The sequence below is a fragment of the Bubalus bubalis genome, chromosome 7 (assembly GCF_019923935.1).
Source record: "Bubalus bubalis isolate 160015118507 breed Murrah chromosome 7, NDDB_SH_1, whole genome shotgun sequence".
NCBI classification, from domain to species: domain Eukaryota; kingdom Metazoa; phylum Chordata; class Mammalia; order Artiodactyla; family Bovidae; genus Bubalus; species Bubalus bubalis.
Window position 1 is genome coordinate 44772350 of NC_059163.1, and position 72089 is coordinate 44844438.

Consider the following 72089-nt stretch of genomic DNA (forward strand, 5'->3'; position numbering starts at 1 on the left):
TAATAAGCAAAACTGATCTCTTCTATCCTTGATGTCCACATCTAGGGAACAAAGTCTTCACATTGCCCCTGTAAGCCCTGGGATTTTCCCACAATGCTTCACTAGGACTACCTACCCAGACAGTAGCCAAGCTTCCAGAGCAGTGTTCCTGTATAGTTGGTCCATCGGCTGTTTGTTAGCAGACAATGACAAAATGAGAGGCTTGTACTTGAACGAATGTGATTTATGTTGCTTCCTTCAATTAGAAAAGTCGCAATATCAAAAACCAAATCATTTTAATTAAAAAGAGTGCTTAGTGGCCCTGCAAGCTACTAATAACATTATAAACCAGAGGCAGTCCCCAGACTACTCTTTGAGTAGCAGTGTTCTAGAACATGCCCAGCTTCCTCTTCTCTCTCTTCCCTCAATAGAACGTAACTATATATGCTCATTTCCCATAAGTTCTACTCTTCTCAATGACTCACCTAAAAAAATAATTCATGTAAAGATTCTGGTGTTGCTTATGGTTAATGCTTGGTGTCTCTAGAGAAAATTTTTATTATTTAAAATGGATCTACTATAGACATTCCTTAACACAGACAATCATTCAACAGTGGGGATCTTCGGTACCAAGCAAGGGTGTGAGAAACAAACATTAGGGAGATACATGGTAATTCAGGTGCTACTTAAGCCACATCAAACTGGCCCACAAGTGTGTGTGCAAGCAGACACGTGTGTGACCTGTGGTAGTGTGGTAAGGCATGGAGTGACTACAGTGATGTGAGGGTCAGAGAAAGAAGCTGCTTGTTCTTAAGTCAAAATATCTCCTCTGAGTTTGCCAAGGACAGGCAGGATGAATTTAAACCTCACTTCTCTATCAGAGTCAGATGTGTTTTCTCCCTCCTCTTCCCTACTCTTGGTACTGAGGGAGGCTATGCATCCAGGGTGCCAAGAAGAGTGCCTGGCACATAGTAGGCACTCAATAAACATACTAGTCCCTCAGCAAACATCCACTTGGCACTTATTTTGTGCCAAGCACTATTCATACAACTGAGAATGAAACACATAAAGACCCTGGTCCTCATGATGCTCACATTGCAGTGGGAGAGACATCAAATACAGGAGGAAAGAAACTAAGGAAGAGCCTTTGAGACGCCTGAGTCAGGGCAAAAGGACAGAGTATACTAAATGTGCCTAGCCTAAAATGTGTTTTTTCTTTTGCTGCTGCTGCTGCTAAGTCACTTCAGTCGTGTCCAACTCTGTGTGACCCCATAGATGGCAGCACACCAGGCTCCCCCATCCCTGGGATTCTCCAGGCAAGAATGCATGAAAGTGAAAAGTGAAAGTGAAGTCGCTCAGTTGTGTCCAACTCTTCGCAACCCCATGAACTGCAGCCTACCAGGCTCCTCCGTCTATGGGATTTTCCAGGTGAGAGTACTGGAGTGGGGTGCCATTGCCTTCTCCGGTTTTTTCTCTTGACCATATTCAAATGTTATGGTACCATGATACTTTCACAGCAGGCCTGAGTTTGGATATTTAAATTACTCCAAGAGACAGTTGGACTGTGTTTAAGGAAAAATTTTCTTTCTGGGATAGATTATCAAGGAAAGGTACAAATTCCATTTCCTGAGTTCTCAAGACAAAAATAACCCTCAAAATGAGTGTTCTGAATCCAACCCTTACTAGGAACCATTTGTAGAAGAAAGAATACTGGACAATAAAACTGAGTCCCTGCTGTGCCATTTAGAAGCTGGGTGAGTTTGACCAAATCACCCCACCTCTATAATCCTCACTATCCTCATCTGTGGAAAGAGAAGGGAACATTCGATGACCTCTGGGTTGTCTTTCAACCTTGCGATATCAGTGACACTAAATTCTTTCAGTCTCTTCAAGTTCGCTTCTTCTATATTTTCATTATCATAGGTTTTCACTGGAAAAAAATAGGCTACCTCACTTCTGAAAATGCAGTGTTATACTCAAGATCTTTTAAAAAGTATGCCCCATTGCTAGGACTACAATTGTACAGAATGTAAGAGAGACAGAGAAAGAAAGAAAGAGAGAACCCTCAATAACCTCATCATGTCTGTATTTGCCAGGAAGCTTTCAATGTGGCTCTTACTATCATACATGGCATTTCCCACACTGTCATCATACAAGTAAACCAATCTTTATACAGTCTATACTGCTGAAAAGCCATGTATAACCCAATTTGGGTCACTGAAAGCACATCACAGGGATTCCTAGATGGTGCTCGTGGTAAAGAACCCACCTTCCAAGGCAGGAGACACAAGAGACACAGGTTCGATCCCTGAGTTGGAAAGATCTCCTAGAGAAGGAAATGGCAACCCACTCCAGTATTCTTGCCCGGAGAGTCCCATAGACAGAGGAGCCTGGCAGTGCGTGTTTGTGGTGGCGGGGGGGAGGAGTGTATGTTTCAGTCCATGGGGTCGCACAGAGTCAGACACGGCTGAAGCGACGGAGAGCAGACACACAAAGCACATCGCAAGTATGCTAGAAAAACTGCTATCAAAAGAAAACTATTTTATCATCTTTTGCAGTGTAAATAATCACACATGGTTCATTTTTTGTGACAATCTGGGTTTGTATGAATTTAAGCTTAAAATTATAGCCAATATTTACCAAAGACCCACTCTGTGCCAGGCTTTATGCCAAAAGGTAATAGAGTATTGCATCTAATACTAAAAATATAATTTTGAAATTAGTGTTATGATTATCACCATTTTATAATGGGGGGAAATGCAGCTCAGAATAGCTAAGCAATTGATACAAACTCACGTAACCAGCAGGAAGGAGAACTAGAAGGCAAAACTACATATATCAGATCTAAGAGCCTAAGTTCTTAACCATTACTCTACTGTGCCCATGAAAACTGAGGCAAGGGTCTACCCTGGGCACATGTGGAATCTTGGGTCTCACCTTGTGGCTTCTATTTTCTTAGTGCTGAAGTCCTTACACCATTTCTCAGCTACAAAACTTCATTTCCACATCTGGCAAATGGGAAGGACTCTCCAGGCATAGATGCTGCTCTCAGAAACCCAGATCAGTGAGCAGAGAAAAGTCATAGCAGGCTCAGAGAAGAGTGGCTAGACCACAAGAAGGCTCAAAGCCATATTATTTCGGGATAGTTGGAAGAGGTGGGCAGGATTGGAATGGAGAGGAAAACTCTCAGGGAACCATGCTACTAAGTTAACATTGTCTTTTCACAGTTCAATGGTCTCATTTGACGAAGTCGGTTCAGCCAGAAGCAGCAGAATCTTGGAACATTCAGCCACACAGATACATCTTTAAAACATAGGAAGAAATAAAATGTGATCTGTACCACAATTCCACTTATTTAAATTAAAAAATCTATTACAAAAGAACAATGCCTGATTTATAAGAAGTCACACAAACAGAAGGATACACATCCCACATATTAGAAAGCTTGCCTATGGGGAGCAAAGTGAAAGTGTGAAAGTGAAGGTCGCTCAGTCATGTCCGACTCTTTGCAACCCCAAGGAATAGTCCATGGAATTCCCCAGGCCAGAATACTGGAGTGAGTGGCCTTTCCCTTCTCCAGGGGATCTTCCCAACCCAGGGATCGAACCCAGGTCTCCCACATTGCAGGCAGATTCTTTACCAGCTGAGCCACAAGGGAAGCATGGGGAGCAAAGTGGCATGTCAAAGGATAGATTTGTCCTATTTTATTTTAGTCTGAATATATGATGAAGGATGACGTGTGTTAAAAAAAAAAAAAAAAACACTCCAGGGATAGAGTTAATCAGCAGGTCAAACTTCAAGAGCACTATTCAAAATATGTCCAGGACCCAAACACTTCCATATCTCCCCTCATCCAAAACACTATCATCTCCAGTCTGAACTATGGCCAACAACCTCCAAATTGCTCTAAGTCCACCCCTTTCACTGTACAGTCTCATTGCAGAGCAAATCTTCTAAAACATAAGTCAGAACATATTAGTCCCTAGCTCAACCCCATCCAATGACTCCACATCTTATCTGGAGTAAAATCCAGTATCCTTACAATGACCCACAAGGCCCCACATGACCTGGCTCCCATTCCCTTTCTAACCTCACATTCCACTGTTCCCTTTGTATTCCCCACTCCAACCACACTGGTCTTGTTGCTACTCCATGAGCACATCAAGCACACCTCTACCTCAGGACCTTGGCACTTACTCTTTCTATTGCCTGAAATGTTCTTTCCCCAGAGATACTCACATGGCTTATTCAGTACTTTACTTGAAAGTCACTTGTCAGTGATGCCCTTCTTGACCATCCTAGTTAAAACTGCAAGTGCCTACCCTTGCACTGTCTTCCTTTCTTACTTATCTCCTGTCATGCTCTTCATTTTATGTGCTGTTATTCACTCTCACCCTTCCACAGAAAGCAAGCTTCAAGAGTACAGGATCTCTGTCTCTTCTGTTCATTGCTATATCTTCAGAATATAAACAATATCTAGCACCTGGAACATGGTATGCACTCCGTAAATATGTTTGAATGGATTTTTGTTCAACATAAAAAACTTCCTACATGGGAATTCTCTAATAGTTCAGTGGTTACAACTCTGTGCTTTTACTGCCAAGGGCCCAGGTTCAATCCCTGGTCAGGGAACTTACTCTCCAAGCATGCACCTGGAACAGGAAAAAAAAAAAAAACCTTCCTATATATCCATTCATAGATAAAGTGAAATACCTTAGGAGATAATGAGCTCCTCATCCCTGGAGTTATTCCAGTGAGGCTTAGTGACCTTGTGGTAGAGATACCAAAGAAAGGCCTGGAAAAGGGAATAGCAACCCACTCCAGTATTCTTGCTTAGAGAATTCCACAGACAAAGGAGCCTGGTGGGCTACAGTCCACGGGCCTGCAAAGAGTCGGACACGGCTGAGCAACTAACACACACACACACACACACACACACAGAAAGGACTCAAGCTCTAGGTATTTGGGCTAGATACTAATCCAAGCTCCTGCCAACCCTGAATGAAATACCATTGTTCTGTGAATCCTCACAAAGATGCTTAAGAAACCAGGGTCATCTTTGCAGTTCCCTATCCTTAGTAAATTAAACACCACTAGTTTGGGTTTTTGTTTTCTTTCCTTTTGTTTCATTTTTAATGTAAATCTTTTAAACCCCATGAGTCCATTTGGTAACATTTTCTCCTGAATACAAAAAAAGCTGCATACATCTAATTGCAAATGAGAAATTTCAGGACAAGCCAGTGTTATCAAATAACTGTATTATCCAAAAAAAACTCATCATCTCACGTAATTTAAATTCTTGCCCTTTGCTCCTTTGTGTATATTTTTGCATTTAAGAAATCTGCTTAAAATTAGTTCAATTCTTCCCTTTGGGGTAGATTTTTAAACAAAAAACATGGGAGGATTAAAAACAGGAAGAAAATGACTGATAGCTGAGAGCTTTTTCTATAGTCTCTTGATTCCTGTACGATAAGAAGGTAGGAAGCATGTGTGAAAAGACTAAAAAAAGAGAGAGAGAGAATGCATGTTCTAGGGTCCACACAAATTAGTGATGTCTTCCCTCCAGGGAAGAAAACACTTTGATTGTATTTTTTATAGAGATGAGAAAACTGTAGTATCCAAGTCTCTTCTAAATGTGGGCTAAAGTAAGATCAAGATATTTCCTGTACTACCTCTGTCCTAGGCTAGAAGATGTGATTCTTTAGTTGCGTGAATAGTCCAGGGGTCCTACAGGTAACTGGGTGAAGACAACGAGCATGGTCCTCTGCTCTACAAAGAGAAAACTCTGAAGCTGACCTGGAGACTCTTAGAGCAAAGAAGGTGTTTTGCCCCTGTTTGCACTTGCCTCAGCACAGAGATTGGGGACCCATGGGAATATCCAACTACAACATGCTATTCCATCTGAGATGGAGGGGCAGACCTATCCCACTCCTCTATAAACAAAGTTTTGAGTTTGTGATTTTTCAGGTAACATACACTCTCCTCCGTGTTGCCAATATGCAGTCTGTTTTGGAAAGGAGTCCCCAGATGGACCACAACAAAGAACAGGCACCAATAATTACCACTATTCACTCCCTGCCAGTGCAGGGATAGCTCAAGTGATCTTTTAAGGAAATTCCCCAACATTGGGCTGAATAGTATCTATAAGGTCACCATTCCTTTTCCTGACATATTATCTTTCATGCTACCCACACCGACTTGAACCCTGATAATGAAGCAGTTCTTCATTCTACAGAACAGATGCTTTATTATAGAAATTGACACTCTAAGAAAAAATGTTTAGTAGTCATTCAGTAGTAGAGTCTGAGCACTTTCTACATGCCTAGCACTATGATCAGTACAGAGATGGAAGACTGACAACCAGGGGAATGAGGGAAGACAGGTATAATAAAGGCAGATTTCTTCACATTTACATGAAGCTCATGATCCATCAGGCAGACAAGACTGCCATCATAAAACAATTAAAGAGTAACATAATATGGTGCTTCATGCCATTAAAAACAACAAGCAGAGTTAGCACTGGATTCTGAGACGAGATTCTGTGTGGTTTAACTGGACTGGGCTCTGAATGATAGAAGAAACAGAGAAGCTAGTGGGGTCAGGTTCTAGGTAAGCCTGGCCAAAATCAGCTAGACAACAGTCTGTCCCTCTACTGGTCCCCCTTCCACAGTGCAGCCACAGGATATAATAAGGGCCCCAAATAACCTCAGGGGGGACCAGGCCACAGGTTTCTGTCCCACTTTAATGTTCCCTCTTTGGATTGTTCAGCATGTAGAATCCAATTCTCAGAAAACACACAATTAAAATAACGTAGTTAAGTCAACAAATTTTTCCTTTTCTATTGAACCAGATGATTCTATGCACATATTTGTGATTGGCTTTCCTCCAAAGGGAGAATTTTAAATGGGAACCAATTGGCAAGAAATTTTGAAAGCAGGTACAAGATCAGGGCCAAAAGGCTGGGTCCCAGAGAAGCAGGAAGGAGTTACTGCTTACATTCAGACAGAAGGAATCAGTTCTCCAAGCATGGTGCAGCCCCGTCCTGGGAGTGACAATCTCCTATTAAAGGTCTTAGGATTCTCCCTCAGTGTGACCGTCAGGCCCCAGGAGACAGGCCCCAGCTGTTTGACGGCAGGCACGTGAATTACTCTCTACGGAGAGTGGGGTAATCCTACCTACCTCCAGGAATGTGGGTGTTAGAGACAATACAGACAAAGGCACAGTACAGGGCCAAGGACAGAACTTACTCGAGTGGCGCTTATTATTACCATTGCTAATAACTATTTTATTATCACCCTTCCTCTCCATCAAAGCTTTTTCTTTTTTTTCTGACTTTTTTTTTTTTTTTTACTATACTCAAATAACTAAAAAGTAAATGCTCAGATCCCCACAGGGTTTTCTTCTCCTGTTAGTGCTGTGGGTCATCCTGGTTTAATCAGTCCTTTTAAAGAATCACCAGCCATTCTTCCGGCTGACATTTTAATCAGGTTTTCCCAAGAATCCCAAAGGAGGGGGGAAATGGAATTGCAGTGAAAAAAATCCACTTTTCTCTATATGCCAGTAAATTATAACTTCACAGCCGCTTCAGAAAAAAGAACAAAAGACACATGGCAGAACATTTTTCTGGTTGAAAAAAAAAACTGACAGCTGAAGAATCAAATTCCTTGCAGTATTAACAGCGAAGGGGGAGAGGGGCCAGGCAGGGACAGGGAACAAATACGGCTCAGCAGAACCACTTTTTCAGTTACTCTAATGCCATGCCCAAAGTGTTCACAGGACACCTCTATAGGGTCAAAATGCCTCCTTCTCTCTACAGATCCTCACAAAGAGTAAAAAGGAGAACACCTTTAAGTACCCAAAACAGAAGGTAATATTCAAACAATCCATTTAGGACTTTGTGCTCTGGTGCTGACTCATCTTCTGTTGTTTAGTGTTTTTCTTTGAGAGACTCTTCCCATCCCTGTAATCAGGACTCCCCTGCAACAACTCTGGTCCCTAAGTTGGTCCTAAGATAGATGTCTGTTCTTTGGACATGAGCCAGTCTGGCTGCAAGGGCAGAGGTGGCAGAACAGAAGTCAGACAACCTGAGTTTGCATACTGGCTCAACACTGACATACTCTGTGTCCGCAGGCGAGTTACTTAACCTCTCTGAATCCACTGTCACCTTGTCTGTAAAACAGAGATATCAATATTACCTCCCATTCAGGCTACACGGAGATTAAATGGAGTGATGCATGTAAAGAGCTCAGCACACTTAATAAATGTTTGGTGGTAAGAAGGAGGAGAGGCGGGAAGAGATAAGAAAGGGCTCTAACATTCTGATGGTACCTGCTGGCTCCCATTCTCCTCCTCCCTCTCCTACATCGTGTCCTTTGCACTCACTGACTGGGGCTGGAAATCACAGTCTGTAAGTAACAACTGCCACTTATATTAGTTTGCCAGGGCTGCCCCATCAAAGTACCACAAACTGGGTGGTTTAAACAACAGAAATTTATTGTCTCATAGTTCCGGAAGTGGAAGGTCTGAGCAAGGGGTGGGCAAGGTTGGATCGTGCTGAGGGCTGTGGGAGAGATCTGTGCCATGCCTCTCACTGGCTTCTGGTGTTTTGCTGGCCATCTCTGGCATTCCCTGGCTTGTAGAAGCATTGCCCTGATCTCTGCTTTCACCTTCACTTGGCACTCTCCCTGTATGTACATGTCTGTGTCCAAATTTCCCCTTTTCATAAGGACAACAGTCATATTGAATTAAGATCCATTCTAATGACCTCATCTTAACTGATTACACGTGCGGTGACTCTATTTTCAAATAAGGTCACATTCTGCAGTCCTGGGGGTTAGTTCTTCATCCTATGAATTGAAGTGGCAGAAGTAGGGACACAATTCAACCCATAAGATCAGTAAGCCACGTGACCCTGGGCAAGTCACTTGTACCTCTGGTTCCCGGGACCTCTGGTTCCTCAGGGTCAGTGCATTCCCACATGCTCTTGGGCCTTGCCAATGTGGGGCAAGAAGCCAAAACTTCAACTGTCTGAGGGCTTTCTCCGGCAGCCAAAGTCATTCTGCCTCTGCCGCACAAAGCGGAAATTCCTGAGGATGAATCTTCCCCAGGAGAGGTCCTTAGCCAGTCCAAGATGCACATGAGCTGGTGTTTGCATACCCACCTTTTATTGATTGCCCGCCCTTTCCCATCTCACTCTCCCATTTCCTTACTGAGGTTTCTTCACCTCCCAAATAAACTATTGATACCAAATATTAGTCTCGGGCAGGCTTCTGAGAAAACCAGCTGAGACTAGCATTAGTTACTGTGATTATTAAATAAATAATTTAGAAGAGAACCTAGTTAGCACTGCATAATTATGGGCTATTATTATTACCACCAACGTTGTTTTAAATAGCATAGCTAGGCCACGCTGCACCAGTCCCAAGCAGCAAAGCCATCAGACAGGGCTATTTTACTCCCAAGCCTACCTTGGCACATGGGTAAATGGGGAGGCAGCGGGAGCTTGCTCTTCTGCATCTGATGTGACTGTCCTCTCACTAGGGAGACACAGGAACCAGCGAGACCTCTCAGCAGTTCATTTTCCCTTAGGGATGAGAACAGAGATCACTGAGGCTTCGGCTGCATAGCTGATCAGCGGAGAGGCAACAAAGTGTAACATTCAAGATCATGCTCTCTGACCTAAACAGGCCTGAATTTCAGTGATGGTTCTGCCACATTCTAGCAGCATGATCTTGAGGAAGTTCTTGATCTCTCAAGCCTCAGCTTCCACCTCTGGAAAAATGGGCATAATGATAGTTGGTCTCAAGGACTGAATAAGGTAAAGCATGCACAGACAATAGTAGGAGCTCAATAAAGGTTAATTATTACTCTTACTCATCTGTTCATTCTTTTTTATACTGTAGATATGGGTCTGGGCATTTTTATGACATCTGCCTCTTCCACTAGGCCTTCTCATGTCACCTTTACTCCTCTCCTACATGCCTGACATATAGTAGCCACTCAATGAATGCTCCAAATTGTAAATGAATAAATGAATGATCCAAGGAAGATTTAAGCTATTATTCATTTTTAACATTCTGTCACTTCCAGAAAGGATTTGAGGAAGTTGAGGATTTAATTATATGAGTTAGAGTTTATCTGTTCTGACAACCACCACAGAAGGTAAAACATACAAAACTTCCAAAGAGCCCAAGATTGGAAGCATTAATTAACTAATGCTAACTCTTCCTGCCTGAGCAAAGGCCTCAGGCTAATAACATTCTGAAATTGCTTAAAAGCAGTGAGTCACAAAACTAGGGTACACCAGGAATCCACTGGGAGCTTTAATAACATTACACCTGAGTCCTTTATATCAGGAGGAAACTCGAGAGACCATTCACAGACTGAAGCAAGATGGGGAAAAAAAGCCTCACTCAGCAAATGACATGCCATTAAATTAGCGTGTGTGGATGGTACTCAGGAAAGCAGTAATTGAGTCAACAAAGAATCAGAGTGGATAAACGGGCCAAAATGTGGGAGGGGGTGAAAACTGCCAATTCCCAAGGAAATACAGGATGAGACAATTTGGAATATGTGAGTCACTATATCACTGTATCTTAAGTACACTGCACACTGAAAAAATGGCAGTAGTAATATTATGATGATGTGATGGGGGTGGTAGTCAGGTAATAAAAACAATGGCTAGAGTAGTGTGTGCTTACTATTTCCAAAGCATTGTTTTAAGCACCTTATTTGTACCTAATCTTCATTCAGTCATCCAACAATCCCACAAGCTATTCCGTAATAATCCCCATTCTGCATTTAAGGGACCTGAGGCACAGAAAGGTTCTGAAACTTATTTTTCATGAATTATCTCATTTAAACCTCACCACACTGCTTTGAGGGGATCAGCATTATTTGTCCCCATTTTACAGATGAGAAAACTGAAACACTAAAAGGTTAATAATTTGACCAAGATCCCACATCTAGGAAATACTAAACCAGGGTTCACAGCCATCAACTGACCCCAGAGCCAGTACTAACAGGTTGGTTACTACATGAAATATATTTAAATTCACCGCAAGGAATATCACGGAGTTTGGTTGTATGTTCATAGTAATATTAAAAGCAAACCCTTATATAGAATCCACTGTGTGAGCCAGGAACTGCTTTCAATAGTTATCCTTATGACAGCCCTCTGGAGCAGCCCGTTTTACAGATAAGAAAACTGAAGCTGAGCAGAAAAGGGCCTGGCACAGAGTCACACAGTAAAGAGTGGAGCCAGAGCATTTGAAGTGTTTGTTTGTAAACCACTCTGTTCCCCTGCCTAAGGATGATGTGTGGAGGCTGTGGTGAACCGTATGGAGATGGAACATGATAAAAAAAGAAATCAGCGACAACAGTGAATTTCTTTCCAAAGCTTCATCTTATCACAGAGGGGTCTTCACCTCATCATTATGTTTCAATGCCAGTAATTCCTTTTAAAACTGTTATTCTAACCTGAGAAAATATCTTGCTCCCAAAAAAGAGAAAACATACAAATAAAAGCGCAATGCTATACTGCAGACCATGAAAAGCTGCAGAGAACTTGCTGCAGCCCGGACACCTGTCCCCTCTGCCCTAAGCAGCAAAGGCCTCCACTGTCCAGCAGGTGGGCAGCGGCATCACGACTGTTGATGCTGCCCACGAGGGACTGGGACTGCTGTTCCACTGTGTCCTGCCTGCCTCTGGAGAACAAGCCGTGACTTTCATTTTTTCTATACCTTGCCGTTTCTTTTCTGTAAACACTATTGTGAGAAGAGACCCATACGGCGATAAAGCTGGAAGACACAGGCCTGTTTAAAATGCCTTTTGTACCCACAGAATGTGAATATGCCTGCCACTGCTGACTGTGCTGAGAGGAGGCCTTTCTGAGCGGGGAGCACTGATTGTTCTCCCTGCTGCTAAAACATATCCATCTGCAGAGCATGTTGCAGAGAGGCAGTCACAAAAGAGGAAACAAAATGGCTGGAAAGGGGTGGTCTCCCTTTTCATTCATGTTCTAAGCTCCAGGAAGGCCCAGATGCCCCAGCAGTGGTGTCTGTCCCAATAGGTCTCTGTCTGTTTCACCCACAGAGTGACCCATGCTTCCCCTTCTCATCAGCGATTCCTACCTACTAAATCTGCTGGGAAGCTCTTGCACAGAGTATGCCTGGGGTCCTCAGTTGAAAGGAGCAGTATAAGGTCCAGATTTGGATGCCTTTACACGCCTCATTCGGGATCCCACACCAAACTGTGTTTACCTCATCTCAATACACATCAGTCACGCTGTATTGAAATGGCAAGGGAACATGGTGGTGTTTCTCACCCAATGGGCAGTAATAGCTCTGTGATCAGAAAATAGGTTTCTGTGGAACTCGGTACCATATCTAGCTGATAGAAGCACTCAATAAATACAATGACTCAGGAGGCAGCTTGTAAGGCTAGCACCAGCCCCAGCTAATGTTAAAGGCAAAAAAGTCAGAAAGATAAATATAAATATCATATACTGACACATATATATGGAAGCTGAAGAGATGGCACTGATGAATTTACTTTCAGGACAACAATGGAGAAACAGACATAAAGAACAGACCTATGGACGGTGGGAGGAGAGGAGGGAGAAGGGGAGTTATATGGAGAGAATAAGATAGAAATTCACAAGACCATATGTAAAATAGACAACCAATGGGAATTTGCTGTATGACTCAGGGAACTCAAACAGGGGCTCTGCGACAGGCAGAAGGGTGGGATGGGGCGGGAGATGGGAGGGAGGTCCGAGAGGGGACATGGGTGAACTTATGACTGATTCTTGTTGATGAATGACAGAAAACCACAAAATTCTGTAAAGCAATTATCCTTCAATTAAAAATTTTAAAACACACACACACACAAAAGGGGGGGCTTCTTTTCATCATCATGAGTGATGGCTTCACTGCACTAGACATTTTGAGGATGGACTGTCTCATTTATACTCAAAAGCAACCTTATGTAATTATGTTATATATGTAATGTATGTATGTATGTTATGTAATAACATAAATATCCTTATTTTACATATGAGCAAATGGAGGCTCAGAAGGGTTAAGTAACTTGCCCAAGATCACACAGTGAGTTAGTGGTACAAGCTGGGATTTGAAACCAAGAAATTTGATTCCAGCTTGCATGAAATTAAACACACCCTTCCTCATATCCCCTTAAGATACAAGTTCCATTTTCACTCTCTCCCTTCTTCAGCTCACCCCACCAGAGCCCGCACAGCCCACCCACCCAACTTATCATTAACTTTACTTAGGTAAAAAGGCTGGAGTCAGCACCCTTAGAGTCAGCACTCTAAACCTGGATCCAGATCTTATATTCCAGAGCAGACCAGACAGGCCTAGGTTACAACATCTCCATCCTGAGACTCCATCTCTGAGATGGAGGAAGAAGCCCCTGTTTTAGAAGCATATGCTCCAGCCACCTTTCAGGGAAAGTATGCTCACATTCTCCATTCTTTAATCAAAGAATAAAATTTGCCTTTGCTTCTGAACCAAACTCAGGCTTGTTCTACTGGTGCAAGAGACACTGGGCAGAAGGACCCTCGTTGGGGCTCCACTCGAAAGGCTCGGTTACTCTCTGCCAACATGAGAGGAAGGTGGTGTCAGGATCCAACAACTCTCATTTAGACAATGCAGATAAATCGCTTTTGTTCACTTGTTTTTTGTATCCAATAAAAAAGAGTGAAAAAGGAAACTTCCTTTCTCTCCAACAAAGAGACACAGAGACGGAGACTGAAGGACAGAAAAAGAGAAAGATAGCAGAGAGATGGCACATAGGCAGTGAGACAGGAACCAGGAAACAGAGACTGAGAGAGAATCAGAGACAAGGAGACAGAGGGCTAAAGATAGAGACAAAATCAGAGAGGGGAGCCAGGGAGAAAACTCAAAGCCAAGACATGTTTCACATCTGTTCCATGGAGGCAACAGGTAAACTGCCTCCCAAATTGAGCGCCAACCTGATTTTAATAACTTAAATTCTCTCTTCCCCCAACTGGCTGACCTTGAACTCCCTCCTTGGTAGCAGGCCCTCTCCTGCACCAGTCCTCAATGCACATCAATTACATAATCACTCAGATGTGTATGGGGTGGGAGGGAGTCTTGTTTAGAAGAACCATGCTGCCAAGTGAAGAAGCCATTCTGGTTGCACAACAGCCCCTGCTTGTGCACCTGGTTTGTGATATGGCATTTTTCCATCTGGGTCTCCTGGACTATTCACAGCTCAGCATCTTACCTTCGCTGCTGTTAACAGCCCCTGAGCCAAAAAAAAAGTGCTGGTCATCTTGGAGTTCACTAATGGGCTTGAGGTTAGACTGCTCCAAGGTAAATTAGAGACAAGTGCCCAAACATTCCAGTCAATGCTCAGGTGAGGTGAGGACTACCAACCTCCCACAGGCCCAAGAATGACAAGCCCAGTTCTGAGTAGTAACAGTGATGTTTTCTTCTGCCTGAAGGACAAAGGATAGGGCCCACATCTGTGGTGGGAACATTTAGTCCTCAGCCCAGATCCTAACAACCCGATGACTGACTCTTCCAGCAACCTAGCTCCTGGCTGCTGATGATCACCTCAAAGACTGCTCATTCAGGCACCCTTTTCATATCCATTGCTGTTGCTGATGTTTAGATGCTAAATCACATCCAGCCCCTTGGACTGTAGTCCCCCTTGAACTGTAGCCCGCCAGGCTCCTCTGTCCATGGGATTTCCCAGGCAGGAAAATAGGAGTGGGTTGCCATTTCCTTCCCCAGAGGATATTCCCAACCCAGGGATCAAATCCACATCTCCTGCATTGGCAGGTGAGTTCTTTACCACTGAGCCACCAGGGAAGCTCCTTTATATCCATTGCTGATACGTTTCTTACTTCCTAGAAGGAAGTAAATAGCCACTTGCCTTATACTTGTCCCTTGCATTGCAGTTTCCCTGTCACAGACATCTCATCCTCACAACCTCCTGATACAGTGATAAAGATAAGGTTCAGAGGAGCATTTAGATTGCTACTTACTACTCAGAGAGCACCTACTACATCAGGTATGTCTGAGGCCGCTACAAAGCCACCTCATATAAGCCTCTAATTCTAGCTGCAAGGAAGTTATTACTTAGTCCCAGTTGAGAAACATGGAAACAGAGACTCAACAAGTCTTTAACAGAGAGCCATGGCTGGGATGGAAACCGTTGAGCCCACACTAGGGCATATCCACAGATCTCTCTACATTCACCTTGACAAGACTTCAGAAGTAGATTTATAAAGAAAAAAATCTCATAGAGGATAGACCAGCCTTGTGCTGCCAATTAGAGCTTGGAAAACAAAGTTCTAGAGCCAGGAACAATCACTTTGACTTGCCACTTCCCCTCTCTGTGCACTCAATAAAACCAAAGTGCAGGCTCGTTATAGAAGAGGCTTCTAAGAAATCCAAACCTTACTTGTAGTAGTATCCTTGCTACAAATTACTTTCCTAAGTGAAACTAGACTCGAGTGGTTTGTTCTGCCCCATTATAGTCATCCAGTCAGTGTAAGTGTTTGTGTGATTTTTTTGTTCAAAGTTCCAAAAACAACCCGAGGAGATAATAAAATACCATCCTCTTTATTAAAGTATGAGAGTCCCTAAAGCTGAATACTGCAAATTGTGGTGTTTGATTGCCCTAAATGAAAATGTTTAAAGATAGAGAATTCCCTCGGTTCTAACCTTCAAGGAGCAAACCATGCCCACAGGCAACCAGTCTAACACATTCTCCCTCTGCTAAATTCCACATTCTGCAAAAATTCTCTCTTCTCCCTACTTCAGTGCAGAAAGCAATCAATAGGAAAACACCAGGTTCATCCTAAGGGATCCCAATTGCAAAACAAAAAGTCTAAACAGTTCAGTACCAAAACTTCAATGGTTGACCTCTTATTCTCTGTGTGGCACCCTCTTGAGATATTCATTTATGTTGGTTTTCAAAGTGAAATCTTGTTCTAATGAACCATGGATTGTGTTATGAGAGCCTGGTATAAGGTAAGGCCTTGGTAACCAAATGGGGAATCTTTGCTACAGGAACCTTTAGGAAGGACAGGTTAGGTGTATAGTACCCTCTGACCATCACCTCCTTACAACACCTAAAATACAATGATGACCCTACATGTACTCTTCCCCCTCTTCAGTGATTCAGTGTTTATCCTTCAGGTTGAAGTTAAGAAAGCGCTCCATACTATCTCCAGAATTCACGGGAAGAAAGCCACTGTAAAACAACCATAATAAGTCAAATTGCTCATCAGTCCCACTTCCCTTCCTATCACTGTTACAGGATGTCCCAAGAAAACAGGGAAATGAAAAAAGACCAATTAATGTGACACCACTTAACATGGAGGGCTTGTTTGAAGAGTAAACCAAGGTGGGCAGGGAGAGCTTGATTAGATTTGAAGAGTAAACCAAGGTGGGCAGGGAGAGCTTGATTAGATTAAAAAAATGGAAGTGTGTATTAAGAGAATATGTGCATATCATATTTAACACAATGAAGCTTCTAAGTTTATCTTTATATGTCTTTATTAAATTTTTTTTACATATTAAGTCTTAATGTGAACGAGTTTCCATTTTTTTCCCCCAAATAATTGAATGACTACTCAATTGCAGATCCATCACTTCCCTTCTGTCCTATAAAGAATGATCATAAAGAGGTCTGTCTTTGCAAAAATATTAAAGGTTTCTTCAGGTATCTCTTGGGTCTCTATTTTCTTTTGATATTCATATCATTCTCTTTTAAGGCATTGTTTTAGTTGTTATGTCTGCATAACAAATTACCCCCAAAACTTAGTACCTTAAAATAACAACACCTAGCTTCTTCACCGGAGAAGGCAATGGCACCCCACTCCAGTACTCTGCCTGGAAAATCCCATGGATGGAGGAGCCTGGTAGGCTGCAGTCCATGGGGTCGCTAAGAGTCAGAAACAACTGAGCGACTTCACTTTCACTTTTCACTTTCATGCATTGGAAAAGGAAATGGCAACCCACTCCAGTGTTCTTGCCTGGAGAATCCCAGGCACGGGGGAGCCTGGTGGCTGCCGTCTATGTGGTCACACAGAGTCAGACACAAGTGAAGCTACTTAGCAGCAGCAGCAGCTTGTTCACACGGAGAAAGAGATGGCACCCCGCTCCAGTACTCTTGCCTGGAAAATCCCATGGACAAAGGAGCCTGGTAGGCTGCAGTCCATGTGGTATCGAAGAGTTGGACACGACTGAGCGACTTCACTTTCACTTTTCACTTTCATGCATTGGAGAAGGAAATGGCAACCCATTCCAGTGCTCTTGCCTGGAGAATCCCAGGGACGGGGGAGCCTAGTGGACTGCCGTCTATGGGGTCAGGTCACAGAGTCGGACACGACTGAAGCAACTTAGCAGCAGCAGCAGCAGCTTGTTCACAAACGGGGGATTTATGTAGAGTTCAGTGGGAAGAGCTTGTCACTCTTCACCTGTCATCAGCTGGAGCCGTCTAGGGGCCGAGATCATCTGCCAGCCTGCTCATTCATATGTGTGGCACGTGGGCTGGAAACACTCGGCTGGAGCCCAAAACAGCAAGGGCTCCTCAGGTTTTTTTCTCACTCACCCTGATCTCACCACATGTCTTTGTAGCACAGTGGCTTCAGACAGCTGAATTATATACATGAAACCTCAAGGTCCCTAAAAGAAGGCAGAAGCCATATCATTTTTCATAACCTAGCCTGGGAAGTGACACCGTGTCTCTTCTGCCTCACTATATTCCTTAGGCAAACCTCTAAAGCCAGCCCATTTTCAAGGGGAGAAGATTTAGGCTCTACCTTTTTAAGAGGCATGTCAAAGAATTTGTGAACATGCTTTTAAATTACCGAAACCATCTATTATGTCTTCCTTGTTGATTTTCTATTCTGATTGCAGCCTGGTTCAATTCTGTCAGGTCTATATGTCATTGGTTCTGTGTAAATTTGGTATGTTGGATCCATGAAGGCTGGGATTTTTTATCTTATTTATTCAGGGCTAGTCTGCAATACCTAGTACCTGCTACATGGGAGGTGCCCAATAAATATTTGCTGACTTGACAGTTCTGCAATATCAGTTTTGTTACCTTCATAAAATCCTGCATTCTTTATGAGATTTGCAATTTTACCCTGCAACTGTTTTTTTATACATATAATATTGTCTGAAGTTAACAACTTAAGGCAATCAACAAGAGACTAGTTTAAAATGATGTTAATAAGATGAGCAGAGATAGAAGCTAGTATTATCCAAGGAAGGTCATGTACACACTGCTATATTTAAAATGGATAACCAACAAAAATCTACTGTAGAGCACTTGGAACTCTGCTCAGTGCTATATGGCAGCTGGATGGGAGGAGGGTTTGGGGGAGAATGCATACATTTATATGTATGATTGAGTCCCTTCACTGTTCACCTGAAACTATCACAACATTGTTAATTAGCTATACCCCAACACAAAATGTTTTTGGTGTTAAAAAATAAAAATAAAATTTTAAAAAAGAAGCTGATATTACCCAAGGATATTGAAATGGGATTAATATTATAAGCAGTCACTTCATTTGTAGGGGAGCAAAAGGAGCTCTGTCTCCTGCAGGAAAGCTCATAACTGCAAAGGCCCAGATAATGAAGACTTAAATAACAAGGACTCCCAGATTACCTTTGAGTAAATCAAAATCTCTCCCAGCTTCAGGTTTTTCAGTTTTTCAGTTTTCACCTTATCTTTATGATTTTAGAACTTGGAATATTAGGCCTGGGCCATAGATATAGATATTTAGCATCATGATGACAAATTTATAATTAATAACACTGGATAGCACATTCTCTGATTTCAAACTATATAACAAAGCTATAACAATCAAAACAACATGGTACTGGCAGACTCATAGATCAGTGAAACCACATACAGAACCCAGAAATAAACCCATATAAACATGGTCAATTAATTTATAACAAAGGAGCCAAGAACATACAATGTTCTTTTCAATAAATGATGTTGGGGAACCTAGACAACCACAAGCAAAAGAACAAAATTAGACCACTATTTTACACCATGTTTTTCCAGTAATCATGTACAGATGTGAGAGTTGGACCATAAAAAAGGCTGAGCACCAAAGAATTGATGCTTTCCAACTGTGCTGCTGGAGAAGACTCTTGAGAGTCCCTTGGACTGGAAGGAGATCAAACCTGTCAATCCTAAAGGAAATCAACCCTCAATATTCATTGGAAGGACTGATGCTGAAGCTGAAGCTCCAATCTTTTGGCCACCTGATGCAAAAAGCCAACTCATTGGAAAAGACCCTGATGCTGGGAAAGATTGAGGGCAAAAGGAGAAGAAGGCAGCAGAGGATGAAATGGTAGGATAGCATCACTGACTCAGTGGACGAGAGTCTGAGCAAACTCCGGGAGATAGTGAAGGACAGGAAACTGTGGCATGCTGCAGTTCATGGGATCACAAAGAGTTGGACACAACTGAACAACAACAAATTTTACATCATGCACAAAAATTAACTCAAAATGGATTAAAGATTTGAACATAAGATCTGAAACCATAAACTTTTAGAAGAAAACAGAGGCAATAAGTTCCTTGACATCAGTCTTGGCATTGACTTTTTGGATCTGACACCAAATGCAAAAATAAACAAGTGGGACTATATAAAATTAAAAGCTTCTGCATAGCAAAGAAAACCATCAACAAAATGAAAAGGCAATTTACTGAATGGGAGAAAATATCTGCAAATAATATAACTGATAAGGAATTATACCCAAAATATATAAAGAATTCATTCAACTCAATAGCAAAAAAAAAACCAATTTAAAGATATGCAGAGATTCTGAATAGACAGTTTTCCAGAGAAGACATACAAATGGCAAACTGGTACATGGAAAGATGCTCAACATCACCAATCATCAGGGAAATGCAAATAAAAACCACAATGAGCAAAACTACAATGAGGTATCACCTCACATCAGTCAGAATGCCCATCATCAAAAGTCTATAAACAATAAATGCTGGAGAGGGTGTAAAGAAAAGGGAACATTTCTACACTGTTAGTAGGAGTGCTAATTGGTACAATTACTATGGAGAACAGTATGGAGTTTCCTTTAAAAAGTAGAAATAGGCTACCGTATGACCCAGCAATCCCACTCTTGAACATATATCTGGAGAAAGCCGTAATCCAAAAAGAAACATGCACCCTATTGCATCACTGCAGCACTATTTACAATAGCCAAGATATGGAAGAAACCTAAATGTCCATCAACAGAGGAATGGATAGAGAAGATGTGGTACATATAAACAATGGAATATTACTCAGCCATAAAAAGAAGAAATAATGCCATTTGCAGCACCATGGATAGACCTAAAGATCATACTAAGTGAAGTAAGTCACACAGAGAAAGACAAATATCATAAGATATCACTTATATGTGAAATCTAAAAGATGATACAAATGAACTTATTTACAAAACAGAACCAGATTCACAGATGTCAAAAACTTCTGGTTACAAAAGGGAAAATGGGGGCAGGAGGAATAAATTAGGACTTTGAGGTTAACAGATATATACTACTATAATAAAAGAGATAATCAACAAGGACCTGCTGTATAGCACAGAGAACTCTACCCAATATTCTGTAATAACCTATATGGGAAAAGAGTCTGAAAAAGAATAGTTACATGTATAACTAAATCACTTTGCTGAAACAAACACAACATTGTAAACCAACTATATTCCAATATAAAATAAAAATTTTTAATAAAAATTAAAAAAATAAAGTTAGTATATTAATCACCCACATACACACAATAAATCCACAATGCAGTATCACCTCGTGTGTGTGTGTGTGTGTGTGTGTGTTAGTTGCTCAGTTGTGTCCAACTCTTTGCAACCCCACAGACTGTAGCCCACCAGGCTCCTCTGTCCATGGGATTCTCCAGGTAAGAATACTGGAGTGGATTTCTATTCCTTTCTCCAGAGTATCTTCCCGACCCAGGGATCAAACTCTGGTCTTCTGCATTGCAGGCAGATTCTTTACCATTTGAGCTACAACTTGTTAAAATGGTTATTACCAAAAAAGCAAATAGTGGCTCAGACGGTAATACCCACACCAGTATTTTTGCCTGGAGAATCCCCATGAGCAGAGGAGCCTGGTGGGCTACAGCTGCTGCTGCTGCTGCTGCTAAGTCGCTTCAGTCGTGCCCGACTCTGTGCGACCCCAGAGATGGCAGCCCACCAGGCTCCCGCATCCCTGGGATTCTCCAGGCAAGAACACTGGAATGGGTTGCCATTGCCTTCTCCAATGCATGAAAGTGAAAAGTGAAAGTGAAGTCGCTCAGTCGTGTCTGACTCTTAGCAACCCCATGGACTGCAGCCTACTAGGCTCCTCCATCCATGGGATTCTCCAGGCAAGAGTACTGGAGTGGGGTGCCATTGCCTTCTCCGGGTGGGCTACAGCATGAGGTCACAAAGAGTCAGTCACGACTGAGTGACTAAGCACAGACAAGTAATAACAAACACTGGTGAGGATGTGGTGAAAAGGGAACCCTTGTGTACCACTGGTGAGAATGTAAATTGATGCAACCAATATCAAAAGCAGTATGGAGGTTACTCAAAATATTTTAAATTGAACTATCTTATGACCAGCAACTCCACTTCTGTATTTATTCAAGGAAAATTAAAACACCAATTTGAAAAGATATATGCACTTCCATGTTCACTGTAGCATTATTTATAATAGCCAAGACATAGAAAACTAAATGTCCATTGATGATGAATGGATAAAGAAAATGTGGTATTAGTATGTATGCGTGTATACATATATATGGGTACACGTGTATAGATGCGGGGTGTGTGTGTGTGTGTGTGTGTGAGATGGAATATTATCCAGTCATTAAAAAAACTGAAATTGTGCCATTTCTGACAACATGAAAAAACCTGGAGAGCACTATGCTGAGTGAAATAAGTCAGATAGAAAAAGATAAATACAATACAATCTCATTTACATATGGACCAAAACCAACAACAACATATGGAATATGGAATCAAAACCAACAACAACAACAACAAAAAAATCTCATTGATATGGAGAACAGATTGGTGGTTGCCCGAAGTGAAACAGGGGGTGGGGGGTTGTCAATGAAATGGATGAAAGGGATCAAAAAGTACACATTTTCAGTTATAAAATGTTTAAGTCATTAAGACTGTGGTATACAGCATGGTGACTGTAGTTAATAATACTATTAATATATTGAATATTTGAAAGTTACCTAGCTAGAGGATCCTGAAAGTTTTCACCACATGGGGAAAATTTTTGTAATGAAGTGTGGCAATAGATGTTAACTGGACTTGTTGGGGTAATCATTTTGCAATGTATATATGCAAAATGAAATATAAATATGGAAACATTACACTAAATCCCTAAAAATAATGTCAATTATAACTTGATTTTTAGAAATTTTTTTTATTTTTAGAAATTTTAATAAATACGGATGTTTAAAATAGTTATCTACTACTTACTATGCTATCACACATTATGCTTTTTATGTATTATCTCATATAATCTTTGTAGCAACTCTTTGGATATAGGTGTTATTATTTCTATTCTTCCAATGCTCAAATAAGCTACAGACTTCCTCTGATGTTATGGAAACAGGACCAAACTCAAGACTAACAACAGAATGTATTCTGATAACACAATTGCCTTCTCACTTCCCATTTCCGCACTGCAGAATGATTATTTCAGGCCTGGCTGTGAAACGAGTCAGACTGGAATAGGGAGCAAATAGAAAGGGTCTGTCTCAGGCCTCAGTAAAGGACATTAAATTACAAGAAATGCAGCATATTATAATGTTATAAGGCTACATTATAGATTATGTTGCAGCTTCATAGACAGCTTTCTGTAGATCTTCTCTTTCCTTGGTCTCAACAGATTTTCTGAATAACTCTAATTCAAAATCTCTTCTCAATTAACTAGAGTCCTTTTTTTCCTGGATGGTTGAGTCACTTCTTCCATTCTATCCTGAGATTACACAGAAATAAGGGTTTGACTCATTTTTAAGTACTATGTTTAGAATGCCATATTTAAAAAACAAGCTAGAAATTAGAGATAACAAGGGTCTTTGTCCCCTAAAGCTGATCCCCAAAAGCTCAAAATAGTTCACAGACATTATCTAATTCACTGTCACAACAAAGCTGCCATTATCTTTTCCATTTTGTACATGGAGAAACTGAAATAAGAAAATTATAGCCTGACTTTGACACTGTTAAGAGGTGCTTCTATTAACCCTCTTGCAGGAGGTAGCTAGGGGAAGCCTGGAAAGGAGCCTGACTCACAGTGCTGTAGACTGGTTTTCACGCCAACTTCATCAAATACGACTCAAAACTGGGAAGGTAAAAGGATGGCTAGGTGAGCCAGACCCTCTTCAGGCAGAGTAGCTCAGCTTTACATAGATTTTTATCAGCTTTATAGATCAGGGTTTTGAGAAGGATTTTCTTAAGGGATCAACTTTTTAAAATCTGATAAATATTGCCATTGATTTGGCAATATTTAGGTTGTGCCACCTTAAAAAAAAAAAGTTTAGTTATATTCAGTGGTTATTCAAAAGCCCAATTGATTATATGTGCATGCTCAGTCCTGTCCGACTCTTTGCAACCCCATGGACTGTAGTCCACCAGGCTCCTCTGTCCACATGATTTCCTAAGAATACTAGGGCGGGTTGCCATTTTCTTCTCCAGGACAGCTTACCAATCCAGGTATCAAACCCACATATCCTGCTTGACAGGCAGATTCTTTACCACTGAGCTTCCAGGGAGGCCCTCAAAATCCCAAAAGTAATCATTAATGGCAAACCTGAGCTTTTCCTATGTGCCCACCCCTACGGTAAGCACATGACAAGCATTAACTTATTGCATCGTGGTAAATTACCATTTTACAGATAAGGAAATTGAAGCTTAGAAAAGATAAGCAACTTGCCCAAGATCATCAAGCTGGTGAGTGGTGGAACCAAGATAAAACCAATCAGCCTACACTCCCTTTTTTTCTTAGAGGCTACAGGCAGGCTCCTGGGGTGCCAATCCCACATCTGCCAAGGTCCAAAGCCACAGCAACTCAAAACATGCCATTTCTTTGTTGCAGGGTCAGCTGTCCCAGCAGGGCCTGGCAGCAGCCAGGGCCCACAAGTCATCCCAGGAGACCATCACTACCAATACCTGGCCCCTCTCCACTGCTGAACAGCCACAGAGCTGATCCAGCCCAAGTGCCAGCACACTATGATGCGGCAGGCTTCTTCACCAAGCCCCTCAATTAGGAATGCTTTCTTCTGGGGGCCTGGTCTAAGTAGGTAAAAATGTGGGGTTTCCCACAAAGAGAAGCAGAGCATGATGGAGCCTCCAGGGTACACTTTGTGGCTACAGGAGATGATATGGAAAGCATGGCTGAGTCCAGACATGGAAGCAGGAAGAAGATGGTAGTGGATAAAGAAAAGGTGGGAAAACAAGGGCCGAGGTACTGCCACCTACTCTTGCCAGACACAGCCTGATCTCTCAGGATCTCGTGGGAGTTGAGTAGGGCTGAGCCGGAGAGAGCTGGAATGAGAAATACTGTTATCAGCGGTCCCTTGTCCTGGACTTGTCAGTAAGGATTATGGCTCATGCTACCTCAGGCACAACCCAAGCCTCACAGACAATTTCCCTCTCTGCCAGCCACCTGTAATCCAGTCAGTTCACAGTGCTTGCAGCTCACCCCAAGGGCTAATTTGGGTATGGGACACCAAGCATCCTCCTCTTGCCCTAGGGAGGTACAGGGGCAGGACTGCCTGTGCTCTGGTTTAGGTAGTGACCTATGCAAATGCAACCATGAGTTTATAGGCCTGTGGGCAGCCCAGGGCAGGGGCTATGGGTGGGGACTATGAAGGAACCAAAGTAAGGCCAAAAGGCAGCCATGGGGCCAAGGTCCAAAGGGGCATCAACCCAAAACAGTCCTTGCTGTTAACCATTCTGCTACCTGGTCTGTAACCCAGTTAAAGACCTCAATCCAGTCCTGAAGTCCCTTTTAAAAATGGATAGAACTAGCTACTTGTACTCCTTACAAAGACTGCAGAAGCAACAAAAGCAAAAGCAAGGTGTTATATAACAAAGAGGGCTTCCCAGGTGGCGTTGGTGGTAAAGAACCCACCTGCCAATGCAGAAGAGAGACCTGAGCTTGATCTCTGGGTCGGGAAGATCTCCTGGAATAAGAAATAGCAACCCACTCCAGGATTCTTCCCTGGAGAATGTCATGGATAGAGAAGCTTGGTGGGCTACAGTCTGTAAGGTTGCAAAAGAGTCCGACACGACTGAAGCAACTTAGCACACCATATAATAAAGAATTTGGGTAGTTTTTGTCCTGAGTTCCTGGAGGGACGCCTCTAAATACTTGAAATTTCCAGAGTAATAGGAGTTCTTTGTTATTCTTAGTGGATCCTGATAGTTTATGCTAACAAGATCACTGAGGGGGAACCCTATATAGTTTAAGCTAATGACAGGACTCAGGAGGGGAGCCAGCTACACCTAAAATACCAACCATTTGATTAGAAGATTGGGGCTTTGGACCATAGTGCTATCTGGCTCTCTGGGAAAGAGAGCCAGAGACTGAATTCTTCATTTTGACCAATAATTCAGTGAATCATGTCTACGTGAGGAAGCCCCAATAAAAACTCCAGACACAGAAGCTCCAGTGAGCTTCTCTGGTTAGCAGTACCCTGTGTGTTGTTCCACACTGATGAATCTGGGAGAAAGAAGCATCCTGACTCAGGGGAAGCAGAAACCTCATGCTGTGCATCTTTTCTGGCTGGTTCTGATTTTTATCCTTTTTGTTATAATAAATTGGTAGTTTTAAATATAGCACTTTCCTGAGTTCTGTGAGTCATTACAGCAAATCATCCAAATTAGTGAGCACTGCAAATTTGTAACCAATTGGTCCTAAGTAAGCATGGCCTGGGAACCCCTCAGCCTGTGACTGGTGTCTGAAGTAGGGAAGTCTTGTGAAGAACTGTGCCCTTAACCTGTGAAGTGTGGCCTAAGTCTGAGCAATTAGTATCAGAAGTCATTGCTCAAGGCTATGTGGAAACTCCTATATTCATCTCTCCAATTGGCTAAAAAAATATTTTCAGGATTCAGAATCAACTAGCACATACACGGCTTTCGTGAGCAACAGTATTTTCGGGCTGTTGCTTCTGTGTCCATGTTTCGTTATTCCACTTGTCCGTGCGATCTCACTATAACCCAACAGACTCAGAGTTCATTCAGGATAGTGTCGAACCACAGCAGCTGCTTTAAGACCCTCACCAGATGGGAATCCCTGCTCATTGTGAGTTTTCTTCCCTTACATTTTTATTCTTTTTGCACTGCCACTGTGAAACAATTTAAGATTTTATTCCTCTTTGGAATAAAAAGGGAATCTAACATTCTTTTGCACTGTTCTACAGACTTCTAACTGGCTACAAGTCTGGACTCAGGCTTTAAAAATACTAAGTGAGTAACTTCACAGGTGGCTCAGTGATTTAAAAAAAAAAAAAAATCCACCAGGCAATGCACGAGACACAGGAGACACAGATTCAATCCCTGGGTCAGGAAGATCCCCTGGAAAAGGGCACAACAACCCACTGCAGTATTCTTGCCTGGAGAATCCCATGGACAGAGGAGCCTGGTGCGCTGCAGTTCATGAGGTCACAAACAGTTGGACATGACTGAGCAACAGAGCGCGCACACAGAAGTATATTTATTAGAGGAGAAGATACAGCATAGAATAGTTCAATGAGTGATTTACTGTAAGATTTAAATTATTCAAAGGAAAGGGGATAGAATCTCAAAATTATAAGGTTAATGACACTCATAAAGAACTAAGTAACAAACTTGGGAGCTATAAAAGTCCTCAGAGATTATCTAGTGCAAGACCTTCCTTTTGGATGTTAGTGAGACTCATTGTGGTGATCATGTCACAGTATATACAAACATTGAATCATTATGATGTGCACCTAAAGCTAGTGTAATACTATGTGTCAATTATACCTCAATGTTTAAAAAAAAAAATTTTGCGGGTAAAGAAAATAAGACCCAGAAAGGTTACCATGAAATGTCTTCCCCTAAAATACAAACTAAGGATTCTGAAGACAGTATTTTCTTGAAATGTATCTCAGTTTTAGAAGTCAAACTTGCTGAAATTCTTTTTTCCAAAGCAGAAAATTCAAACCATCAAGATGCTATCTTATTCACAACACAATTTTTAAAAGTACTGTTAATAGTAGAATGATCTCATAATTATGTTACAATTTAATGCAGGAATCTTCTGGGTTTTTGGAAAGAAGAGTCTCAGTTTTTACTTCTGTGAGAGCTATTCTCTTTTTAGGAGAGTAAGGGAGTGAAAATCAGGTATCTTACATCCTCTTTCTAGAGCTACAGAGAGTTTCTATACCTTTTTTCTGAATTATTCTTAGTTCTTCAGTTATAAAATTAGATGATATAAAACATGGCTTATTTTCATAGTAGATGTATTTCTGAGAGTGTTTCAGTAATGTCCTTAATCCAGCAAGGGACTTTGCAATTTAAAGAAATCCTAATGTGAATTCTTTTATAAAACCAAAAAGAAAAGGTTTCCTAATGTAAATAACCTCCCCACACTTTTTCTATTTTGTAAATACTGATTTCTGTATGAAGAAGGTTTTATTAATGAGGTTCCACTGAATCTTCTTCTTATCTTTCGCTTATTCTGGGATGACATGTGAAGAAGGCAAAGGAATGAGGCAAAGTGTTTGGATATCCTCACAAAAAGTCACCTGATTCAGGCAGAGCAGGCAAAAATGCAAAGGTTTCATCTCCTTTATCCTGAACTAGCAAAGCTGTTTTTCAAGATTCAGTCAGAACAAATAGAAGCAAATAGCTTGCAAATGTTTAATACATGATCGAGTGCACCCCACAATTTCACCCAAACACCTAATGTATAATTCCAGTAGACTATGAGAGACAAGCATCAATCAACATTCAGGCTACCTCATCCTTTCCAAGGTGAAAGAACTAAAACAACTGTATTATCTGTATGACTATCACTCCAGTTTTATCTGGAGCTGCGTTCCACTCTGACCATCAGAGAAGCAATGACATAGTTTTACTGCTACTCTTATTAAATATTATTACTGTGCTGCAAGCTTGATGGTCGAGAGAGGAGAAAAAGGAGGCAGCTTCATTGCCCAAAGGAGATCTAGTAATCAGATGGTCTGCAGCCTGAAGAGGACATCAATCTTGTGAATCCAATTCTAACAACACACTTTAGCAGCTTACTGTATGGTCTCAGTATAAAACGTTGACACTATTAAGGCAATTGCTAACCTAAAAACTGTGTGTTTGAGAAAGAGAACAAAAGGGAGGGCTATAGAAATTGAGGACAGTGTTAAGAATACTAATTGAGATTTTTAAAAAAACAGCACTGAGAAAATATACTGGACTCACCATCAGATTTTTTTTTCTCCCATTATAGTCCTTTGTCTTTTTTTTTTTCTTTTTTTTCTTTTTTTTTTTTTTTTTTTTTTTTGATGGCAGTATAGCATCCAACCTGCCCCCTTCCTGTCCTGATTTTGAGGAATACCTACCTCTCACCTCCTTGAGAATTCTCTTAAAGGGTTCCCAGAAGCTCTTACAGAGGAAGCTATGGAGGCTCCATCCTTCCTCTCCCCACCCACTTGGTGGGCAGTGCCAGCTAATAGTCAAGGCTCAGCATGTCAGATGTTGTCACCCATCTGAACTCTAAGTGAAGGAAAACTAAAGGGTTGGTTAAATGTACTCATGGCAGCAACATGTCACAATGATGATACAGCCAGATTCCCATGCTTCTCAACTCTCTAGCTCACGTTCATTTTCCAAATATGGTCTCCCAACCTTCACTATGCTTTTCATATGTCCCTTCTTTGCTTTAGAGTCAGAGCTGATCTCTGTTAAATGCAACTCAAACATCATAACTGATAGCTATCATTGTGGGTTTTACATGAATGTGAAAATGAGGCCCAGAATGGGAAGACAGCCTAAGGGAAAAAAACTATGCCTTCCAAAAAGTTCATTATTATTCTAGGTTCCTATTTTATGTCTTGTAATAATATGAGAAAGACATACAGAAAATAAATAATACCCTTTCTCTCATATGTTTATCATTGCCACTCTATGTGAGGCATTTTTCTATTGTTACCTGTCCCTCTGATGGGGTGAATTCCCAGTAGTAACTGGGAAAGTGAAATGATTGGTAACATGGTACAGACCTTTCAGTAATCCCATCCCTGCAAATGAGCCCAATAGATATCCCTTAGGACTGAAGTAGAAACAAAGTAAGAAATCCAACAAGGGATTCAAAGTTTTGAGACTAGAAGAAGAGTAGGCTTTTGACCCTAACAGGAAGCTGAACTAGAGTGACGACCTTCCTAAGAAGGATCCTTCAACTATAGAGGCTCCAGAACTTTAAGGGAAAGCAAGCCCAGACATTGCCCTAACCCCAAAGGGTAAAGAAGCTTAAATGTCACTGAAAGCCACAAATGAAGGGTGTATGAACAAGGAAAGGGGAGAGAGCACTAGATAGCCTATATTCCAGGAAGAGACTGTGAAACCACAGAAAGAAGAGCCTCCTGCATTCAGGAAAGACTTGCCTGAGTGACTATACAGATGAAGGAGAGCCTAACCACAAAGGGAATAGTGATAGGGCTCATGTGCAGAATTAAATGCTCAGAAGTCTCAGCAATGCCAACAAGAAACTATCCATTTAGTCTGCTTTAGATAATCTGTACTCTGAAAACACATCTCCATGTTGCATATATTTTAGGGTGCATGTATGTAGTTATTTGGGGGTTGGTGTTGATTGTTTTCCATTTATGTCCTGCTAAAATATCCCATCCCACTTGTCTTTGATGAATTAAGAGGGAAGGATCTCTGGGAGAACTACCATACTCAACTTGACCTTGGAATAAAGGAATACTAAGAACTCTGATTGGGCTTCCCTGGTGGTCAGCAGTAAAGAAACTGCCTGCCAGTGCAAGAAACACGGGTTCAATCCCTGGATCGGGAAGGTCCCTTGGGGAGGAAATGGCAACCCACTCCAGTACTCTTGCCTGGGAAATCTCTTGGAAAAGAAGCCTGGCAACTACAGTCCATGGGGTCGCAAGAGTCAAACATGAACACTTAGAGACTAATCACCAACAGCAAGAACTCTAATCATCAGTACTTGCTGACTCTTCAAGCCAAAGAAAACACACACACATACACATACACACACACACACACACACACGCACACAGACACATGCAAACCAGAAGGGCTGTAGCCAGATCAGTTCTCACTGAAGCCAAACTGGCAAATGAAATTTGACCTCACAGAAAGCTTGAGTCATTACAACCAGTCCATAGGAAATATACAGAAACTCTGTAAGAACACATCTTCAAGGCGGTGCATCTACAAGGACATCTGAAGGGACTCAACTCTGCAAAACAATGAAGTCCCCAGCTGGGGGCATAGAGCACTCTAATTAAGAACACAGGCCAAGGAGTCAACCGGACCTGAGTATGCCACCCACCTGGGTGACCTCAACGTGTTACTTAATAAATAAACTAAGGGTAATAACATCCTAGTAGAGTAAGGGTAATAACTTCCACTTTGAAGGGCTACTTTGAGATTAAACAAGATATATGTGTTACAGACTGCACATTTGTGTCTCAAAAAAATTCATGTCAAAACCCTAATTCTCAATGTGATGGTATTAGGAGGTGGGGCCTTTGGGAGGTAATTAGGTTTAGAGAAGGTCATGAAAGTAGAGCTCCCATGATGAGATGAATGTCTTTATAAAAAAAGACAGAGGTTAAGGCTCACTCTCTCACCACATAAGAATATAATGAGAAGGCAGCTATTTGAAAACCAGGAGGAGAGTCTTCACCAGACACTGAATCTGCTGGGACCCTGATCTTGAACCTCCCACCTTTCAGAACTGGGAGAAATACATTTCCACTGTTTAAGCCACCCAATCAATGGTATGTGATTACAGCAGACTGAACTAAGTATATATAGCTTTTTGTACAGTTTCTGGTATATAGTAAATGTTCATAAAAATAAGAAAAGTATACAAATAAGAACACAGATAATAAAAATAAATGAAGCCACTGACTAGGCAAGTCTGGATTTCAATGAGGTTCAGAAAAGATTTCACTTACACCACTAATCTAATTCCAGGAACACAGCCGGAAACAAGAACGAGGATGAACCCACTTTTTGAATACACTTATCTGCAGTCTTTATCTTGAAGAAGCGGAAGCGGCAGCTGCTAGCATCGCCACAACAAGCCAGGCAGTTGACGAGTACTGAGGCGGCTCCGTCAGGGGAACAGCAACTCTCCAGCCAGCCTCATGTGGGAAATCAGGAGGACAGATTTTCTTAGGCGGTTTTCTCATTCATTCTGATTTCTGCTTGGCTAGAAAGACTACACAAGCTGTTTGTCTCAAATGAATGCTCCAGTAGATAAAACACCAAAAGGGGTTTGGGGAAACATAACAAAATAAGCACTGCCACACTGGCGTAGACAAGGTGTCTGATAATAGCACCAAGAGACATTTTGTAGGAAAGAGTGGTAACTTCCTCCATAATCACAGCCTCACAAGCTTAGAAGCAACTCCTAAATGTCCTTACATTCCTCTTAAGGCTCTGTCACCCACAACTTTACTTAAATCCTCCTTGACTTTCACACTGGCATTTCCAGCTAATATGTGCATGGGGCAATGAGTTTCTTTATTTAACTGACTTTTATTCCTATGTTTTGTTCTTCTTGATTGCAGCCTTGACTCACTCTATAACCTGAAGCAAGTCCCCAAGCTGATTCTGTCTTAATATCTCCATCTATAAAATGGAAAAATAAGGGTGGCTCCTTGTAAGGTCGCAAATAAAAGGAGGAAAGATTCCTAGAGCCACATTTGTTTTTGCTATGAGCTCCGCAAAGGAAGAAAGGGGCTTCAGACCAAATGCTTAAGTTTCATTTTCTGTGCTAATTCATATTAACCCCACAAGACTCAAATAATGGAATAATGGAAGAGAGAAGTGAAAGAAATAAGGGAACTAGAGAATATCTTGGGTTCAGATTGAAGTGTAAGCCAGTGAACCAACAAAATTGTGTGTCTATAACTGAAAGCTATTAGGACTAGATTACTCACCTGGAGTATAATACTGCAGAATATACTACTACTGAATGGTCATTTATAAACAAAAATGTGTGGTGAAAATAAGAATAAAAATGGAAAAATTTTTCCCTTTTGAGCTAGAGAAAATCCAAAGACAAGTAATGTTGAATTATCAAAGTAGGGAGAATCAATAATAGGTTACATGTGTACACCTAAATCACCCAGATCACATTGAAATTTGACAAGAAATTTGTATTATCATATATCAAATTGGTTCTAGACATGAGTTACTTTAATCACCCTTTTATGTCAGGTAGGAGTAATTATTAGGAGATTTAATGTGTTCTATTCAGGAGGAAGAACTATGAGAAAGCACAGTTATAGAGAAGTTAACATGCTAGGCAGGACAAGAGTGAGCAATTAAATGACACAGTGGTCTCTCCCCTGCTTCCTTATTAAAGACAAAAGAAATCTTTAATAAAGCAATGTGGTCACTTCCAGAAAGCCAAAATGCATCCAGTGTGAAACATTTGTATGTAACCAAGTTATCTTAGTTTCTTTGGAATTGAATTCTAGAATTTATTGAGAAAATAATAATTAAAAGTAAATATCTTTTAAATAATTTATTATAGTCTTATGATGCTCATATTTGTTAACTAGGTAAAGAGGCAAAATTTTGCTGCTAGAAGAACATATATTATAGCTAAGGTAGTTATTCTATTTGTTATAATGCTGAAAAATGTTTTTAATTAAGTGATATCAATATAAGTGCAAATAGAATTCTTTGGGGCCGTTTTCCCTTATAAAGAGGTTCTAAATATTAAATGAAGGAAAATGCAAACTACCTTAGTTTGTCCATCTTAAAGATGAAAGTTGTATGACCTTGTGTCAAGGGAATGGAGTGTAGATTAATTAGCTAATTAGGTCTTTGTTGTATCCAGTGCTTTGGAAGGCAAAGTGTGCCTGAGGCCCTGGCTCAAGCCAACCATTTTATCTGAAACACCAAGACATTTAAGTCAGCACAAGGGACTGTCACCAGATCAGGGCAAACAAAGGAATAAACCATAATTAAAGATGTGGTTTAGTGCCTGGAGAAGCAGGGGAACTTGCTCCTTGCTGGTGTTGTGGCCTCATCAAGTCATTGATGCCTATGGGACTCAGTTTCCTAATGAGAAAAATGAAAGGCGTTGACCTTCAAGGAGTTTCTCAGCACTAAAATTTTATGGCACGCAATTTCTAATACCTAAGCATGCATGCTAAGTCACTTCAGTCGTGTCTGATTCTGTGTGACCCTGTGGACGGTAGCCTGCCAGGCTCCTCTGTCTGTGGGATTCTCCAAACAAGAGTACTGGAGTAGGCTGCCATTTCCTTCTCCAGGGGATCTTTCTGACCCAGGGATTGAACCCACATCTCTTACATCTCTGCATTGGCAGGCAGGTTCTTTACCACTAGCACCACCTGGGAAGCCCCTTAATACCTAAGAGAAGCAAACAAATCACTCTCCACATGAAAGAAAGGTGCCAGCTTGTAGAGAATGGTACCATATTGTATGCCATGCTATGTGAGGTGAAGGTCAAGTGTCCAGAAGTCCTCCCACCATTGAGCTGCCGTCCACTTGCAGACAGTAACAGACCTGGGAAGCCCAGGAAAATCCACAGAGGCTGAGAACCTAGTGGCAAATTGCCTAGATCTCCAGCAAGGTAGATCTCAAAGTAGTACCTCCTCATCAATTTCTTCTTGACCTCTGTGACTCTGTTTCCAATCTTTCTGCAGATAACTGAGTTACCCCTTTGGTTTATAACACTCATAATGTCTCCTGTTCTTCACTCACAAATGATGTGTCATGATACTTTCATTCTTCCTCTTGTTCATTCATTCATTCACTGGTCTAGGACTTTTTGAGCACCCATAATGGGCACCTGTCTTCACCAGGTCTTAATCTCCTTTGACTAGAATGTTGTGTATGGAAAAGCAGCATGTGGGTCTGCTGGGGCCAGCAGCGTCTTTTCTGGAGTTAGACTGAGTTCAAAACCCAGCTCTCCCACTTACTGTGTTACCTTGAACAAGTGCTTCAACTTCCTTGTGCCTCAGTGCTCTCATTTGTTCTTGTTTGTGATTAATAGTAGGAACCACCTCACAAAATTTTGTGGAGGGCGAAAGAAGTCAATCTGTGTTTAGTGCCTCAAAAAGCACTTGAAAAGATCCTATAGGCACTCAATACAGATTAGTTCTTATTATCTCCACACTATCTGCATCCATCTGAGATCAGCAGCCCTCTGGCTGAGGTGCTGATGACATTTGAAACAGTGCCTTTTATTTAAAACATGATATTTCATGGCTGTGGAGTTGTTTGTCCATTTCAAAGGGCCATTGGGACGGATTTGAGGAGCATTTGTCACTGACAAGGATTAGTGAAGCAAGCAGAATTGCTACCTCAGAGAGCTCAGGGCAGTGATAGCCACTTTGTCCATGCCTGAGCAGTAGCAAAAAGATGGCAACAGCCCCAAAAATGAACCAGACAAGAAAGTATTGCCAGGCAAAAAGCCAGGAGGACCTGAGAATTTGCTCTAGTCGCCCTTTTTTGAAGGCACAGAAGTTGGTGTCGCATATTTATGATGATGGAAGCATTTGCCATGCCTGGACATTGACAACGGTGGTAGTGATGGTGATGGTAATAATTCCTGTAGTAGCAATAGTAGAATCTGAAATAATAGTGATAATAGCAAGGGCATTCAACGGTAATAGAAATAAAAGTAACTGCGATAGTGGTAGTAACAGGAGCGGGGGTATAGTAATCATAGTGGAGGTAGCGGCCGTGGGGCATTGTTATCATAACAGTGGTGATAACCATGGTGGGGTCAACAGCAGCCCGAGTACCAGCTGTAGAGTACCAGCTACACTTTTACAGCACTATTCAAAGCACTTTACATTTATTAGTTCAATTCACAACTACCCTATGAAGTAGGGATTATTACAAGTGTCCGTTTTACAATGGTCCCTACAACATTTTGAATTACTTCAGTCTAACTGATACCAAACTTGATTATGCTAGTTCCAACAATATCCCAGTAAGACTATGATCCTTTTATCTCAATGCCTCCAGATCTCACTCACTGAAACCTCCTCCCCACTTGAGTAAACTGAAGCCCCGGGACCTCTGCGCCCTTGTAGCTGCTTCTGCTTGGAAAGACATTCATTATGCAATGTGAAATTACTTGCTTGCTTTCAATAGAGGCATCTCTTGCCCCCCCCCAAAAAAAAATAGTGTGGGGAAGGTGGTACCCTCTGATGATGAGTACTTTATAAAGCAGTTGGTTAGAGTGCCAGAAGGACAAGAAGGAGAGGAGACGCTGTCCCTCACCTCCTTCCTGGGGAAGCCCAGTCATCACGCCTCCTCAGTGTCAGAGAGCCCTGTCCTCGACTTTCTGTCACACATGCCTTCACATCCGACTTGTTCTTTCCCTTCAATGAATTAAGAAGTCTCTAGAAAAGTTATTGCAAGTAGTGCTTAAGAGTCTGATATACTGGTGTGCAAATACCAGCTCCCTCACCACCTGAACGGCTCTCCCAGACTCAGTTTCCTCCTCTGTAAAATGAGTAATTATTACCCCATAGAGCTGTTGTAAGAAATGAGACAGAAGGCACATTAGGAGGCTTACCCAGCACTCAGCCCATATTAAGCCTCAGTAACCATCAATGGCAACCCACTCCAGTGTTCTTGCCTGGAGAATCCCAGGGACAGCGGAGCCTGGTGGGGTCACACAGACATGGACATGACTGAAGCAACTTAGCAATCATCATCCATTACTGTTACCGTGGTTACTGCCATCATTTGTTTCCTTCAAACCACTAAATGCATTATTGTTATGAATAAATATCCAAGTAATTCTCCCTCTGCCAAATCTTATTTAACTGTTCCCCCAAAATAATTCAGAAAATAAAATTTCAGGTTTGTGGTATCAGGGAATCATCCAGATCTCCACTTCTCAATTCCTCAAGAGAGGTTCCGTGGTGGCTCAAACAGTAAAGAATCTGCTTACAATGCAGGAGACCAGGGTTCAATCCCTGGGTCCAAAGATCCCCTGGAGAAGGAAATGGCAACCCACCCCAGTATTCTTGCCTGGAGAATCACATGGACAGAGGAGGCTAGTGGGCTGCAGTCCATGGGGTCACAAAAGAGTCGGACATGACTGAGCAACTAACAGTTTCAGTTTCCACTCCTCAAACTTGCTGTTCAGTTCAGTTCAGTTCAGTCGCTCAGTCGTGTCCAAATCTTTGAGACCCCATGAATCGCAGCACACCAGGCCTCCCTGTCCATCACCAACTCCCAGAGTTCACTCAGACTCATGTCCATCAAGTCAGTGATGCCATCCAGCCATCTCATCCTCTGTCGTCCCCTTCTCCTCCTGCCCCCAATCCGTCCCAGTATCAGTCTTTTCTAATGAGTCAACTCTTCACATGAGGTGGCCAAAGTACTGGAGTTTCAGCTTCAGCATCATTCCCTCCAAAGAAATCACAGAGCTGATCTCCTTCAGAATGGACTGGTTGGATCTCCTTGCAGTCCAAGGGACTCGCAAGAGTCTTCTCCAACACCACAGTTCAAAAGCATCAATTCTTCGGTGCTCAGCCTTCTTTACAGTCCAACTCTCACATCCATACATGACCACTGGAAAAACCATAGCCTTGACTAGACGGACCTTTGTTGGCAAAGTAATGTCTCTGCTTTTGAATATGCTATCTAGGTTGGTCATAACTTTCCTTCCAAGGAGTAAGCGTCTTTTAGTTTCATGGCTGCAGTCACCATCTGCAGTGATTTTGGAGCCCAAAAAAATAAAGTCTGACACTGTTTCCACTGTTTCCCCATCTATTTCCCATGAAGTGATGGGACCGGATGCCATGATCTTCTTTTTCTGAATGTTGAGCTTTAAGCCAACTTTTTCACTCCCCTCTTTCATTAGTCCCCTATTGCTGCTATAACAAGTGACCAAAAATGTAATGACTTAGAACAACTCAAAGTTATTACCTTACAGTTCTGGAAATCAGAAGATTAAAATGGGTGGTCAGGAGGCTCTAGAAGAAAATATGTTTCTTAATCTAGAAAAATGGTATAGATGACCTAATTTGCAAATCAGAAAGAGAGACACAGACATAGAAAACAAATATATAGGTAACAAGGAGGGAAAGGTGGGGTGGGAGAAATTGGGAGATTGGGATTGGCACATATATACTTTTGATATCATATATAAAATAGATAACTAATGAGAACATACTGCATAGCTCAGGGAGCTATGCTAAGTGCACTGTGGTGACTTGAATGGGAAGGAAATCCAAAAGGGAGAAAATATATGTATATATATGGCTGATTCATTTCGCTATACAGTAGAAAGTAACACAACGTTGTAAAACTATACTCCAAAAAAAATTAATTTAAAAAGAAAATACGTTTCTTGCCCTTTTCAGCATCTAGAGGCTGCCCACCATCCTGCTCACAGCCTCACATCACTCCAATCTCTGCTACCATAGTCACACACAGCTTTTTTGAATCCCCTACCTTCCTCTTTCCTTTACAAAGACCTGTGTGATTCCATTGGGCCCACCCCAGATAAATCAAGAGAATTTCCCCAACTTAAGATCCTTGCCTTAATCACCTCTGCAAGACCCACTCTGCCTTATAAGTTAGCATTTTCACAGGTTCCAGGAGTCAGGATGGGGCTACCTTTGAGGGACCATTATTCTACATACCACGGAGGACTAAGCATGGAAGACACCGAGTTGTCTCTGCAGAGTTCCCCACTCTTTAGTCAGTGTTTACACATTCGGGTCTGATCCTCAATATGTCACCTAACTTCTCTGAGGGTCAGTTTCCATGTAAGTCAAAGAGGAATGCCCACTCTGTATGTTACCAGGTTATCTGGGGAATAACACATGTAGTTGGCTTGTAAAATGTTTAGCAAGTTTTAGATAAAAAATGCTACATAAAATGAACAAATCATAATTTAACTGCCTCACAAGTCAATTAATAGACTCAAACTGCTTTGAGATCCTTGGATAAAAGGCATTCTTCAGACACCAAGCATATGTTGGTGTTGTGCCTTTGTCCTCACTTGCAGCTATATATCAAAAGCACACTTTAGTTCATTTCTTCTCTTTGAGATAAATGATCTAATTTTCTACCCCTGTGGTTTTCCTGAATGTCTCCCTTCCCCAAAGCCTTCCAGTGGAAGCAGGGTAGCTCATTTTCTTTGCCGGGTGTTCTGTGGGTGGATCGATGTGGCCTCTTTGAGTAGTCTCTTTCTCTCCCTTTGTTCTTTCGCCTCCTCTGACTTGGTTTTCTGCTGGGTAGTTGTGACTTTGCCACCTCTCTTTTGAGCCTCATCAAGGGCTGCTCTGTCCTGATACATAAGTTTCTTTCTAGTTTCACAGTCTCCTGGGGAAATGGAGTCCATGTGGGTTGTTCACCTGCTGAGTCTTAACTCATACACATGCCATATTTTTTTATTCTAGTTACAGGGATCATGCAGCGATTGTACTTCCATGGACTCCCATATGAAAATGGAAAAGAAGCCACTGTGTGTCCTTTAGCATCCCTTATGCATTGCCTTTGCTGTCTGCAGGTGGGCAGAGATATATACCTCATATACCCAGGAAAGAAGGTACAGGTGACTCCACCTTTGATGTCGACCTGCCCCAGAAACCAAGACCTGCAGAGAAGCAAACCTCCATTTACTTTAAAAAGAAAAAAAGTTGCATCACATTTTCTAATGTCTAAAAAGACACAACTGCATTTAGAATAATGTGATATTCCCCTTTATCTCCTTCCCAGGAAAAATAGTTATGTGGATTTATCAGTCACCATTTAGATAGTTCAGACAGAGGAAATTTAATACAAAAAATTGACAACAGTAATATTAAACAGTGGCTAAGGGGAAAGCGGCATTAGCTAGAGATTGGCAATTGCAGAAAGTAGCCATTACTCCCAGAGTTGGAGGAGTGAGGAGTGACTGTGATGTCACCCAGAGTCCATCAGCACACATTCCCTGCTGAGGTTGCACCTAATGGCTGTGCCATTACATTAGTTATGTATTGCTATTGTGTAAAAACTTACCTCAAAATGTAATGGCTTGAAACAATACACATTTACTATCTCACAGTTTCTGTGGGTCAGGAATCTAACATGGGTTAGCTGAGTCCTTTCTCTACTCCGGGGTTTCTTTAGAAAACTGTCAAGGTGTCAGGTTATACTCATCTGAAGTCTCAAATGAAGAAGGATATACTTTCAGGTGAGCTTCCCAGGTTGGTCAGTGGTCAAGAATCCACCTGCCAAGCAGGAGACACGCGTTCCATCCCTGGGTCAAGGAGATTCCCCTGGAGAAGGAAATGGCAACCCATCCAATATTCTTGCCTGGAAAATCTCATGGACAGAGGAGCCTGGCAGGCTACAGTCCATAGGGTCCCAAAAGAGTCAGACCCTACTTAGTGACTAAACAACAACAACACCACTTTCAGCCTCATGTGGATATCAGCAGGATTCAGTTCCTTATAGGCTGATGGACCTCAGTTCCTTGCTGGCCATCGGTCAGAGTTCACCTCAGTTCCTCGCCATGTGGGTCTCATAAACAGGGTGACTTGCTTCATAAAAGCATGAAAGCTGAGGGACTTCCTTGGTGGTCCAATGGTTAAGAATCAGTGCTTCCACTGCGAAGGGCATGGGCTCTATTCCTGGTCATCAGGAAACTAAAATCCTATATGCCGTGCAATGTGGCCAAAAAAAAAAAAGATCATTCAAGCTGCGAAGACAACAGAGCAACAGAGAGAGTCTTCTAGGAAGACAGCAGTAGTCAAAATCTTTTGCAACAAATCACAGAAGTGGTATCCCTCAACACTTCAATACTGGTCAGCAGCAAGTGACTTTAGGGGAGAAGATTACACAAGACCATGAATACTGAAGCAAGAGGCCACTTTGGAGGATCTTGATCCTGGCTGCTTAGCAAGGAATCCAGGAGCCCAAGCTCCTAATGATGATGCTAGAATCACCCCAATGCTATGGGAGCTCCAGTCACCCATGGCACCACCCACTGCTACCACCATCACAGCCAAATAGTCTTCCATTCCTATGACTTTCCAATCTCCCACACATGCTTAGATTGACAAACCCTACCTAGAGTCCAGCTACCAACGGAGTCTAGAAGAGTTTTCAGCAGCTTGCAATTCAAAGGAGAGGAAATAAAGACAGGAATAGGACGAACAACAGACAATAGCCAGCATAATAGGAAAAAGTTGTTTCCACTCATGTCCTGACTCTCTACCTTCTCCTGGTCGTCAAAGCTTAGCTCTGTTCCCTATCCTTCTCTGCTCAGAACTCTCACTTTTGCCAAGTAGCATTGGATAATAGCAGTAAGTTTTTAAGGTGATTCAGTTCAACAAAGTCTATTACCAAGATGCTATGTTTCAAGCATGCTAGGGGCTAAGAAATGCAAAGACAAAAAATAAATAGTTCCTGCCCTTGAAGAGTATGCAATTATGCCAGGGACACAGATGTCTATAAAGCAAAGTGATAAGTGCTACACTACCGGGACATTCTGACAGATTGATTGACAAACCATTCAGATCTGTCCGATTGGCTGCAGGTTATCTGCACTCTTGGTTCTTGCCGGAGGAAAAAATGCAACCTTGAACTCTCAGTCATAAAATCCTTATCAAGTACACTTACGATAAATAATTTATGGAAGTTTACCTAAAAGACAAACAGCTTATCTATTACTTTAGATAGCCTAAAATTTACTATTTATGTACATGGAAGCATAATTCAGTTTGAAGAAAAATCTATGAAGAACTAAACCATGAGCCACAGTCTTGTTTTCATACCCCAGTGAAGCAGCTTTTACTTGATTGTGCTTTGATGTCTCATCGTCTGTCAAGATTGAGCAACATTTTTTGCTGACTGGAGTTAAATTCACAACCAGTGTAGGCATGTTGAAATTGTCCTCCTCTACATCACACTGCACTCATTTTCTTAGGACCTCATGGAGAAGTTCTCAGATCTCAGATTCAGGAAGTGCTTTTTCAGAACAGCTCATTTGTTTTTGTCTTACAGACACGGAAAAATTCTATAATTCATTGTGTTTCCATTTTTGCTTTAGCTGCCAGGAGCTTAGGTCCAATTCTGCAGTCCTCTTGAACAACTGTACCAGAGTGGGTGGCAGGCATTTATTTTGCTGTTCTTGTTTCCCCTTGACCCCAAGTTCTCCTTTATCCTTTTGTAGGTATGTTGCCAATCTATCTCAAATTCTCTACAGACTGAGTTTCGTGTTAATTACAAATGAATTGTACAGGTATATGTAAGGTGCTGTTTCTACTTAGGAAGAATGATTGAGAAAATCATAGGAAGAAGTGATACTTGATCTAAGCCTTGGAAAATTATCCCAGGCCAAGAGAATAATATGAGCAAAGGACTTAGAGGCATAAAGATGCACATGGGTCTATAAGACCAGATATAGAAGAAGGGAGGGAATAATACTTACATGTTTCTTTTTCCTAGGAATGTATTATCCCTCCCAGTGAGGAGCACACTTAGCCTATTGAAATGCATCTTAAACTCATGAGTCCTTAAGGAGTGACTCTACTGAGAGTGGTTTCTATCAAGAGAAAAAAATGTATTTTTTTAATCAAGTAAGCATTTTTTACTTATTTATTCAAATTACAAGGACTTTCCAAACTGTCCAGAAATTGGCTAACCTAGACACTGCCACAGCCTCTCCCTGAGTGGGCATAGTCATGGTAAAACCAGAAAAACCCATCCTCCGAAGTCCAGGTCACAGCTTTCAGCTCCTGCATCTCCCACCCCACCTTAGCCTGTAGTAAGGGCAAAAAGAGCTCCAGAGGATCTCTTTGGAGGGCAGAGGATTTTAGACATGCAGGGTAAGGGGCTGCTATGTTGTTCGCTATCCAGAAAACTTTAAGGAACTTATTTTCCCCTTGCTAGTCCTCATTTCCTCCTTTCAATTCAGATGTCTGAGACCCTATGTTTTTAGCTGATCTCATTATTCTATAATAACACTGCCTATCATGACAACCTGTGATATTCATTGATTTTCCCAATCTATAAACTATCTACATACATCACCATAGACTCCCAGTAACTAGAGATGACTTTAAAAATGAGTCATTTGCCATGCTTCAGGCAGGAAATTAAGGCTTGTAATGTTGAGATATGAATCATTTTAGTACCTTTCATTACTTTGATTTCTTTTTTTCTGGTAAACACTACAATTATTTAGGCAGCTAAAAATGTCATGTTAAAATGTCAGTAAATACAGTAACAAATCTAACTGTTAAGTGAGTCCCCCACTAAGGCATCAGGCAAACAGCAATTTGCAGGAATCACACGTGAAAAACAGAGGGCTATTTGAGGATTTGGGGCGATTTCCAGTCTGAAAAGTAGCCTATTTAAGAAGAAAGAACCATCTCCAGGAAGGCATTAATAGGGCAATAGTTTTTTGTTAGTTAAGTAAATTTCAAGGTTTTAAGTATTGCCTTTTAGAAGTACCAAAGAAGGAAAATGGGGTTAAGTCTAATTGTGGTTTTACCATTAGCTTTAATGGAGAGCTTTACACCAGCCTGGGAGCCAAAATGAGGGAATGTGTCATGTGGGGACCACATAGGGTATTCAAAAGGAAATATGTCTATTATGCCCAAGAGAGTCTGGTGCTGGCTAAATGAGCATCCCTCTGAATGCAAGCAAAGCCCTGGCCTGGAAAAGCATTGGCAGCAAAAAAGGAAACTAATGCCCTCCATGTACAAGCAAGAAATAACAAAAGAGCCTCTGCCATGAGACTTCTAGCTCTGAGGTGCTCACATACACATCATTATTACTCCCACCTCACCTAGCCCAGACTGCCCCTCCCACCACACCTTTATCCCACCACCTCCAACCATCATCTGTGCCCATGACATTGAACTAAGTACTCAGTAACTATCTCCAGATGGTCTTAAGACTTTGTCTTCCCTTATAGATTTATGTGTTCAGGTTAGGTCTTTCTAGGTTATATCCTCTGAGATTAGTGCAATTTTCACTGGGCAACTAGCTATGTATAACCATTGTCTTGACTTGCCCCAGGTAACTTAGACTGAGAATGTAAATACTAAGAACATTTATTTTTTTCAAACCTACCTAAAAGGCTAAATTTCTTAACATATGAAAAACTTTCATAGTTCATAAAAAAAATTCCCAACAGTTTTTGGAAAAGCAAATATATGAAGAGATATTCAACTGCAAAAGAAATACAAGAATCTTTAAAACATGAGAGGGTGTTCAACTCTCTCAAAATGAAAGAAAAACAAGTTAGAACAATGAAACACTGTTTTTTTGCCTGGTAGAAAACACTGGGGTTTTTTTGCCTGTTTTTTAACCTGGTAGAAAAAGATTAGAAATTTTATTATATACATATACGCATATATATATGAACACAGTGAAGTTGCTCAGTCATGTCCGACTCTTTGCGATCCCATGGACTGTAGCCTATCAGGCTCCTCCATCCATGGAATTTTCCAGGCAAGAGTACTGGAGTGGGTTGCCATTCCCTTCTCCAGGGGATCTTCCCAACCCAGGGATCAAACCCAGGTCCCCTTCATTGCAGGCAGACGCTTTACCATCTGAGCTACCAGGGAAGCCCCTATATATATATATATATATATATAGAGAGAGAGAGAGAGAGAGAGAGAGAGAGATACATATAGAGAGAGAGAGAGACGGAGAAGGCAATGGCACTCCACTCCAGTACTCTTGCCTGGAAAATCCCATGGATGGAGGAGCCTGGTAGGCTGCAGTCCATGGGGTCGCTGAGAGTCGGACACGACTGAGCGACTTCACTTTCACTTTTCACTTTCATGCACTAGAGAAGGAAATGGCAACCCACTCCAGTGTTCTTGCCTGGAGAATCCCAGGGACGGGGGAGCCTGGTGGGCTGCCAGACATCTATGGGGTCGCACAGAGTCGGACACGACTGAAGCAACTTAGCAGCAGCAGCAGAGAGAGAGAGAGTAAGGCAGAGAGGAAACCAGAAGTTTCATGAATTATTGATAGAAATATACTTGTTATAATCCCACTGTAGGGCAATTAGGTATAATAACTATTGAATTTCAAATCCATATATACTTTGATCCTTTACTTTCACATTTAAGAATTTATCCTTCAAAACTGCTATATTACATGAAAGTAAAAATAGGTTGCTAGGATACTTAGTGGAATATCATCATAATAACAAAATCAGAAGCCGCCAGGCTCCTCTGTCCACGGAATTCTTCTGGCAAGAACATGGAGTGGGTAGGCATTCCCTCCTCCAGGTGATCTTCCCATCTAGGAATCAAACCTGCATTGCAGGCAGATTCTTTACCATCTGAGCCACCAGGGAAGCCCCAGCAAAAACAGCATACACCACAAATGACAACCAACATTTGGAAATCTCCAAATGTCCAAGATTCTACCCAGTTATTAAAAGGAATGAGGTAGATCTCTTCCAAAAGACATCCAATGTAGGTTGTTATGTGAAAAAAAAAAAGGCTTGACAATGTCACAAACAACACCCTGTTATTTGTCCTCAGTACAAAGACCACCTCTAACTTTGTCATGTATGGATGTTAGAGTTGGACTATAAAGAAAGCTGAGAGCAGAAGAATTGATGTTTTTGAACTGTGGTGTTGGGAGAAGACTCTTGAGAGTCCCTTGGACTGCAAGGAGATCCAACCAGTCCACCTTAAAGGACATCAGTCCTGGGTGTTCATTCATAGGACTGATGTTGAAGCTGAAACTCCAATACTTTGGCCACCCGATGCGAAGAGCTGACTCATTTGAAAAGACCCTGATGGTGGGAAAGATTGAGGGCAGGAGGAGAAGGGGACGACAGAAGATGAGATGGTTGGATGACATCACCGACTCAATGGACATGGGTTTGGGTGAACTCCGGGAGTTGGTGATGGACAGGGAGGCCTGGCGTGCTGCAGTTCATGGGGTTGCAAAGAGTTGGACACGACTGAGCAAATGAACTGAACTGAACTTTGGGCTCAGAACTCTTTGATGCAGTTGAAGAATCCCACCTCCAGGCAGCATGTCAAGGCAGTACAGGTATTTTTGCTAAAGATTATTATTTGGATATTTGCTAAAGATTAAAGAGCAAGTAAAACTCCTCAGGAAAGTATCTATCTCTTGGTGTCCTCAAATTTCCATCTTACTGTGCTGAAAATATACCAAAGTCTAATTTTTCCCAGAGAGAAGAGACTGCCTAAATTTGGCAGGCCCTACAACAGTGTCTTATTTCCATAATAAAAAATTAAGATAAGCTTCAATGAAATTAAATTAAATTTAGAAATCTTTCTAACTAATGTTAGTATAGATAAACAACAAAACACTAATTATGAATAGTTTTCCAATACATTTAAGTAAAGATAGTTTAAAGCAACTGTCTTTCACAAAACTTCAACTCTTTCCTCTCATTGCATAGTAAAAATTTTTCCCTTGCTTTAAGAAAAAGCTTGAACTTTCCTTCACTAAAATTCAGATAGCTCATCCATAGTCACCTGGGTACTAGCTTAGGGCAGCAGCTCTCAGAGTTCATTGATTTGTTGCTAGCAAATTGGAAGGTTAAAGGTGTGACTTCCCTGTGTTGCTAGTTGGTGATCAGGTCTCACTGGGGTCTCTTCAAATGGGAGAATTGCTTCCTGCTAATCTCAGGCAGCTGCACTGCATCCACATCCCTTTCCTCACTGATCTTAAACAGAAAGAATACAGAGAAAGATTATCTTTCATTCTTCCACTGCGTCTACATAAAACCCTACTGCAGTCCCTTTCTGATCAGCAAGATGTTACCATGGCAACTACTTTGTACAGCTCTTACTCCTCCCTCCTTTGAAGCTCATCATTTGTGTAAAAGTTGTTTTGCCTCCTAATGACTAAGACAAGACATTAGCTAGCCTGACTGGTTCCCTGGTTCTTCCAGATATATGTTATAAAATTGGCAGCCCATGGGCCAAATTCAATACGTGGGCATGTTTGACCAAACAAAAAATTTGGTTTTGTTTGTAATTTTTCTTTTAATGTAAGCCAAGATGTACAAACCAGAAGATTTGACATGAAAATCCAAATTTCCAGTTCTCTTTAAAATATTTAGACTTGAAAACCCTGGGCCCACATTCTCAATGATCAGCTGTAGCTGAGTAGTTTGCTTCACTCTCCTCAGCTCACTTCCCTTGATTAGACCACCTAGTAGGCATTTGGGTTGTGACCCCTGTTCTAGGATACATGCTCTTTAAACAATGAAAATATATAGAACTGAACAAAAGTTATTTCAAAGCAAAGATGTTTCTCCTCAAAACTCAGTGGAATTTCAAACTCACCTAATGTCTTCCCAACTGCACAAGTTTTTCTAAATTTATTCTGAACTTTCAGTCACCATTCCTAACTAAAGCCAGCTCTTAATTAAAAACTGAGGTAATAACTCATATCCAATGATCAGCTAGGGTGGCAGTGAAGTCAGTAAAGAAGGCAGTGGCCCTCAAACTGCAGCATGTATTAGAACCGCCTGGAAAGTTTGTTAAAGCACAGATTTCTAGATCTGAGTTTCTGGTTCAGTAGATCTAGAATGGTGTGTGAGAATATGCATTTCTAACAAGTCCCAGTGATGCAGATATTCCTGATCTGGTGACCATACTTTGAGCATCACCAAGTTCTCATGAATCAAATATTTCTGTAAATGTATAGGGGCCAAACACAATAAAAGTTTATTTCTCTTTCACAAAACAATCCAAAGCAAATTTTCTTTCATTCAGTGTTCAGGGACCCAAGTTACTTTAACCTTTTACATCTCTACTGCCCACTAGGACCATCTATACAGATAGAAAGGGGAAAGATATCCAGAAACCAAAACACTTTCTAAAAGCTTTGGCATAGAAGTGTTACATATCCCTTCTACTCACATCTCATTGGTGAAAACTAATTACATGGTCATATCTAGATGCATAAGATGCTGAGAAATATGGTCCCTGGCAGGACAGTCACTTCCTAATTCCACAAACTAGAAAGGAGACCACATTTTGTTGTGGACATCTCCACTGCAGCAGCCATAAATATGGCTTGCTCTTCCTCTGCTAACTTCCTTCCCCGTTACCAGAAGGCTCTTCTCCCTTCCTGTTGTCCAGCCAAACCTCAACATCCTTCTGGTTATATTTCACTTCCACCAGAATTCCAAATAAAAAAAGTTCCAGTCTTTTATCTTGGTAAGTAGATAAAGTAACTTTCTTCCAAAGAGCTTATTGTTTCCTTGAGGATATTTATTATCATCATTATAACTTTAAAGAACAATGTTCATTCTTCTCCAGTTAATCAAAGGAAAATATAAGCTGTTTGCATTTTGAATGTTTTTGATTAAAGACTTGAGTCAAGTATCACATCAAATTATCTTTCCAAATAAATAGACAAAGGAAAAATGCCATGAAAAGTGCCTAAAATAATTAATAATGCAACATTATAACCTACCTACACTCCTTGTGGTGAATTAATTTTTCTGAAGTCATCACTAACTCCTGGGAGCTGGAGTGAGTTATAGAGGTGATCTGTGAGCTTCTAAAATCAATTAAAACCAAATAAAAATAAAACTGAAAATAAAATAAGGAGAGGCTCCTTTACTGTTGCAAGTAGCACAAAACTGAGCACAGACTTAAGCAAAAACAGAATTTATTGTTTCACTTAAGATGAAAAGTCCAGAGGCATACTAAGCTTCAGTCACGGTTGACAGCTGAGCTCAAGCTATATCATCAGGAATGTTTCTCTCCATCTCTCAGCTTCATGACTCTCCATCTCTCAGCTTCATGACTCTCCATCTCTCAACTTCATGACAAAGTGGAATGGAAGCAATGGTTGTAACTCTTATACTCTCTTAGGTGTCCATCAGAGAAGATCAAGAGTTCCTCAATGAGGAAAACATTACTGCATCGCATTGGATCCGATTGGGCCATATGTTCACCTTGAAACTTATTATAGCCAGAGGGAACTAACTGTGGGTCTCATGTATGGAATCAGATTCATGTAATCCAAATTATGAGATGGAGAAGGTGGTTCTAAATAGGGGAATTAGGGTATAGATGCTGTTGAGATTGGAGAAGTCTCAATACCCCACACTTGGAACTAACTGAAGGATCCTGGAGCTAGGTAGAGAGCTACAAAAATGTCACCTTGATGATACGTCTTCATATCTGTTAACCAAGTTGGCTTGCTAACTCCTGAATTAGATGGACCTGCCGCATCATAGACATTCATTCTCCCACTGCAGACTGCTCTTGTCAGATTTATGGCATGGAGCAGCAGAAAATGCTCTCTGCAAATTGTAGGTGATGAGGAAAAATACAGAAAAGAGGGTTGAGTTTAATGTGCCTGGTCACTGCACCAAAACTCATCCATCGGGTAAGTCACTCTTCCTTCCTTGGAGCAAAGGGAGAAGGTGGGCACAGGGGGTAAAGAAGCTTGGATTATTACTCTGAAGAAGTTCCTACACACAACAATGGAGGAATGAGGAGGAAATGTCTCTTCCAAATATTTCACAAGAGTGAATGAATGGTGATAGCAAAAAGAGATGTCCACTACCAAAAAAAAAAAAAGGACTTATCTTAAAAACACAGAGCGAAATATATACATCCAGATGGTTAGATTCCTAAACCTTCTTAGTTATAAAAGGATATTAATCCCACCTGCTATGGAAGCACCATAATACACTTTAGATACTGTTCTTCACAATTGTTGTTATCTCTTATCTGATTTGGTGTTTATCTATAGATGAAAGATAGTCAAGTATAAAAAGTGGACTTTATGTTGATGCCCTGGGACAAAGCAGGAATAAGCAACAAGAAAAATATGGTTGAAAACTTGAGAAAGTGATTCAAATAAGATCAAGATGAGATTCATATTAACCTGGATGTGATTCTAGAATATAAGATCCATGAAAACATGCTCCTTGTCTGAACTGCTCACCACTGTATGTTTTCCCAGTATCTAGAATGGGGTTTCTGGCATTCAGCAGGTGCTCAATACACACTTGTGGAATGGGTGAACTGGCAAAGAGGATGATCTCAGGGGTGACTGTGTTTTGAATAGGAGGAAAACAGAATCTTGTTAGAGGTTATAGTGGCCATGAAAAAAGCAGTATCAGTTTGGATCTAAGACTGTATATAACTAAAAGGATCCTACTACAATGCAAGCTAAGAATTACTGAGTTGAACTAGAACAGTGCAAGAATTATAGGAGCCAAAAAAATATCTGAAATAAAATAACAGAGGTCTTAGAAATAATCCTAATATATTACTTCTGACAATGGCTGCACATCTGAATCACCTGGGGAACTCTAAAAATTCCAATACCCAGGCCTCACTGGCAAAGATTCTGATCTACGCATCCATAATTTTCAATATTTCTCAGATGAATCTGACATGGGGTCAGGGCTGAGGACTACTGGTCTATCACTACCCTATCATCTTACAGAAGAGGGTGAGCTTGAAAGGTAAAAGATTCAAAATGTACCTCGATAGCCAAAGTTTGGATATACTTTAAAATCATAAATAGGAAATAAACTGTTCTTAATGTCAATCCGCATCAATTTCTGAAATGAACAGGTCTGAATCTCTCAAAATATTACCAGAACCAACTATTTTTGTATGTAGAAAAGGACCATCATTCCAGCCCAGTTCTTGTCCTAGAAGCCATGGGAGGCATTGACAAGTTTTTCCAAGAGTGCATGTCATGATGAGAAGGTGATTTCCAGAGACAGACCTGGCTAGGGTGGAAGGATGGATTCAAAGGAACAGATATAAAGACCAGGAAGTCATGCAGTTATCCAGGAATGCATGAGCCCTTGGTCATCTAACATGAGATGGAGATTGTGAACATGAGCAACACCATGAAAAGCTATCAACAGGGCTACAGGACTGATGGCCTAGGAAAATACAGGGTGAAAGTGAAGTGAAAGTGTTAGTTGCTCATTAGTGTCTGACTCTTTGCAACAACCCCATGAACTATGTAGCCCACCAGGCTTCTCTGTCCATGGAATTCTCCAGGGAAGAATACTGGAGTGGGTAACTATTCCCTCCTCCAGAAGATCTTCCCCACCCAGGGATCACATCCATGTCTCCTGCATTGCAGGCAGATCCTTTACCCTCTGAGCCACCAGGGAAGCCCAAATACAGGGTGAGCCGGAGCCCAAAGCAACTACAGGTCCAAGACGTTGACTTAGTCTAGCTTTGCATCCTAAATGCTTGCCTGACCAGTAACCACCAAAAGCCCCTTTGAAGGAGGGGAAAGAAGGGAATAAGGGAAGAGAGTACAAAGCCCTGGTGGGGCCCAAATCTACTTCATTTTGTCTTCCCAGGGTGCCATGCAGTTTTGTGAACAGAAAGAAGTAGAGAGAAGGGACAATGATAGTTATCTCAAGAGAAGCCACTTTCTGGTCACTTGTGTCCAGAGCACTGGGGCCCTCAGGGAGAGGGGTTTGGTGGACCTTGACCTGATGTATCACCATGTTTTAAAAATTAAGCACACTAGCTGAGTTAACCTATCCACCTCAGACAAGACTCCCTCAAAAGTATTTTGCAAACCATCACCCAACCAGTGAAAATTTTGTTTTCAAAATTTCTCTTACGGGATCTGACTGTCCCTCCCACCCCTGAGGGGCTGTGGAGTGTGCTGCCTGTATTTACAGACGTGCCTACCTAGCAGCCTCATTTTACAGAGGCAGAAATCACTCCAAAAGGAAATGATGCCTTTGTGGAGGAACATGTGTTAAGTGTTCGTTCCTACAGCACAGGAAGGGTGGGGGTCCAAGCAGCTAGCCCCAAGCCGACGCTGGTAGGGCTGGGTCCTGAGAGGAAGCGATGCAATTCCCAGCAGCCCCTCCCCCGCCCACCCCCGCCCCAGAGGTTACCAGGGCCCCCCTAAAGCCTCCGGTAATGGGGCTTTCGGAACTTCCCCTGAGGAGAGCCTGCCAACGGCTAATAGACACTACTGTCGGGAAGGCTTTTATGCGGCGCAGCTTACTTTTTCCTTTCCGCAGTTTCAGCTCGTTGCTCCTAATTACCTCCCTTTGGACCGCCCGGCTGGCGTAGGGGATCAGAGCCTGGCCTGCCTCAGCACCTCTCCGCCCGGGAAGGTTCTTCCTTCAGAATGGCCCACTTAAAATGCAGCCCCTCACAACCGCGCTCCAACTCAGTGACAGGTCTCAGGAGTTGGCCGGCTTTCCCGTAACCCTCTGACTTGCTTAGGGCGTCCTAGTGGTTAAACCCGGGAGCCCCCGCAGGTGAGAATACACCATCACCTCCTCCCTCCTTCTCTGCCCACCTGGGCTTCCTCACCTTATCGGTTCCTATAGCAGCTGAGGCACGGCTGATGTGGGCAGAGCTCTCCTACCTCCACCCAGGAGCCCCAGCATGAAGTATTCTCTCTTCTACAAGAAAGGTGTGAGGGCTGTGCCCTGCAATGAACATGGACTTGATGTATACAGTCAGCATTACAACCCCAGGCTGCAAACCAGGGGGGTTCTCATTCAATTCCCTCACCCCTCCTGTGCCTTTTAACTAACTTTGAAATTCCTCATCCCGCTGCAGGTGCCTCCACGCTGTTTCCAAGAAGTAGAGCTCAACATAGATTTATTTGGTAACCATTGCAGGAATTTCAAAAAATAAGAACCAGAGGAAGAAGCCAGACCTGAGGTAATTAAGATGATTTGTTTCACATGATTCAGGTGAGCACAAAGGGGCTCCTGAACACAGAGAATAGAAGATCAAAGAGATGACGATCTGAAGGTGGGAGCCCAGCCCCCACTGCCAAAGGAAAACCCCTCTCCGTGTTTTTAGCTTCTGCCAGAGATCAGACAGGAACATCATTTTTTTTTAAAAAACTCTTGCTTTCAGTAGTTGGCTTCCAGAAGAAAAAATTCAAATGTACATGCCATATTTACAAGGTCACAGATCTCCCCACCTTAGATCATTTATCTGTGGAAAGCAGTCGACTATTCAAGCCCCAGGAATCCCACCGCAAGAATGAATGTTCCTTAGAAAGCACCAGGCCTTCGCAGGCTTGTTGGCGGCTCTGGAAAATCCTCTCCAGTGCTGGGATCTTCTCCTTCCCACGGTAACCAGCCAGCCATGGGAAGTGAAGGGGGTGGGGGTGGGGGTGTCAAGTAGGAGAGGAGCAGAGCCCACAGGGGTGCGTGGGAGCTCTTAAAAAATAATTAATTGAGGCATGTGGAATATTCAATCTTCTTTGAGGCATGAGGGATCTAGTTCCCCAACCAAGGATCAAACCTGGGCCCCTCTGCACTGGGAGTGCAGAGTCCTTAGCCACTGGACTAGGGAAGTCCCTGAGGGAGCACCTTTTAAACCCACAGCATAGTATTTGGCCATGTCTTTCTCCTTTGCCACAATATTGATCATCAAGAATAAAACATCATGTTCTTTTCCAACACTTGGATATACCTCAGACCTTCTGATCTTTTGCCATAACAAATAGATTCCTCTATCTTCCCAGTTAACTAGCCTGATGGCCTCCAGCTGACCTGAAGCAGCCCCACCCCTCCTCCTAGCTCATATTTTGTCCAGAGTCCCTCACAGGCCCTGGGAAGTTAGGCTTGTTTGGATCTTCTTAACACAAAGACAGACCTAGAATTGAAACCCCGGGCTCTGGCAAAATGAAAACAGAAGCCTTTTTCATCTTTGTGGTTATTGTTTCTCATCTCTTTTCCATCAAGTGACTTCAAGATTCCTTCCACTCCTGAAATAAAATTCTTACCTCCTGTAGAGATGACTTTAAATGCGTGATACAGAGTGTTAGACAGGGTGAATACTAAGCTTAGTGTTTAGTACCCCGTGAGTACCATTCTGATAATTGATTTTAAAATGGAGAAACTAAAGACAGGGAGGTTAAACACTTGCACCCAGTCACAGAATTAGCAAGTGGGGGATAAGGGTTTTCCACTGCCTCTGTGAATAAGTACCTGAATTCCTTCAATACCTTAAGACTACATTTATCAGAAGCTTCCGAGCTATAATGGAGACTCAACTGACTGAGCAGTGGGACACCCAGGAGGTAGTGTTTTCCAATGAGGTTTTGACAGAATTGATTGAAATTGAATGAGTGTTCCTTTGCCTGGGAGGCTTCCTGGTGCTTTGAACAGGGCTTTTTCACAGGAGGCTGCTGCCTGCTTGCTCCAGGCCCCAGAGGGCCTGCACACCATTGGTCAAACACTGTTGGAGGTATTGACCAGGCTTGCGGAAATAAACAAATTCACTTGCTCAGCAGTACCCCACCCGTAATGCACTGTCTTATCCCCTCGTTCTATGCAGAAGGTCCTTAACATTCCTTCTCGGTTCAACCATCTCAGAAATTTAAGAGTCCCCATTCTGCCCTAATCCAGAAAAGCCCTACAGAGCCCACATTGATGTCTCAGCTCCAAGGGGCAGGAATATCTTGGATCTTTCTTCCCCGAGCTAGACTTAAACGGAGTTGTTCCCTGTGATAGAAGGAGATGGCACAGACAATACAGCCGTTTCTGTGCTGTACCAGTGCTTCTCAGGCTTCTACAAACACACAAATCACCAGGGAGCTTGTTAAAATGCGGATCCTCTTGCAGCAGGTCTGGGGGCCTGTTGTTGAGTCGCTAAGTCGTGTCTGACTCTTTGCAACCTCATGGACTGTAGCCCTCCAGGCTCCTCTGTCCATGGGATTCTCCAGGCAATAATACTGGAGTGGGTTGCCATTTCCTTTTCCGGAGGATCTTCCCAACCCAGGGATCGAACCTGGGTCTCCTCAATTAGCAGGCAGATTCTTTACCACTGAGCCACCACCAGGGAAGCCCCTGAGGGCCTGAGATGCTACATTTCTGACAAGCCTGCAGGGGGTGCCCTGCCGTGGTCCCGAACCCATGAGTGACCAGAATCATTTATGCTTATCTCTCCTCCAGTGTGAAGCCCTCAATGTTGCATTTTGACAAAGAAGTTCAGTGGAGACGAGGCCACAGCTTCACCTTACCTCTCTGAGTAGGAGGAGGGATTTCCTCAGAAACGAAGACTGTTGCCCACATCAGTCTCCTTGAATGAGCCCTTCAGACCGTCCGAAGAGGAAATTCCTCACCCTCTGCTGGACTGGGGCAGAGTTCCAAAAGAATAGCAAGGAGAGATAAGAAAGCCTTCCTCAGTGATCAATGCAAAGAAATAGAGGAAAACAATAAGATGGGAAAGACTAGCGATCTCTTCAAGAAAATTAGAGATACCAAGGGAACATTTCATGCAAAGATGGGCTCAATAAAGGACAGAAATGGTAGGGACCTAACAGAAGCAGAAGATATTAAGAAGAGGTGGCAGGAATACACAGAAGAACTGTACAAAAAAGATCTTCACGATCCAGATAATCATGATGGTGTCATCACTGACCTAGAGCCAGACATCCTGGAATGTGAAGCCAAGTGAGCCTTAGGAAGCATCACTATGAACAAAGCTAGTGCAGGTGATGGAATTCCAGTTGAGCTATTTCAAATTCTGAAAGATGATGTTAAAGTGCTGCACTCAATATGTCAGCAAATTTGGAAAACTCAGCAGTGGCCACAGGACTGGAAAAAGGTCAGTTTTCATTTCAATCCCTAAGAAAGGCAATGCCAAAGAATGCTCAAACTACCACACAATTGCACTTATCTCACACACTAGTAAAGTAATGCTCAAAATTCTCCAAGCCAGGTTTCAGCAATACATGAACCGTGAACTTCCAAATGTTCAAGCTGGTTTTAGAAAAGGCAGAGGAACCAGAGATCAAATTGCCAACATCCACTGGATCATTGAAAAAGCAAGAGAGTTCCAGAAAAACATCTATTTCTGATTTATTGACTATGCCAAAGCCTTTGACTGCGTGGATCACAATAAACTGTGGAAATTTGCCTCAAGACAGTGAAATTCCTCACCATCTGCAAACCAAGACCTGAGTGATGATCAGGGTCCAGCCCACTCCCCACAGCAGGCCCACATATGAGGCCAAAACAGGAAGGAAAATGAACTCTGCCTTGTAACCACGCCTGCATGCAGTCCCTTTGGTGGCCAGGCTGATTCGATTGTGTATCCTAGGGATTAAAAGGAGAGTCAGATGTTTCCTTCAGAACTGGAACAGTAATAATGGGCTTCTCAGGTGGTGCTAGTGGTAAAGAACTCACCTGCCAATGCAAGAGATGTAAGAGACTTGGGCTCGATCCCTGGGTTGGGAATATCCCCTGGAGGAGGTCATGGCAACCCATTCCAGTACTCTTGCCTGGAGAATCGCAAGGAAGAGGAGTCTGGCAGGTTATGGTCCATGTGGTTGCAAAGAGTCAGATATGACTGAAGCAACTTAACACACATGCAGTAATAATGAATCAACACCCTGAAACCAGCTTGGTGGGACCTCAGAAACTAGCTACACAGGGACTTCCTGGTGGTTCAGTGTGTAAGACTGCATGCTCCCAATGCGTGAGGCCCGGGTTTGATCCCTGGTCCAGGAACTAGACCCCACATGCTACAACAAAGTTGTAGAGTTCACATCGTCACAACTAAAAACCTCACATGCTGCAATTACATAAGACCCAACACAGCCAAATAAATATTATTTTAGAAAGAAAAGGAATTAGCTTAGAGACATCAAAGAGAAAGATAAAGCTTGAGGAGTAAGAGCTGCATCTTTAAGTCTCAGCTGCAATTCTTACATGCAGATTTCCCCCTCCATTGCCAAATACAGAAAATCTAGGTTTGCTCATTAAGGAAGAGAGAATATTAAAAACAGAGACATTACTTTTCCAACAAAGGTCCACCTAGTCAAATTATGGTTTTTCTAATAGTCGTGTATGGATGTGAGAGTTGGACTATAAAGAAAGCTCAGCACCAAAGAATTTATGCTTTTGAACTGTGGTGTTGGAGAAGACTCTTGAGAGTCTTCTCTCAAGAAGGAGATCAAACTGCAAGGAGATCAAACCAGTCAGTCCTAAAGGAAATCAGTCCTGAATATTCATTGGAAGCACTGATGCTGAAACTCCAATACTTTGGCCACCTGATGGGAAGACTGACTCCTTGGGAAAGACCCTGATGCTGGGAAAGATTGAAGGCAGGAGGAAAAGGGGACGACTGAGAATAGATGGTTGGACGGCATCACCAACTCGATGGACGTGAGTTTGAGCAAGCTCTGGGAGTTGGTGATGGACAGGGAAGCCTGGCGTGCTGCAGTCCATGAGATCGCAAAGAGTCAGACACAACTTAGCCACTGAAATGAACTGAAGAGAGAATAAGGATCATGAAGCTTTAAAAAATAATATAAGTCTCAAAAACTCTGTTCTTCAATGCTGCTGGTAGACATAAGATATGCCGGTATTGTGCCTAAAGACAGATGACACAATTCAAGAACAGGTGACTGGGAGTCAGCTCAAGAAGCCTGATGTAGCACCCCTAGTGGAAAAGAGTAGCATTCATGGTCCCTGCTTCTGATTAGCTAAGGGACTTGACCATTGGGATTCCTTGGAAGGTCATTTCTCTAAAAAGGAATCAACCCAAGCTCTGATCTTCCCTAATAACATAACTACTTGATGCACATTTTGCAACTAAATAATGCTATTGTTTATTAAATAATTCTGGTTCCAAAGGGAAAGAGGCCGTAGCCAGATCAGCCTTGAGCAAGCATCCCAGGGCCCGGGCAGACTTTGAAGGAACAAGCATATTGAGACATTACTTGAAGCTCAGAAACAATAGGTGCCTGCGCCCTCTAAGTGGCTCATGTGTTACCAATCTGACAAGTCTCATTGATTTAAATGGCTGGAGCACTGCTTGGATTTTAATCTCCTTCACCCTTATACGAAGGAGGTCACTGTTTAAATGCTTTTACTTAATAATGTAAACACCTGTCACTCGCCAGGGCAAAGCTATTAAGGAAAAGGATTATTTAAAGCAATGTTCCTGAATACCACATTGCTATTATTGTCTTATCCTCCATTGCCAGGGTCTGAGCAGGGCTTCTTTCTTAAGCTAGGAGGCAATAGCCGAGTCACCTAGTGCTCTGTCCCCCAGAGAGGTCTGCAGAGGTTCCTCTAAAATGCAGATGGAAAAGGCATCTGCTCACATATTGTCATGTAAAGGACCCCCAATATCCGACCTGCCAAGACTCAGCAAAGTAGTGTCTATTGAAGTCTCCTGTTAAAATGGAAAACTCTTTCCATAAGGAGTACTTGGCCACTATCCTGGAGCCATCAATACAAGGCACACAAACTAAACTCTTCACAGGTATCATCTCTTTTATACCTGCGACAACCCTAAGATTTAGCGCTATCATTATCTCCACAATCTGATGTACAGAATGGTTAAGTAACTTTCTCAAGGACACACAGAATTTAGCAGGAATATGATCAAAATCTAAGGCTGACTTCACAATGTGCTCTATGAGTTTACTACATAAACTGGTAAGAGGAAAGCCTAGAGGAATGGTACAGAAGAGAGTCAGTGAGAAAGAGCTAGAACCTGGAGGACTACTGTGGAGGAAGGCCTGAGGATGTACTCTAAGGCCTGGACTGCAGACTTTTGAACAGAACACTGTATTGGCATCAGAGGCCAAGAGTTAAAAGCAGAAGAGCGAAGGACCCTTAAGACATTCAAGAAGATGCCAGAAGATGTGAGAGCACTACCTAGAGCCTAGCTTAGAGGGAGGCCTCCCCCTGCTCCCTACTCCCACTGTTCCTTTACCCACACTGCCTCATCCAGGTAGCACACCTGAGGCCTCAGCATAAGCCCCTCCTCTCCATACCTGTCTACATCTTCTGCAAGCTCATCAAGCTGCTGCTCTTAGCAAAAGCCAGGTCAGCCTGTGCCCTGCTTTGTGGTCAGTCCACTCAAGGCAGCTGTTCTCTTGCTCTCTGTTCAGATCCTGCTTGGCTAGTGCCTTCTTCATCTACACTCTACTCACATGCCTGACCTTGCTATGAACTTGCACCAGGTCCCAGCTATTGATTGCTCTTATCAAAGTGGTGGGGAGGGGTGTTCCCTTCTGCTGGTTTTCCTGGTAACCAATGAGCCAACCAGATGTCAGTTCCTCCTGTAACTGGCAATCTCCCGGTCCCCCTGAGAGTGAAGACTGCTGCCCTCTCCTGGCCACCGTCTGCCTCACATGGTGGGGTGTCGCTCCAGGACCTTGCTTCAAACACATAAGCTTCCCCATACATTAGATCATTGATGTTTCTGCCACTGACTCTGGGCTCCTTCTTCAGTCTCGAAGCTGAGCGAGTACAGGACTTGTAGGCTTGAAAGTTGCAGCCCACCCCCTGCCAATAGTACCCAAAGCCCTGATATCATCTAACTAACTGTAGACTAGACACACTGGCCCTGGGGAGGAGGGCACACTCCTGGGACAGCACAGACCCCAACAATCACAGGACTTTATCCAAGCTACTAATCAGATATTGGTCTCCTTCACAAACTCATTTTGGCAACAAAAGCCAATCTGGCTTAGTCTCGGCAATTGAATTCAGCAGTGCTTTGCAGGAAAAAAAAAAACCTTTAATCAATACAGAACAAGAAGAGAGAAAATGATTCATTCATTCATTCAATTAATATTTATGGAGCATCTTTCTGGTAGAACCTGCCTGGTAAAGAATCCACCTGCAATGCAGGAGACCCTGGTTCAATTACTGGGTCAGGAAGATCCCCTGGAGAAGGGAATGGCTACCCACTCCAGGAGTGGCCTGGAGAATTCCATGGACCCCATAGTCCATGGGGTCGCAAAGAGTCAGACATGACTGAGTGACTTTCACCATAAAGCAGGCACTACCCTTGGTACTGTGGGCAAAACAGAGAATAGAGTCATCATTGACCCTCCCCACCTAGAATGTTCAGTCATATAGGGAACAGGAAGGAAATCCTTAAAAAGGAAAAATATAATGTTATGTTTGGAGAGAACGTAATCTTGTTTCTCAAAGAGTGGTGCCCAAACCAGCAGCAGCAGCATCACCCAAGAATTTGTTAAAACACAGCTCCTCACACCCCTCCCCAGACCTGCTGAATCAAACACTTTGGCATGAGCCCCAGCAATCTGTGTTTTAACAAGCTTGCCAGGGGACTCTGATTTGTGCTTAAAGGTTTAAGAACCACCTGGTTGGAAAGTAAGGTGGGGAGGAGAGCATCTTTAGAGAAGATGATCAGGAGAGGCCTTTCTGACATTCAAACCGAGACTGGAGAGATGAAGAGAAACATGCCATGCAAAAGCCAAGAGACAAGAAAATTCCAGGCACAGGGAACAGCAGATGCAAATTCCCTGAAGCAGGGGAGAATTTACTATAGTCAAAGAACAGAAAGGAGAAGAGTATGACCAGAGCATAATTATTGAAGGGAAGCTAGGGAGAACAGGGGCTTGATTGATCAAGGAATCAGAGACCTCAGTAAGGAGCAGGAATTATAAACTGACTTAAATGTTCTAAAGAAAGAAATATGCTCCTGTGAGAACATGTAACACATGAATCTGACTTCAATTAAGGTCAAGGAGGGATTCCAGAGGTAATGATGTTTGAGACAAGATATCAACAGTAAGACCCTAATGCTGGGAAAGATTGAAGGCAAAAGGAGAAGAGGGTGGCAGCGAATGAAATGGTTAGATAGCATCACTGACTATGCGATGTCAGTGATTCATGTCAATGGACATGAATTTTAGCAAACTCCAGGAGATAGTGGAGAACAGGGAAACCTGGCTTGCTGCAGCCCATGGGGCTGCAAAGAGTCATACACGACTTAGCAACTCAACAAGAACCTCAACAATAAGTACAATAACAAAGGAGGCAGAGGAACCGTCATTCGCAAAGGCTCTGAGACAGGAGCAAGCATGACACTGTCAGGAAAAATGATGAAAGACTTGAAGACAGGCAAAAAATGATTACTGGATATTCTGTCTAGCATACCCTTCCTGGTTATCTGTGCCTTTTATTATTGTTGGCCTGTCTTACAACCATTGCAAATTGTATAAAACTGATAGTAATATCCATAGAAATGCAAACTAATTTAGTCCAACGGAATGCAATTAATTGTTGCTCTATAAATATGATTAGTTTTACATTTATTAAAAACTTCATTTCAGCATTTTGTGATGTGTGTGTGTTTGTACTGAGATCTTTTTTGAGCCGGTAGTGACATCTTACTGGTTCTCTCATTAATCGATGAGAGAAAAAGTCTTTGACATATGTTTATTATATGTTTGTATGAGTTACGATTTTACCTTTTTAAGAAATTACTTTTAACAATTATATTGTTGTTGTTGTTTTCAGCCACTAAGTTGTGTCCAACTCTGCGACTCCATGAATTGCAGCGCACCAGGCTTCCCTGCCCTTCACTATCTGTCAGAGCTTGCTCAAACTCATATCCACTGAGTCGGTGATGCCATCCAACCATCTCATTCTCTGTCGTCCCCTTTTCCTCCTGTCCTCAATCTTCTCCAGCCTCAGGGTCTTTTCCAGTGAGCCAGCTCTTAGCATCAGGTGGCCAAAGTAGTGGAGCTTCAACTTAATCATTAGTTCTTCCAGTGAATAAATATTTGGAGTTGATTTCTTCTAGGACTGACAGGTTTGATCTCCTTGCTGTCCAAGGGACTCTCAAGAGTCTTCTCTAGCACTAGTTCAAAAGTACCATTTCTTTGGTGCTCAGACTTATTTACGGTCCAACTCTCACATCCATACATGACTACTGGAAAAAACATAGCTTTGACTATACAGACCTTTGTCAGCAAGAAAGTGCAAAAAGCTAGTGTGGTAGTGGGTTACCAGCTAACAAGATATGCAGTTAAGTTTGAATTCAGATAAACAAGAATGTTTTTATTTAAATATGTCCCAAATATCACATGGAACATATTCCCAGTTTTTTAAAAAATCAATGTTTATTAAAAATTCAAACTTAACTGGCCATCTGTATTTTCATTTGCTAAATCCTACAGTCCATGGGTGGGAAGTTGGGAAGCTGACCATGCTGCCCCCTCAGCCCCTATCTGCTCCCAGGGTCAGGAATAGAAAGAAGCGCCTTTCTCTGTGTTTGACTTCTGCTCAGTTGCATCAATGCACCTCCTCACCAAATTTCAGAGCAGAATTTTACTTAGTGCTTTCCAAAAACAGCTTAAATCGTCCCCCTCATACAGGAGCAGGTGCAGAGGGCTTTCCCCAATAACACTGCTTCCAGGCTCAGACTTGTTGAGTTCCAGTACTCTCAGAAAAGTTGCTGTCTTACTTTCCACCAACCTATAAAAGCCTTCCTTTCTGCCCTACAAGAGTGTGTAAGATGCCGTATACTCTGGGGACAAAAGAGAAAGAAGGGCTAGTTCATGGAATACACACTGTAGGATTTGATAATGTCTCAGATCTCACACACCCTCGCCCCCATCCAAAACTGCCCACCTCTTCCCCAGTGAGGCCTCCCAGCTTCAGGCTGAAGCTCTTCCATATTCAAGCCATCTATTAAAATGCAAATATCCCTGCTTGAAAACATCCTAACATCCGCTAACATTTTAGCAGAAATGGACTGACAGGACATGTTACACAAGCCAAGCACTTGATGAAAGGCAGAATAGCAGCTTGGAAAGGGGTGCTGGGGGCCAGGAAGGAGGGAGACCCCAAGGGAGGAGAAAGCTATTCCAAATATGCAGGAAACCCAGAGTCACATTTTAGACCTCAGGCCAATCTTGCAGGCAAAGCTGGTAATATAAAATCCAGGAAAAGTCATTTTCAATTTGAGGCCAAATGCTCTTGTTATTTTATCTGCCTTTCCCTACAATGTGATATAGGATACCCCCAAAAGGAATATTTTCATGGTAATATATTTTTGACTCAGTGGGCATCCCCACAGGCTTGCAATAGAAAGACACCTGCAAAATGTATAAACCCCCTGCCACAGGCAGTTCCCATCACCAGCAGGACTCTGATCACATCCTCCTGAGCCTCGAGCCCCGTTAGGTCTCAGAGGAATTATTATCACTTTCCAAACACAGGGGACAATGAACCGGCCTGGCTCTTCCTGGAATGTAGGAGTGGGAGCCTGGCAGACAGATTCTCTCCAGATTGAATAAATGCTGGGGGGCCTGAGGGCGGGGGGGAGAGGTTCACAGTCCCCGGGAAGCATCCGTCCCTTTTTAAGCAATGGCTGTGCACACCGACTTTGGCTCCCAACCTCTGTGATATTTCTCCCTTATAAATTGGACAGCACAGCATGCAGTCAAGGAGCCATTACAAGCCCTCTCAAACTAGATTTTTTTTTCCCAGGGACTTAATTTCTTAAAATGTTGGAGCCATCGTTCTCTTGGAAAGTAGGACAGTCTCTCTTTGAGCCTGCCAGACAAAAACAAAACTAAACAAAACAAAAAAAGCAAAGTCTCCGAAAGGATCACTGGCAGGCAGGCTTCCTTCACAGCACCTGGAGGCCCCTCCCTCCCAAGCTGAGGCTGCGAGATCTCTCTAATGAGAACAGATGGCTCTCGTTGGGAGATGGGCTCCATGTTCTGTGTCTCCTGTGTCCTCTTTCTGAAATGAGATTTTGGCAGATTTTTTTTTTTTTTTTTTACAGAGAATTGGAGCCCGTTGTTTAAGTGGTAACCTAGATGAGTGCCAGGGAAGTGGGATGTTAATACACACTAATACGTTTGCAGCTAACTTTGGAAAGTTCAAAACATTTCCTAATGGAAAAGGTGAAGTCTTCAAAAGGCCTTGCTTCTGGGATGGAGGCAAAGGGCGCCATGAGCACCCAGAAGGAGGTGACTATTGTAGGTATTGGCAGAGAGGAAATGGCACCCTTGTCAGCCCCGACTCTGTGACTTCAGCTACCTATTGCCACCCCAGGGCTGGGGCGTGGGACGGTCCCAGGGCAGAGATTGCACACAGGGGTCAGGAAGGTCATTCCAGGTTGAAGAGGCCAGGCCGAACCTGGTGACTTCCATTGACTCCACTCCCACCCCACCCCTCCAGGTGGGTAGGAATCACCTGCCTGAGTGTGGTCGCTGTTTCTCATCCTCTAGGGCTGGGCAACTGAGTCTGAGGTGACCTCAGAGACACCCCCTTCCCAGAGGTATCCACAGAAGGAAGGCAAAGAGAGGGTTACGTTTCAACAGCAGGAAACTCCTGAATTTTAAACTCTGCTTTTCACAAAAGTTGTTCCGTTGCCATCACACTCGCCAAATTTAAATTACCTCTATTTTCAGGTCTCAGGAACCCATTAAGAGAGAAAGGAGAGATTTTCAAGGTGAGAAACGAGAAATGATGAGGGGAAGAGGGTACCCTGTGGAGCAGACTGAAAAAAGAAAATTGTTTCTGGAGTTAGCTGCCGTGGAGGTGTGTGAAAAGGAAAGAGTAACAGCACCAGGTGAGTGGACGGAGAAGGGGAAAGGCGGTGAGTCTGAGCCGTGAGCTTTGATCAGGTCACAGGTCCAAATCAAGTTCTAGGAAGAAATTTTTCAGTAATGGTCTTTATTTTCTTTAACAATTTTTTCAAAAGATACTCCTTTGTCTGTGCCAGGTCTTAGTTGCGGCACAGGGGATCTTTTTAGTTCTGGCACACAAACTCTTAGCAGAGTCAGGTGGAATCTAATTCCCTCAGGATCAAACCCAGGCGCCCTGCATTAGGAGTGCAGAATCTTCCCTCAATGGTGACTTTAAATACTAACATGAATGTAGATGCTGATATGATGTTAATGTTTAGTGTGCCTGTGAGCCATGTTTGCAAAAGATGGGGATTCAACACTCAGAATTCTAGGTTTTTTATCTTTTAAAAAATAATAATAAAAGCAAAAAACAAGAGTCATCAGAGAAATGATAGTCAATCAGTGAGGCCTTGCCACCTCCCCAGAGTACATCATCAACAAAGGCTGAAATCCCTGCGCCCTTTACTGTTCTTGTATCAGCTGAGGTGTAAGCGTGTGCATTTCTCAATAATTTTTAAAGGCTGTGTTTGTGCGTGTGGACATATACTTACATATAAACATGGTCAAACATAGATAAACTTACTGTTAACAATGGCTGTCTCTGGATGAAAGTTATGGGTGATCTTTAATTTCCTTTACATTTTTCTAAGTGACTATACAACTGTATCTTTTCTAATCAAAGAAAAAGAAGATAGAATGTAATTTTTATTTTATAATATTTGTACAGGAAGTCCTCTCCACTAATCATTTCTTTGTAAAGGGACCCCAAAATGTCCACTCATACCTACCCCCAAGCCTCAGATCTGTGTTATTGATAGAACTCGGGCCCCACCTGCATTATTATTATCATAAATCTCATTGTCCTTCAAAATTTTTCTTTCCAAGGACTCTTAGAATATCTATGGTATATTCATAGGGTGGAATCATGTCTTAGTCATTTCCATACAGCCAGTGAATCACAAGCATAGTGCCCAACATAAAGTAACTGCTCAGTGTTCATAAATTAGATAAATCACCAACCTTTTATTCCCCATCAGATTATCACATTTATTCCTTAGTCCATGTTACATTAATTGTTGTTCTTATTGTTTAGTCACCAAGTCATGTCCGACTCTGTGCAACCCCATGGATTGTAGCCCTCCAGACTCCTTTGTCCATGGGATTTTCCAGGCAAGAATACTGGAATGCCATTCCCCCAAATCATCCCACCCTCTCCCTCTCCCACAGAGTCCAAAAGACTATTCTATACATCTGTGTCCCTTTTGCTGTCATATAAGAAACAAATCGCCAGTCCAGGTTCGATGCAGGATACAGGATGCTTGGGGCTGGTGTACTGGGATGACCCAGAGGGATGGTATGGGGAGGGAGGTGGGAGGGGCTTCAGGATGGGGAACACGTGTACACCCGTGGCGGATTCATGTTGATGTGTGGCAGAACCAATACAATATTGTAAAGTAATTAGCCTCCAATTAAAATAAATAAATTTAAATTAAAAAAAAAAAGAATACTGGAATGGGTTGCCATCTCCTTCTCCAGGGAATCTTCCTGACCCAGGAATCGACCCTGCATCTCCTGCTTGGCTGGCAAATTCTTTCCCACTGAACTGGGGAAGCCCATTGTATTAATTAGATCAAGAGAAATGCACAGCAGCAATGCACAGCACTGTCTTGTTCCTCTCCTGATGTTTCCAGGAGTGCACTTGGCACCTACATCCTATGAATCATCACATCCACACTGCCATATTCATTCCCCCCATGTCACTCAGCAAAGACATGAAGGCCAAAAAAAAAGTCCCAGGTCATCAAGCCCTTGGTGAAGCTGGACAGATTCAAGAGGAAAACCGCATGTCTGGTCTCTTGACCACCTGGGCCATCTCAGTCTCAGCTTAACAATGGGCATGGGGGATCTGATCAGGGTTCTTGGCTAGGGTCACCTGCCCCCTGGGCATCCACTTAACATAAAGTGGCAATTCAGAATCCCCATCAGGATCGCCAGGAAGCCATCCAGTCCACTGTATATTCACAAAGCGCCAGGACATGGGAAGATAAAGAGGACCGCTTGCTGCCATGTAGCTCTTCCAGCCGTTGGCCATGTGAAGGACAAGATGATGGCATGATGCCAAATAGCTGCTACTGGGTGAGCTGATGTGAAAGAACCAAGAAAAACATGATCAGGCAAAGCCCACCAGCTTATATCACTGTTGGAAACACCCATACCTTTTGCCTCATTAACACTATTCCAAGAAATTTATTCTACAGAAATACTTCATATGTATGAAAGTATTTGTAAAAAATATTGATCACAACAACATTTGCTTTAAAAAAAAAAAAAGAAAGAAATCACAATTTTAATGTCAAGTAATGGGAAACTGGACATAATATGAAATATTATCAAGGAATAACTGCTACTGCTAAGTCACTTCAGTAGTGTCCGACTCTGTGCGACCCCATAGACGGCAGCCCATCAGGCTCCCCCGTCCCTGGGATTCTCCAGGCAAGAACACTGGAGTGGATTGCCATTTCCTTCTCCAATGCATGAAAGTGAAAAGTGAAAGGGAAGTCGCTCAGTCGTGTCTGACTCTTCGCAACCCCATAGACTGCAACCCACCAGGCTCCTCCGTCCATGGGATTCTCCAGGCAAGAGTACTGGAGTGGGGTGCCATTGAGACCAGCTAACCCTCATATAGCACTCACACAACATATATGCCAGAATCTAAGTATGTTACATTGTTAGCTCATTTAGTCCTCCAAGTATTCTATGAGGAAGGTTACTGTTAGTAACCTCACTTTACAGGCAAAGAAATGGTAGCACAGAGCAGTTAAGTCTCCCAGGATCCAGCAGTTAAGTTCCCAACATGACTCAGCTAAAATGTGAAGAATCCAGGATTGATTCAGGAGGGAAATGGTATGGATCTAAAGTCCACACTATTAACAACACATCATACAATACCAAAATGTGAACAGGATCCAAAGTCAGCTCCAAGGCCAGTCTAATAGACAACCACCAGCAAGAATGAGTCCAATTGTAATGTCCCAGGATAGAAAGATAAATGCAACATATCTTTCATTTAAGTGAAAAAAGAAAATTGCAGAACAATCTACACATTCCCACTGTCACTTTTTAGAAATCTAGACAAAAATAAATGCATAGACAAAACACCTGAAGATTCTCACCAGATTTCCAACAGTTTGTTACCTCTGGGAAAAAGGACTAGAAGGGAACATGAGGAGGCCAGGGAAACTGTCACAATCTATCTTAGACCCTCTCATGTATTTGAATTTTGTGAGCATGTATTCCTTTGATAATTTTGAAAGGAGAAGAAAATCAATAAAGAAAAAAGAGTTGCCCAGGGAGAGCCTGTCCAATAAACTGCCTGTGTGAGGAAGGTGGGTTTAGGGGATCTGCCCTCCAGTAGAGGGGCTTCTTCCACAAGATGGCAGAGTCACAGGGGCACAACCTAAGTCTGTGGGTCCCAAGCAGAAGTGCTGTTGGTCGGGCATGCCATGGGTCATGGATCTGATTTCAGATCCTGTTTGCCTAGCAACTGCTTGGTGTATAGGATGGTATGCTTTAGCAGGAGGAGCGCTGGGTTTAGGGTCACAGGGCCTGGGCTGGAATCCAGCGCAGCTCTGTGGGCCTTGGTGCAGCTTGTGTAAACTGTGTATAATAATATCCAGTTCACAGTGTTGCTCTGAGGTTACATGGGAAGCCATGCTGGTGTCAGCCTCAGGGTCCATGATTTCCTAGGCAGGCCATTGATGTCATGAAAGATGACCTAATGGGTCACAGAACTGGAACCCTACCTCCTGACACCTCACTCAATGTTCTTTCCATTAAGCCCCAATGTCCTGTTTGCCCAGGTCCTTGCTTGGATAGGAGGCACAGTATGACATGGTCAGCCCAAACTTGGAGCCGCGTTCAAGATGCCCTTGAATTTGCGTTCATTGAGCCTCTAACTTGTGTTTACAATGAAGATTTTCTTGAAAGGAGTTATATCACAGAAACACAATTCCCAGGCTGAGGACTACGTTTTAGAAACCTTAAAGATTAATAATGAACCCTACAGGGCACCTCATGACCAAGCCTTTTTGGTTGTCCCACTATGCCATGAAGCATATATGGACCGATCTGTCTCAGTCTCCTTGTCTACAAACAGGAGGATAAATAATCTCTGCCTCCTTTCTAACATGAAGAAGGAAACGGCAACCCACTCCAGTGTTCTTGCCTGGAGGATTCCATGGACAGGGGAGCCTGGTGGACTGTGGTCCATGGGGTTGCAGAGAGTCAGACACAACTGAGCAACTGAGCACCTTTCTAACAAGGTTGTTGAGAGGCTTAAATGACATGATGGAGATTAACATCTATGGCAGAGACTGCCAGCTGCCCACCACTATCCATTTCCATCTGTTTCCTTGGCAATAATACCCCCAAATTCCAGCTAAACACACACTGCCCACTCAGAGACTACAGTTTCCAGGCTTCTCTGCAGCTAGGCGTGGCCAAGCAACCAACTGCTGGCCAAGGCAACTTAAAGAGAAAAGATATTTTCAGACCACACCTTTAAAAAGGAGTCATTTGCTCTACTTTCTCCTCTCCTTTCTCTACATTGGAAGTTGGATGTGATGGTGGTGGGTCTTTTACCCTAGAGGATAATGGATGAACAAAACAGAAGATGTACAATCTAATGAAGCAGAACTGCCTACCGCCCACCCCTGGCCCACCTACCAGCTCATATTTCCATGGGAGAAAGAAATAATCCTCTTATACTATTAAACCCACTGTTATTTTATTCTCTGATATAGCAACTGAGCCAGTATCTTAAGTATTGCAACATCCTTTGAATACATAAGCCGTTATGCCGAGACTTGATATTGTTCTTATTGTTAATTACATCTGCTATCTTGATTTGACAACTGGAGTTGTCACAAAGCAATCACCTTCTTACTCACAGGACTACAATTTCTGCCTCTGCAGGTCTCGAAGGCTGCACAACGAGACATTCAGATGTCTTGCATTCACATGTGAGAGTTGCTCCTAGCTCCCCTCTGGCGCAGTTCCTTCTGTTTCTATACCAAGCCCGCAGTAACTTTCTTTCTTAAAAAATAAAACTTTCAGTTGAGCACTTGCAAGGCTGGCAAATACCAGGTCACAGCCCCTGTAATAACTAGCCTCACATGTGTTGTTTTCCCCAACCTGACTTGGAGCAAGCAGAGATCATCACTTTACTTCTAAATAGCCGTCAACCAAGCAGTTGGAAAGGTTACTCATGGGTTGGGTTTGGGTTTTTGTTGTTTTTTTTATTTTTTGGTTTTTTTTAATGCACAGAGAGATACACCCTGCCATGTCTGCCTCAGAGAAAGAATGCAGGGGTAATAACTAAAAGGCAATTGAATCCAGGATGTTTACTTCTCCTATCTCATTTCTCATCATACCATCTTGCATTCTATGACCAGCCATCTGGAAATACATGTAATTTCCAAACTGACGTGCTATTCTGCACCTTGAGACTTGTACTCTTTACCATCCCCTCAAGTTCAGTTCAATTCAGTTCAGTTGCTCAGTCGCATCTGACTCTGAGACCCCATGGACTGCAGCACACCAAGCTTCCCCATCCATCACCAACTCCTGGAGCTTACTCAAACTCAAGTCCATCGAGTCAGTGATGCCATCCAACCATCTCATTCTCTGTCATCCCTTTCTCCTCCCCTCTTCAATCTTTCCCAGCATCAGGGTCTTTCCCAATGAGTCAGTTCTTCACATCAGGTGGCCAAAGTATTGGAGTTTCAGCTTCCACATCAGTCCTTCCAATGAATATTCAGGGCTGATTTCCTTTAGGATGGACTGGTTGGATCTCCTTGCAGTCCAGAGGACTCTCAAGAGTCTTCTCCAACACCACAGTTCAAAAGCATCAATTCTAATGTGCTCAGCTTTCTTTAGAGTCCAACTCTCACATCTATACATGACTACTGGAAAAACCATAGCTAGACGGACCTTTGTTGGCAAAGTAATGTCTCAGCTTTTTAATATGCTGTCTAGGTTGGTCATAACTTTTCTTCCAAGGAACAAGTGTCTTTTAATTTCATGGCTGCAGTCACCATCTGCAGTGATTTTGGAGCCCCCAAAAATAAAGTCTGTCAGTGTTTCTCCATCTATTTGCCATGAAGTGATGGGACCAGATGTCATGATCTTAGTTTTCTGAATGTTGAGTTTTAAGCCAACTTTTTCACTTTCCTCTTTCACTTTCATCAAGAGGCTCTTTAGTTCTTCTTTGCTTTCTGCCGTAAGTGTGGTGCCATCTGCATATCTGAAGTTACTGATATTTCTCCTGGCAATCTCAATTCCATCTTGTGCTTCATCCAGTCCAGCATTTTTCATGATGTACTCTGCATATAAGTTAAATAAGTAGGGTGGCAATATATAGCCTTGATGTACTCCTTTCCCTATTTGGAACCAGTCTGTTGGTCCATGTCCAGTTCTAACTGTTGCTTCTTGACCTGCACACCTCCTGATTTCTCAGGAGGCAGTTCAGGTGGTCTGGTATTCCCATCCCCTCAAACTGGCCTGCTTCATCCTATACATCCTCTGGCCTCAATTTGAACTTCCAACAAGCCTTTTCCAAACCTCCAAGACTAGGTCAAAGCAGCCAGTTTCACTGATTGCTCTGTATTAGAATCGCCTCCTTACTTGGTGTCTCCACCTGGACTATAAGCATCTGTAAGGTAGGGATTGTGTCCTATCCACCTCTGTATCCAGTGCCGGCTCTGGCACAAAGTAGACACTCAACAGCCACTGGCAGAATGAATGAAGGCGTCGTGCCCCCCAACAAAGTTCTTAGTAGTTCTTGCTCCACACCCAGAGACAGCAGGCCCTGGTAAATAATAATGTGGCACATGGATAGGACTATATTGTGTCTCCTACAATGTCCACACAGGTTGAATTGCAGGTACCCAGGGAAGTCTAGCTCAAGGCCGGAAGCTTTGGAAACAAACCTTGCCCTACTGGATACAGTGTTCAGGATCAGGAAAACTTTCCCAGCCAGACTGAAAGATTCTGGGTCCACATCTGCCTGTTAGTATAATTTAAAAGGAATTTCTCCCTTAACACAAAGGGTATCCCACCTATACTCCAGGAGTAGTGGAATACCAAGGCAGTGGCCCTGTTAGAGATTTACTCTGGCATGTGTAAGCATCACGCTGTCGCTCTTGCTGACTATGCTGCAGCTAGTTGCCGGATGGCTAAGCACTGTTAGCAAGAGATGTTTCAGTGGGTGGTGGGTTTGCAAATGTGCTACTTTAATGGCTATTCATATTAGCTCCGTGTTAAAAGGTCCCAGGTTATGTCTCCATCTAGTCTGGTGTTTATTTAGTGCTCAGCGTTAGAATGAGTAATAAGCCCCTTAGCTTTGTGACAGATTGTTCTTTAAACACCAGACTCATTGGTAACTCTGCCCTTGAGTTCCTGCTAAGCAGAGAAGATTCCCAGGGAGTAACTCCTCAGCCCCACGGGAGTTTGTGAAATGTGAAATTGGAGGTCGATGGCAGCGTAAACAAATCTGAAAATAGCTCTTGTGAAAAATCTTTTGCTCTACAGTGTAGAACCCATCTCTGCTAAAACTGGTTGAGACCCTCCATGGGCCCCGGATCCCTGCCCTTAAGACTAGCAGGAAGTGGAAGAGATGTGGAGTTAGCACCTGCAGCTGACTTAGAAACACCAAATTTGGATACAAGTAATTTGTCACAGGATTTTTTTTTTAATCTTGGGGTTTGTTTTCCTACACCTCTGAGATGACAGAAATAGATAAGATACTGTGACCTTTATTAATGGAGAAAACAAAGCATAGAAAAATCAACAACCTGGTCCCACGTGGGAGGTGCTGCCTCCCACATGTAAGTCAGTAACAACACTTAGGGTTGGGCCTAGGTCAGAGCCTAGAACATGAATGACCACTTGCTCCTGGGCCTGACACAGTGCCCAGCACATGACATTTGAAGGTGAAGGTGAAAGTTTTAGTCACTCAGCCGACTTAGCAACCCCATGGAGTATAGCACACCAGGCTCCTCTTTACATGGAATTCTCCAGGCAAGAATACTGGAATAGATAACCATCCTCCAGGGAACCTTCCCAACCCAGGGATCGAACTTAGGTCCCTTGCATTGCAGGCAGATTCTTTGCCATCTGAGCCACCAGGGAAGAGCCTTGTGATGTGTAGACATATAATAAATGTTTATGGAGTCAATGAATGAATGAAATCAAGTAAACTACCATCTCTCAAATTTGAGCAATATTAGGGACTTCTTTTGCAGAAATAATAGTCTCTTGACCCCAGAGATTGTTTATAAAACCCTAATTTAAATAACATAGCTCATTCTTATTTGAACATGTCTCTCAGTAGCAAATTATCATTGTAAAAAAATATAATTTCAATCCTTATAACTGATAAAAATATTTTTATTGTTGAAAGAGAAA

General features: G+C 42.5%; 3 long non-coding RNA genes across 5 annotated transcripts; 2 read left to right on the top strand and 1 right to left on the bottom strand.

Moving 5' to 3' along the window:
* Positions 1-2404: 2404 nt before the first annotated feature.
* Positions 2405-51352, bottom strand: LOC123334412. Of its 2 annotated transcripts, none has more exons than XR_006552211.1 (4): positions 51234-51352; positions 9658-9750; positions 9447-9562; positions 2405-3282 (listed from the first exon to the last, which is right to left on the bottom strand). It is a non-coding gene; the product is annotated as an uncharacterized LOC123334412 (long non-coding RNA). The 2 variants fall into 2 exon arrangements; XR_006552210.1 differs by lacking the exon at positions 2405-3282 and adding an exon at positions 8506-8825.
* Positions 51261-54400, top strand: LOC123334411. 2 transcript variants are annotated; one of them, XR_006552208.1, is made up of 3 exons: positions 51261-51492; positions 51800-51904; positions 54154-54400. It is a non-coding gene; the product is annotated as an uncharacterized LOC123334411 (long non-coding RNA). The 2 variants fall into 2 exon arrangements; XR_006552209.1 differs by lacking the exon at positions 51261-51492 and adding an exon at positions 51509-51650.
* Positions 54401-62120: 7720 nt separating this feature from the next.
* LOC123334554 lies at positions 62121-66077 on the top strand. Its single transcript, XR_006552576.1, has 3 exons — positions 62121-62969; positions 63405-63565; positions 65315-66077. It is a non-coding gene; the product is annotated as an uncharacterized LOC123334554 (long non-coding RNA).
* Positions 66078-72089: the final 6012 nt, after the last annotated feature.